The sequence below is a fragment of the Oncorhynchus tshawytscha genome, linkage group LG22 (assembly GCF_018296145.1).
Source record: "Oncorhynchus tshawytscha isolate Ot180627B linkage group LG22, Otsh_v2.0, whole genome shotgun sequence".
NCBI classification, from domain to species: Eukaryota; Metazoa; Chordata; class Actinopteri; order Salmoniformes; family Salmonidae; genus Oncorhynchus; species Oncorhynchus tshawytscha.
Window position 1 is genome coordinate 14,086,971 of NC_056450.1, and position 59,229 is coordinate 14,146,199.

Below are 59,229 nucleotides of genomic sequence, written 5' to 3' on the forward strand. Positions count from 1 at the left end.
TTGCATTTCACACTGCCCTCTGCCACCTGGACAAGAGGGGAAATAACTATGTAAGAATACTGTTAATAGACTAGATTTCAGCGTTCAACACCATAGTCCCCTCCAAGATCATCACCAAGCTAGGGACCCTGGGACTTAACCCCTCCCTCTGCAACTGAATTTTGGACATCCTAATGGGTTGGCCCCAGGTGGTGCGGGTAGGCAACAACACATCTGCTATGCTGACCCTCAACATGGGGGCCCACCGGGTGTGTACTTAGTCCCCTCTTGTACTCCATGTTTACCCACGACTGCATTCAACACCATAGTGCCCACGAAGCTCATCACTAAGCTAAGGACTCTGGGACTAAACACTTCCCTCTGCAACTGGATCCTGGACTTTCTGACGGGCCGCCCCCAGGTGGAAAGAGTAGGCAACAACACGTCTGCCACGTTGATCCTTAACACTGGGGCCCCTCAGTGGTGTGTACTTAGTCCCCTCCTGTATTCCCTGTTCACCCACGACTGCGTGGCTAAACACGACTCCAACACCATCATTAAGTTGTGCTGACGACACAACAGTGGTAGGCCTGATCATCGACAACGATGAGACGGCCTATAGGGGAGGTCAGAGAACTGGCAGTGTGGTGCCAGGACAACAACCTCTCCCTCAATGTGAGCAAGACAAAGGAGATGATCGTGGACTACAGGAAAAGGCGGGCCGAACAGGCCCCCATTAACATCGACGGGGCTGTAGTGGAACGGGTCCAGAGTTTCAAGTTCCTTGGTGTCCACATCACCAACGTACTATCATGGTCCCAAACATACCAAGACAGTCGTGAAGAGGGCATGACAACCCCCCCCGGAGACTGAAAAGATTTGGCATGGGACCCCAGATCCTCAAAAGGTTCTACAGCTGCACCATTGAGAGCATCCTGACCAGTTGCATCACCGCCTGGTATGGCAACTGCTCGGCATCTGACCGTAAGGCACTACAGAGGGTAGTGCAAACGGCCCAGTACTTCACTGGGGCCAAGCTTCCTGCCATCCAGGACCTATATCATAGGCAGTGTCAGAGGAAAGCCCATAAAATTGTCAGAAACTCCAGTCACCAAAGTTATAGACTGTCTCCTCTGCTACCGCACGGCAAGTGGTACCGGAGCGCCAAGTCTAGGACCAAAAGGCTCCTCAACAGCTTTTACCCCCAAGCCTGCTGAACAATTCATAAAAATCGCCACCGGACAATTTACATTGACACTCCCCCCCCCTCCCCTCGCCCCCACCTACATGTACAGATTACCCCAACTAGCCTGTACCCCTGCACACTGACTCGGTACCGGTGCCCCTGTATATAGCCTCATTATTGTTATTCTTATTGTGTTACTTTTTATTTTAGCCTACTTGGTAAATATTCTCTTCTTCTTGTACTGCACTGTTGGTTAAGGGCTTGTAAGTAAGCATTGCACGGTAAAGTCTACACTTGTTGTATTCGGCGAATGTGGCAAATAAAGTTTGATTTGATTTGACTGCGTGGCCGCACACGACTCCAACTCCATCACCAAGTTTGCTAACTACAAAACGGTGGTAAACCTGATCACAAACAGCGATTAGTCAGCCTACAGAGAGAATGTGGTGCCAGGACAACAACCTCTCCTTCAATGTCAGTAACATGCTGACCAAACCAGATGCGCATGTGCGCCATTGCGCGCATGTTGATTTTGTACCCCCACACTAGACACGATCAGGACACGTAGATTGAAATATCAAAACGTACTCTGAACCAATTATATTAATCTGGGGACAGGTCGAAAAGCATTAAAACATTTATGGCAATTTAGCTAGCTAGGTTGTTATTTTACTTGAAATCACAAGGTCTTCTACTCCGACAATGAATCCACAGATAAAACGGTAAACCAAATTCCTTTCCCGTCATCTCTCGTCCTTCCTCAGGCTTCTTTTTTACTTCTTTGGACTTTATATGGCGGTTGGCAACCAACTTTACGGTGCATTACTACAACCGACTGGAGTGCGGATGTCAGTTCATCTTTCAATCACCCACGTGTGTATATGCTCCTAAACACCAATGAGGAGATGGCAAAAACCAATGAGAAGATGGGCGCATTGAGCATCACAAATATTCTAGCGCCTGGCCACGCAAATGCTCGCTAAGGTACGAGAGCAGTGTAGGTGTACCGCTAGCGACACGAGCGGTGTGGTCAGCATGTTAGACCAAGGACCTGACCATGGACTATAGCAGAAAGAGGGGAGGAGCACGACCCCATCCACATCGACAGAGCTGTTGTAGAGCGAGTCGAGAGCTTTAAGTTCCTTGGCGTCCACATCACTAAGGACCTACCATGGATCCACACACACCAACACAGTCATGGGCATGGCAGCACCTCTTTCCCCTCAGGAGGCTGAAAAGATTTGCCATGGGTCCTCGGGTCCTCAAACAGTTCTACAGCTCCACCATCGAGAGCATCTTGGCTGGCTACATCGCCGCTTGGTATGGCAATTGCACCACCCTTGACCGCAAAGCACAACAAAGGGTGGTGCAGACAGCCCAGTACATCACTGGGGCCGAGCTCCCTGCCATCCATGACCTTTATAGCAGGCGGTGTCAAAGGAAGGCCTGAAAAATTGCCCGACTCCAGCTACCCAAGCCATAGATTGTTCACTCTGCTACCGAAAATGGTACCGGAGCATCGGCTCAAGGACCAACAGGCTCTGAGACAGCTTCTACCCACAAGCCATAACTGTTAAATAGCCAGACTGCTAAATAGTCAATTAATGGTACCCAAACTATCTGCACTGACCCTACGCTCACTCACTAGACTTTATATACACACCATATACACACTACACTGTCACACAAATCCCTCACATATTCAAACACTACATACACGCACATACACACACACATAACACACATCCCGACACAACACAAACAAACACACACACACACACACACTTTTACAATCATCATTTGCTGCTGCTACTGTTCTTTATTTTACTCTTATTATTATCTATCTGGATGCCTTGTTACTTTACCCTGCTTTCATGTACATAAGTACCTCGTACCCCTGCACATTGATCTGGTACTGGTGCTCCCCGTATATAGCTCCATTATATAGGGCAGGGCAGGCACATATAGGAGTGAGCTGATCAGAGCTCTAAAAAACTGCGTTGCATGGGGATGAGGTTTTTCGAAGGCCAGGGGACGTAGTCATGATCACAATTCTGAAAGAGTTCACATGGTGATTCATAAGTTGGTCCCATTCACACTATATCACATGGTGATAATCTTGTAGTGTGAACATTTTATTTTAATTTAAGATTAAACTATATAGGCTCAACAACATTAACCTACTCACAGACAATATTGTAGTCAATGTCTACAGAGTTTCTATTTAGAAAAGACCAAAGAGAAACAAGACCAAATTCTGTTATGGGCTACAGATAGTGCTGTTCCCTGTGACATAGGGGATGATATCAGAGGATCTCTGAGTCATGTAGTGCTCAGTGTTTCTCTGCAGAAAGCTATATCCTTCCTGTACCACAGAGCGACACTACACAGAGCGGCCTACATTAATAATGGTCTAATCAGTGATAATAATAATAAGTTATTACATTTCTACATTACAATTTCTACAGACCTTTTCATAGGGAGTAGAGGGGAACGAGGAAGTGGATATTATTGCCAAGCAGGCTCTTAAACATCCTAATGTTGAGATGGAACTGTCAATCAGTAAAGCAAAAACTAAGGGATTAATAAGAATAGTGGTTAAAAAATAAGTGGCAAGAGTTGTGGAACAGGGTGTGTAAGGGAAGACACCTGTATAAGATCCAGGAAAAGGAGGGGGCAGAGAGGTCCTCAGGCCGAGAGAGAAGGGAGGAAAGTGTAGTCACAAGGCTGAGACTTGGACATACAAGGCTTAATAGTACATTGAAAGTGGTGGGGAAACATCCGACTGGGAGGTGTGATCATTGTCAGAAGATGAAGGCAGTGGAACATGTTCTATTTCAGTGCCAGAAATATGTGAGAGAAAGGGAGCAAATGTTATTGGATTTGTGGAGTAACGGGGTTGAAGAACCAGGATAAAGTGAACTGCTGGGGAACTCTTCAGGGGATGTAGTATTTAATGATGTATTTCGTTTCCTTAGGGAGATTAGATTATTGGGTAGGATTTAGACCTTCACTGTCTCTGGTCCACACTCCAGTCCAGTTGGTGGCAGTAATGCACCTTCAAGTTAGTTGCCAACCGCCATATAAAATCCACAGAAGAAGAAGAAAAAAAAGAAGATGAAGAAGAGCTTTTCATATAATCTCAAAGCGATTCAAGAGCAAAAAACAAGCAGGCAATGTACAGTATCATGACAGGTCAACCAAGAGAGGCGAAGTCTTTGAATGCTGCTTCCTCTGAAGATGGAGAGGGTCAGTTCATGGCTTGAGTGAAGGGAGCTGGTCAGAGGATGGTAGACAAAGGTGATGGAGTCTGCTGATGATCTTGTAGAGGGCAAGTCTTGGAACCAGCCTGTCTTATAACCACTGGGCTTCCACTCTGTGTAGCCCCCACTTGGTTGATGCCTCAGCAGCTCTGGGCATCAAAAAGCTCACCACACAAAGTTCAGAATAGTAGCCAGTCGTCCTCACTACAAGCCCTCTAGGTGCATTTTTTAAAACTAAAACATTAACTAGCTAGCCAAGCCAAAAATATTTAACCTGTCAGTCAACCGCAAATCCGTGGCTCAAAACCACCAGATATATGCAATAAAAAATCATTGTTATCAAAATAAAAAATTTAAAGTTGAAAAAAACACATTTGTACAATAATTACAGAGCTCTCTGCCTAGGCTTCCTATAGTAGTTAACCATCTGGGTTGAGGGACCAAGCGGTCTGCACTATTGCAGAAAATAAAGTCCTTAATGTGTAATAATTCACAACATCAAAAGGTGATGAGGTGTATGTGATATCGAAAAACCACCTACAGCAATTGACTGAAAATCGAGCCACTTTACATTTAAGGTAAGCGGATGGCTGTCCTCTGTGGTAGAAAGACAGAACAGGAAATATTGTACCTTTTCAAGTAGATTGTAACGTATTCGATTTTTTTCTTCCGCAGACCAAGGTGTGATTTATTGGTAATCTACAGTCTTTCAAATAAACATGACACGAGTAGAAAAATATACCCCCATAACAAATATACTTATAATCAAGATTTGTTCTATCTGTGCCAAGAATGTATTATTTTCGCATAATTTCTACAAATTCATAAACATTCACATCTTGAATGTATCGGAACAGTTTACCTCTTATGTGATTGGGTAGTTGTTTCTGTAACAAGAACCACGTGGTTTCGGTGAAGACTTCTGTCATGGCGGGATACATGAAATGGAAAAATGGACCCCTCTCCAAAATAGTTTTGCTAATTGTGCTTTTGTGTATATTAGCTTCACACCAAACCTCAGGTATAGTATATAGCTAGCCAGGTCATTTGAGGCGGGGAATTGATAGCCAATTTGAAATGAGTGATGCTAACTTTTTGTTTGCGATGAGGCAAGCTATCGAGCAAATTTAGCAAACGTTTTAACTGGTCCAGCCAGGTGAACTAACGTTATAGCTAGCGAACTAACGTTAGCTATTCTGTCAGTATCCAGGTGAGATTAGACCCTTCATTCTTAGTCATTGGATTATATATATATCTATATATCTATATATTCTAGCTAGCTAAGTGATTAAAATGGAAAGTTAAACTAGTACCAGAAACTAACTTTAGCTAGCCAGCTGCTGCAACCTTCCGAGTCCACATTCCACAACCTTTAACGTTACTTGCGTAGCTAACGTTAGCTATAACCAAGTCAGCTAACGTTAGCCAAATACTTAAATCGTGGTCTGTTTCTGGTGTCTCACTTACGTTACATAAGTTAGTAGATATGTAGCTACTAGCTAAACCCTGTCATGAAAGCCAATGTCCAGCTTGCCTTTAGTTGGCTTGCTAGCAGATTGTGCAAAGCATACATAAGTTTGCTGGTAAATACAGTCCGTGCCCTCACAACTTGCAATTTTCACAGGAAGTAATATCAACATAATCAATATCAAAGATGGCCAGGAGTCTGACAGAACAGGGTCGAGTCACTTCTGCTATCTCAACCCAATTGTTCCAGGTTGGAAGGAAACATGGACAAGAATCCAGGTAAGAGAGAAGTAGTCTAGTCCCAAATCTGTTTGTGCTCTTGCCAACTTCATTGTTGTATATTTAACTTTTATGAAATATTTTATTAAAGGGATACTTCAAGATTTTGGCAATGAGGCCCTTTATCTACGTCCCCAGAGTCAGATGAACTTGAGGATACCATTTATGTCTCTGGTGGCGGTTTGAAGGAAATTGCTAACTAGCGTCAGCGCAATGAAGAAGTAGATACCCATAGACTTCCAGTCATTGTGCTAACACTAGTTAGTATTGGCTTGTGAAACTACCTCGAGCTTCCTTCGTACTGCAGACAGACGTAATAATGGCATTTACAAATTAATCTGACCCTAGGGAAGTAAAGAAAGGGCCTCGTTGTCAAAATTCCAAAATATCCCTTTAAAATATGCAAATATGTTGATATCTCATTAAATATGTGAATATTTGCATATCGCGCTATTACATTTTTATGGACACTGGGTGATATTTTAATTTCGTTAAGGCATTCCAGGACTGGACGTGTGCAGAGCACATTGTGGATAAATACTTGTTTTCATCTTTCTATCTGTAAAATACTAAAGACAAAAAAAAAAAGTTTCCTAAGAAAATGTTATGTAGAATCAAAAATGGACAACATATCAATTTTCTCTGGGCAATTCTGGAGAATATACAGTTGAAGTCGGAAGTTTACATACACCTTAGCCAAATACATTTAAACCCAGTTTTTCACAATTCCTGACATTTAGTCTTAGTAAAAATGTCCTGTCTTAGGTCAGGATCACCACTTTATTTTAAAAATGTGAAATGTCAGAATAATCGTAAAGAATGATTTTTCAGCTTTTATTTCTTTCATCACATTCCCAGTGGGTCAGAAGTTTACATACACTCAATTAGTATTTTCTAGCTTTGCCTTTAAATTGTTTAACTTGGGTCAAATGTTTCGGGTAGTCTTCCACAAGCTTCCCACAATAAGTTGTGTGAAATTTGACCCATTCCTCCTCCACAGAGCTGGTGTAACTGAGTCAGGTTTGTAGGCCTCCTTGCTCGCACAAGCTTTTATAGTTCTGCCCACAAATTTTCTATAGGATTGAGGTCAGGGCTTTGTGATGGCCACTCCAATTCCTTGACTTTGTTGTCCTTAAACCGTTTTGCCACAACTTTGGAAGTAAGCTTGTGGTCATTGTCCATTTGGAAAACCCATTTGCGACCAAGCTTTAACTTCCTGGCTGATGTTGCTTGAGATGTTGCTTCAATATATCCACATTTTCCACCCTCATTCTGCCATCTATTTTGTGAAGTGCACCAGTCCCTCTTGCAGCAAAGCACCCCCACAACATGATGCTGCCACCCCTGTGCATCATGGTTGGGATGGTGTTCTTCGGCTCGCAAGCCTTCCCCTTTTTCCTCCAAACATAACAATGGTCATTATGGCCAAACAGTTCTATTTTTGTTTCATCAGACCAGAGGAGATGTCTCCAAAAAGTATGATCTTTGTCCCCATGTGCAGTTTCAAACCGTAGTCTGGCTTTTGTATTGCGGTTTTGGAGCAGTGGCTTCTTCCTTGTTGAGCGGTCTTTCAGGTTATGTCGATATAGGACTAGTTTTACTGTGGATATAGATACTTTTGTACCTGTTTCCTCCAGCATCTTCACAAGGTCCTTTGCGGTTGTTCTGGGATTGATTTGCACTTTTCGCATCAAAGAACATTCCATCTCTAGGAGACAGAACGCGTTTCCTTCCTGAGCGGTATGACGGCTGCGTAGTCCCATGGTTTTTATACTTGCGTACTATTGTTTGTTCAGATGAACGTTGTACCTTCAGGCGTTTGTAACTTCCTCCCAAGGATGAACCAGACTTGTGGAGGTCTACAATTTGTTTTCTGGGGTCTTGGCTGATTTCTTTTGATTTTCCCATGATGTCAAGCAAAGAGGCACAGAGTTTGAAGGTAGGCCTTGAAATACATCCACAGGTACACCTCCAATTGACTCAAATGATGTCAATTAGCCTATCAGAAGCTTCTAATGCCATGACATAATTTTCTGGAATTTTCCAAGCTGTTTAAAGGCACAGTCAACTTAGTGTATGTAAACTTCTGACTCAATGGAATTGTGATATAGTGAATTATAACTGAAATAATCTGTTTGTAACAATTGTTGCAAAAATGAATTGTGTCATGCACAAAGTAGATGTCCTAACTGACTTGCCAAAACTATAGTAGAAATTTGTGTGGTTGAAAAATGTGTTTTAATGACTCCAACCTAAGTGCATGTAAACTTCCAACTTAAACTGTATCTAAGGATACCACACAAAATGTGGTGAATGCAGATGCTTCTGAAGCTGAGAAAATGAGTTGGTGTGTGGCAAGAGTCTGACTTTCGGGAAATTTAGTCTGCCAAACCCCTATTTATACCCAATCCCCATATCTTCAAATTAAGTTACTAAATATAGTCCAGTTTGTAACACTATGAAATTAGGTGTAATTTAATGTACTGAGCTTCGAATTTATTGATGTATGTCCATTCTAAAGATATTCAAATTAATACAAATGTTGACGGTTATATGATAAACCAAGGGGAAAAAAACATTTTCATCAAGTTTACATTTTTGTTTACTTTTTGAGAATACTAATGGGCATTTCATATCAGCCTGTGGTGCCTTGCTTTAACAGAAAATGCCTTTGGGAAGTATTCAGACCCCTTGACTTTTTCCAGATTTTGTTAGGTCACAGCTGTATTCTAAAATGGATTAAATTGTTTTTTTCCCCATCATCAATCTATACACAATACTCCATAATGACAAGCAAAAACAGGTTCTTAGAAATTTGTGGTAATTTATAAAAAATGTATAACTGAAGTATTACATTTACATAAGTATTCAGACCCTTTACTCTTGCGTCTTCTTGGGTATGACGCTACAAGCTTGGCATACCTGTATTTGAGGAGTTTCTCCCATTCTTCTCTGCAGATCCTTTCAAGTTCTGTCAGGTTGGCTGGAGATCGTTACTGCACAGCTATACTCAGCAAAAAAAAGGTCATTTTTCAGGACCCTGTCTGTCAAAGATTATTTGTAACAATACAAATAACTTCACAGATCTTCATTGTAAAGGGTTTAAACACTGTTTCCCATGCTTGTTTAATGAACCATGAACAATTAATGAATATGCACCTTTGGAACGGTCGTTAAGACATTAACAGCTTTCAGACGGTAGGCAATTAAGGTCACAGTTATGAAAACTTAGGACACTATAGAGACCTTTCTACTGACTCTGAAAAACACCAAAAGAAAGATGCCCAGGGTCCCTGCTCATGTGTGTGAATGTGCCTTAGGAATGCTGCAAGGAGGCATGAGGACCACAGATGTGGCCAGGGCAATAAATTGCAATGTCCATACTGTGAGACAGCGCTACAGGGAGATAGGACGGACAGCTGATCGTCCTCGCAGTGGCAGACTACGTGTATCAACACAACTGCACAGGATCGGTACATCCGAACATCACACCTGCGGGACAGGTACAGGATGGCGACAACAACTGCCTGACTTACACCAGGAACGCACAATCCCTCCATCAGTGCTCAGACTGTCCGCAATAGGCTGAGAGAGGCTGGACTGAGGGCTTGTAGACAAAAATTACACATGTAGTAAGGCAGATCCTCACCAGACATCACCGGCAACAACGTCGCCTATGGGCACAAACCCACCCATCGCTGGACCAGACAAGACTGGAAAGAAGTGCTCTTCACTGACGAGTCACGGTTTTGTTTCACCAGGGGTAATGGTCGGAGTCGTGTTTATCGTCGAAGGAATGAGCAAGGCCTGTACTCTGGAGCGGGTTTGATTTGGAGGTGGAGAGTCCGTCATGGTCTGGAGCGGTGTGTCACGGCATCATCAGACTGAGCTTGTTGTCATTGCAAGCAATCTCAACGCTGTGCGTTACAGGGAAGACATCCACCTCCCTCATGTGGTACCCTTCCTGCAGGCTCATCCTGACATCCCTCCAGCATTACAATGCCATCAGCCATATTGCTCGTTCTGTGCATGATTTTCTGCAAGACAGTCAGTTTTCTGCCATGGCCAGCGAAGAGCCCGGATCGCAATCCCATTGAGCATATCTGGAACCCGTTGGATCGGAGGGTGAGGGCTAGGGCCATTCCCCCCAGAAATGTCTGGGAACTTGCAGGTGCCTTGGTGGAAAAATGGGGTAACATCTCACAGCAAGAACTGGCAAATCTGGTGCAGTCCATGAGGAGATTAGACTGTTACTTTTGATTTTGACCCCCCCTTGTTAATTTCTGTTAGTCACATGTCTGTGGAACGTGTTCAGTTTGTCTGTTGTTGAAACATGTTAAGTTCATACAAATATTTACACATGTTAAGTTAGCTGAAAGTAAACGTAGTTGACAGTGAGAGGATGTTTATTTTCAGGTTTCCAGAGATGTTCGATCAGGTTTATGTCCGGGATCTGGCAGGGCCACTCAAGGACATTCAGAGACTTGTACCGAAGCCACTCCTGTGTTGTCTTGGCTGTGTGCTTAGGGTAGTTGTCCTGTTGGAAGGTGAACCTTGGCCCCAGTCCGAGGTCTGGAGCAGGTTTTCATCAAGGATCTCTCTGTACTTTTCTCTGTTCATCCTTCACTCGATCCTTACTGGTCTCACAGTCCTTGCCGCTGAAAAACATCCCAACAGCATGATTCTGCCACCGCCATACTTCACCATAGGGATGGTTCCAGGTTTCCTCCAGACATGACACTTGGCATTCAGTGTTCCATCTTGGTTTCATCAGACCAGAGAATCTTGTTTCTCATGGTCTGAGAGTCCTTTAGGTGCCTTTTGGCAAACTCCAAGCGGGCTGTCATGTGCCTTTTTACTGAGGGGTGGCTTCCGTCTGGCCACTCTACCAAAAAAGGCCCGAGTGCTGCAGAGATTGATGTCCTACTGGAAGGTTCTCCCATCTCCACAGAAGAACTCTAGAGCTCTGTCAGTGACCATCGGGTTCTTGTTCATCTCCTTCGATTGCTCAGTTTGGCCGGGTGGCCAGCTCTAGGAAGAGTCTTGCTGGTTCCAAACTTCTTCTATTTAATAATTATGGAGGCCACTGTGTTCTTGGGGACCTTCAATGCTGCAGAAATGTTTTGGTACCCTTCCCCATCTGTGCATCAACATAATCCTGTTTTCAGCACTCTACGGACAATTCTTACAACCTCATGGCCTGGTTTTTTCTCTGACATGCACTGTCAACTGTGGGACCTTATAGTCAGGTGTGTGCCTTTCCAAATCATATCCAATCAATTGAATTTACCACAGGTGGACTCCAAACAAGTTGTAGAAACATCTCAAGGATGATCAATGGAAACAGGATGCACCTGAGCTCAATTTCATAGCAAAGTATCTGAATACTTACAGTACCAGTCAGAAGTTTGGACACACCTACTCATTCAAGGGTTTTACTATTTTCTACTTTGTAGAATAATAGTGAAGACATCACAATTATGAAATAAGACATATGGAATCATTTAGTAACCAAAAAAGGGTTAAACACAGATTTAGATTCCTCAAAGTAGCCACCCTTTACCTTGATGACAGCTTTGCACACTCTTGGCATTCTCTCAACTAGTTTCACCTGGAACGCTTTCCTAACAGTCTTGAAGGAGTTCCCACATATGCTGAGCACTTGTTGGCTGCTTTTCCTTCACTCTGCGGTCCAACTCATCCCAAACCATCTCAATTGGGTTGAGGTCTGCTGATTGTGGAGGCCAGGTCATCTGATGCAGAACTCCATCACTCTCCTTCTTGGTCAAATAGCCCTTACACAGCCTGGAGGTGTGTTGGGTCATTGTCCTGTATAAAAACAAATGATAGTCCCACTATGAGCAAAACAGCTGGGATGGCGTGTCGCTGCAGAATGCTGTGGTAGCCATGCTGGTTAAGTGTGCCTTGAAGTCTAAATATATCAGACAGTGTCACCAGCAAAGCACCCCCACAACATCACACTTCCTCCTTGCTTCACGGTGGGAACCACACATGCGGAGGTCATCCGTTTACCTACTCTGCGTCTCACAAAGACACGGCAGTTGGAATCTAAAATTTGGACTCATCAGACCAAATGACAGATTTCCACCGGTCTAATTTCCATTGCTTGTGTTTCTTGGCCCAAGGAAGTCTTTTCTTCTTATTGGTGTCCTTTTAGTAGTGGTTTCTTTGCAGCAATTCGACCAAGGAGGCCTGATTCATGCAGTCTCCTATTTTTTAAACCTTTTATTTAACTAATGTTGAGATGTGTCTATTACTTGAACTCTGTAGTGCTTGATGGCTTTTGCGACTGCGCTTGAAGAAACTTTCGAAGTTCTTGAAATTGTCCAGATTGACTGGCCTTCATGTCTTAAAGTAATGGGACTGTCATTTCTCTGCTTATTTGAGCTGTTCTTGCCATAGCCCTATTTGGTAAAAGACCAAGTCATATTATCTTCTGTATACCACCCCTATCTTGTCACAAGACAACTGATTTGCTCAAACACATTAAGATGAAAGGGAATTCCACAACTTTTAACAAGGCACACCTTTTAAGTGCAATGCATTCCAGATGTTTACCTCATGAAGAGAATCGTTGAGAGAATGCCAAGAGTGTGCAAAACTGGTCATCAAGGCGAAGGGTGGCTACTTTAAAGAATCTGAAATCTAAAATATTTTGATTTGTTTAACACTTTTTTTTGGTTACTACATGATTCCGTATGTGTTATTTCATAGTTTTAATGTCTTCACTATTATTCCACAATGTCGAAAATAGTAAAACATGAGTAGGTGTGTCCAAACTTTTTACTGGTACTGTATGTAAATAAGGTATTTCTGTTTAAGTTTCAATTCTTTAAAAAAAAAAATGTATTAACTTTTTTGCTTTGTCATTTATGGGGTGTTGTGTGTAGATTGCTGAGGATTTGTTTTAATTTAATCAATTTTAGAATGAGGCTGTAACGTGGAAAAGGTCAAGGGGTCTGAATACTTTCCAAAATGCACTGTATGTTTTATATTTGTGTGTAGCTAATACTTGTCTTATTGCCGACAGATTCGAGTATGGAGCTCGAAACAGCTGAAGGTGACTGTTGTGGAGGATGAGGAGAAGCTGCAGGAACTAGAACACTTCAGTGTCTGGGGTCTTGTGCAGTATCTAATGCTTGAGCAGACCAATGAAACCACCATCAGCATCAGCCTGTTCAGCCCAAAGACCTGCTTCAAGATCGACCCCATCAACCTTGGAGCACAATACACTGTAATGCCCATACGAAGTAAGTTAAAGGAAAGGTGGGGTGTCATTGTTAGTTACGAGCCTATTACATATTGATTTCATGTGGAATCTTTGCTGTCTCTGCTTTACTCCTGCAGAATTTGACATTTACATGTTTGTGACATTCCTGGCTGGAGTGCTGTTATTCATCTTTGCAGACTCACTCAGCAGGTAACTAAATTAATTGTGTTCACATTTCACCCTCTATTTTAATGACATGATCCTGATAATCTCGCCTTTATGATTGTAATGGCTGCGGGAAGATATTTAGGGGTGGGGCTGTAGAGAATTTATTCTTGCCGCGCTGCTGAGGACCATTTTTGTCCGCTCATACAGGAGTAATAAAGGCCCAGTGAACACCATTTTTTTCTCACAATGTGGATTATTATTTATTTCTGATTTATCAGGTGGTGCTGCAGCACCCCTACTTCCTGCAGCTAGGATGATTGATGTGTTTTTTTTGTCTAACAGGAGTCAGGTATTCTATTACTCTGCTGGCATGAGCACAGGTATGATTGCCTCCCTTATCATCCTCATCTTCATCATGGCACGCTTTCTGCCCAAGGTAAGAAGTCAAGTCTTCTATATCAAGGCCTCACCCACTACTAACACATTTTGATTTGAACAAAGCAAAAAGTCTGGGTGTACCCTGAGTTCATATTTGGGAGACCTTTCTGATTTGTATCATGTACGAGAGTCATGAAAATATATGTTTAGATTTCATGCCCCATAATCTTCATTTTCTTTTCTCAGAAAAGCCCATTTTACATGGTAATAGTTGGTGGCTGGTCCTTTTCCATTTACATCATCCAGCTTGTGTTCAGGAACCTGCAGATGATTCTGAGAGAGCACTGGCACGTGGCTTTTGGTAAGTATCGATTGTAATAAACACAATCGCAACAAACTCTGGGAAGTGCCTTGTTTATCGCTCAAACTTTTTGTATCTGGTATGATAAGTCCACAACCATTGCTCCATGTTTGTAGTAGGAACAGTTGAATGAATTGTTTCTGTGTACTTTAGGCTATGCTGCAGTGGTTGGGTTTATCAGTTTTGCCGTGTGCTATCGTCATGGCCCTCTTGTGGAGGAAAGGAGTATAAATATCCTGTCCTGGACACTGCAGTTGTTTGGCCTGCTACTGATCTACAGTGGGATCCAGGTTCAGCAAGTGGCATTGGCCATCATCGTGGCTGCCTTCTGCTCTAAGAACCTGGAGTATTCCATTTCATTGATCCTTCTGGCTTGGCGGTAGTTTTTTATAACTCTAATGATTCCTTTATTCGTGTTTATTGGCATTTTTAATAATGTTAATTCTCATTGTGCAGCAAAGTCACGCCAACTCTGCGCTGGAAGCCAGAGCCTCGTCGGCTGCTGACTGAAGAGGAGTTCCAGAAACAGGGGGAGGTGGAGACGCAGCATGCCCTGGAGGAGCTGAGGAAGTACTGCAGCAGTCCAGACATCAGCAAATGGAAGACCGTCTCTCGACTTGCGTCCCCAAAAAGGTGACAGTCAGTAGCATTGAAATACCTACTGAAATGTATGTACTGCTAGCCTGAAAAGCTAGATTTCGGTCCCAGGGTGACTTATTGTCTTTTTAGGTCTATTACTAGTCACCTAACTGTCTCTTTCCCATTCCTGGTTTGAACTAAACATATGATCAGTGTTGTTCAAAAGCTTGATGTTGTGATCCACAGGTTTGCCGATTTTGTGGAGGGATCACCTCACCTGATATCGAATGAGGTTTCTGTGCACGCGCAGGAATATGGATCGTTCTTTGAGGATGATTTCTTTGACACGGATGAGGAAGATGATGATGATGATGATGAGAATATGATGAACGCTTTGAAAAAAGACCTTGGATGGAAAGACAGAGACTTGTGAAGGTGAATAGATGTGGTTATTTTCCTGTAGCAAGGTTAATGGAGCATAGTGCTGACTGGCTTTCAACCCCTACAGCTCTCCTCCAACCATAAGACAGGTGCTCATGAATCGCCATGGAGATGGTGGAATCTGGCCATTGCTAGGCCTGTGAGCTAATGTCTGGCATCCAGGTTGCGGCATACATTATATTGTACACTGAGTTTACAAAACATTAGTAACACCTTCTTAATATTGAGTTGCTCCCCCTTTTGCCCACAGAACAGCCTCAGTTTGTCGGCGCATGGACTCTACAAGGTGTTGAAAGCGTTCCACAATGGTGCTGGCCCATGTTGACTCCAATGCTTCCCACAGTTGTGTCAAGTGGGCTGGATGTCCTTTGGGTGGTGGACCATTCTTGATACACACGGAAAACTGTTCAGCTAAAAAAAAACAGCAGCGTTGCAGTTCTTGACACACTCAAATTGGTGCGCCTAGCACCTACTACCATACCCCATTCCAAGGAACTTATATTTTTGTCTTGCCCATTCACCCTCTGAATGGCACACATACACACACAATTCATGTTTCAATTGTCTCAAGGCTTAAAAATTTTAAAAAGTTACCTGTTTTCTCCCCTTCATCTACACTGATTGAAGTGGATTTAACAAGTGACATCAAGAAGGGGTCATAGCTTTCTCCTGGTCAGTCAGTCATGGAAAGAGCAGGTGTTCCTGATGTTTTGTATACTCAGTGTAGATTGCTTATGGCAACCACCTGTTTTGGTTATCGACACAGAGCCAGATTCTGACTTGAGAAATGAGACTGTAGTGTTTCTCAAATTAGGATTGAGTCCTGTGTTTGAATTAATCTGAGAAACCTATTGGTCAGTAAGTAAAGGTTTATGACCACTAAGAATGAGGTATTTTATTTTCTTGGAGGAATGTCACAACTTTATCTTGGTCTTAACTGCAAGGTCATTTTTTGACATTTGTTATCTTTGGTATTATTGTTGATTTTACGTAACATTTTTTTGTCATCAAACACATGTCGATGTAAACGGGAAGAAATTCATAGATGACAAGTAAAAAAAACACAAAAAAAGGCAAACTGACATCTGTTTGGGAAGAAATTCATATTTTGGTATTTAAAGCACGATGTTTATAGCCATTGAGCCTGGATTTATATCATTTTAAAAATGTACGGGAATAAAAACAGTAATGTGTAAGTGTACCAGTGCAAGTATTATAACCTTTCTTTGACGTTGTGTGACACGTCTACATTATGTTCTTAGTTAGTTAGTTTCATGTTTTGTTTGGACTGAGATTTATAGGTTTCATATCCATCTAATATATTTATAAATCCTTTTTTACATCAGCAGTTGTCACAAAGTGCTTCTACAGAAACCCAGCCTAAAACCCCAAAGAGCAAGCAATGCAGATGTAGAAGCACAATGGCTAGGAAAACTACCTAGAAAGGCTGGAACCTAGGAAGAAACCTAGAGAGGAAGCAGGGTCTGAGGCGTGGCCAATTATTTAGAGTACATGGCCATTAAAGCCGGATTGTTCTTCAAGATGTTCAAAAGTTTGTAGATCACCAGCAGAGTCAAATAATCACAGTGATTTATAGAGCACGTGTCAAATTCATTCCATGGAGGGCTGAGTGTCTGCAGGTTTTTTCTGCTCCCTTGTAATTGATTGATAAATTAAGGTCACTGATTAGTAAGGAACTCCCCTCACCTGGTTGTCTAGGTCTTAATTGAAAGGAAAAAACAAAAACCAGCAGACACTTGGCCCTCCATGGAATGATTGTGACACCCATGTTACATCTGAGGTGCTGACCTTTTGCACCATCTGTATATGTCAGTTGGCTTTTCAAATCTGAGCATTCAGAGGTCGAGACAGCAGGTGCGGTAGAGAGAGAGAGTCGAAACAGCAAGTCCTGAACAAGGTAGCACGTCCGGTGAACAGGTCCAGGTTCCATAACTGCAGGCAGAATGGCAGAACCTGGATGAGCAGCGCGACCAGGTGGATTGGGGGCGGGGACTGCCAGGGTTCATCAGGCCAGTTAGTCCTGAGGCATTGTCCTAGGACTCAGGTCCTCTGGGAGGGAAGAGCGAGAATAATTAGAGAGAGCATACTTAAGATCACACACGACACCAGATAAGACTGGAGAATTACACCAGATAGGACAGACTGGCCCTATCCTGCCGGCATAAATACTGGAGACGGGATTCGGGGACACTGGCCCTTCCAAAGTTACCCTCGGACAGCATATCACAAGCATTGCCTTAAAAATGGATAATACTTTTATACTGTGAGATATTGTACTTTTGTATTCTGGCCTCTATTCTGTGTGGTAGAATTGGCTATGCATAAGCCTTTACAGATTTGGTGGCCAGGTAGTTGTGTACTGTTCATTGTAAATAATCATGTGGATGTCAAATTAATGATATCGTAAAATCCCACTTCATATTGAGACATAATTTCCACCAGTGGAAAGCCCACTCGCCTGTTGCTGTAGAAGGGGAATACTGAGAGGAGCATAAATCCCTAGAAAGATGGTGGTACTGAATGATGTATTGTCTGTATGAGTTGTACTGAAACTGCTATACATGAACAACAGGGGGTGCAATACACCTTTTATGTGGATATACAGTATTTCACAGTAAGCATACGGGTAACCTAATTTTGCAGTTACAGTAGTCTCTGGTGAGGTGGGATTCCTCCCACAATAACCTGCAGTCAGAGAAGACTTATCTTTCCCCACCCATTTTTATGAGGTTCTCGGGACAGTTACCTAGAATCCCCAAAGTTTTCCTGATGAGTAAGAGCAGAGAATGTTCAGAAAATTATATCCAAACTGAATAACGTATTTATTTTTTTGTTCAAATTTTGGAAAAATATCTAGTTTCATGAGGAGTTGTGGTTTCTTTAAAAACTGATAGAATCATCCAGGAATATGCAGCTTTATGTGAAACTTCTAGGGTACTTCTGATATGCTTCAGATAAGTAATGTGGTTATCAACATGTATCCAGGGGGTATGGCTAAATGGTATTATTATGCTGTATATTTATTTTAACTAGGCAAGTCAGTTAAGAACAAATTCTTATTTACAACAACGGCCTACCCTGGCCAACACTGGGCCAATTGTGCGCCACCCTATGGGACTCCCAATCATGGCCGGATGTGATACTGCCTGGATTCGAACCAGGGGCTGTAGTGACGCCTCTTGCACTGAGATGCAGTGTCTTAGACCGCTGCGCCACTCTGGATTTTCTGGTATTTAGGGACAAACACCCTATGCTTTGACTAACTAAAATGTTCACCTTGACAACCTTCAATATTACCAGGTTTCAGAATAGATTATCATCCTGTTAGCTGCAATTCTCAAGCCAGGTGGTGCAACACTTTTGCTTTTCACTTCTACCTCTGAAAAGGTGGCACAAATGTTGTTTGCATTCCAGACAGTGGGTGTGAGTCAGGCAACCCCATATGGGTTTCTGCAGTCTGACAGCTGATGGTGGAGCTACTATATCATTTGCATGTGCTTCCCAGGAAAAACAGATGGGCATATTCTACAGTGTAGTCAAATTATTACCCAGGACACCATTTCCACTACTTCCCCCAGGAGAGCAAACACACCACCTCAGTAGGGAGACACCTCATAACTGAAATGCAAACATGGTCATATCTCAGGCGGAAATCCCTGTTTTATCAGCACATCACAGGAAACGTGACAGGCCTCATGTAAAGTGTGTGGAGTTCCCCAGAATCCCCACACAGGCAATCTGAGAATTTACATGATGGTACGACCCCTCACTCCTGCACAATGTTACTATACTCCTGTGTTGCTTTTCCTCACTGCTGAACATTCCCCTTAGGTTTCCCTCTTATGTCATTCAAAACCCACACCATCCGTGGGATTAGATGAGAACAATCAATGCAATAATTAAACTTGTTCTTGTTTAATTATTAATCTGCTGCACAGTGCACTTGTGTGAGTACAAAATGGTAAGGATGTACCCCAAATTTCCAAACAAACACAGGAAGTATTTAGATGTAGGCTGAAGAATCAAACCTGATATTGGAACATTCCTTTTTAGGCACTATCACATATTGAGAATGCTCACATGGCAATGTATATCCAAGAGTCTTCACATGGATTGGTCAACAAACTAAATGAAAAAAATGTGGCAGCCAACTGAAAACTTTAAGGCACCACAAACATACTGGTGCCCACCATTCCATTTTTATGGCTGCCACTATCCTAAACTCTGTAATCACACATTCTAATGTGTGGACAAATACAAGTAATTATGAAGACTTAGTTTTCAAGCTGATGAAGTTCACATTAAAGCTCTTTCTAGAAAACAATGGCAAATACATGTCATCCAACCAAAGAGAGAAGAATGGTTTGAGGATACATGCACACAAACATTATTCATTTTCATTATATGACATTTATATAGTGAAATAAAGCAGAAGCCACTCAGTAACTCTTAATCATTATAGCTTGGTGTTCAGCACATTTAGCTTCCTTTGTTTTTGGGTCAGAGAGGTAACATGAGCTGTGCAATAAAAACAACAATTTCCTTCAAAACAGCTCAAAGTTACTGAACATGTCTTCTTCACTTCCGCCTCTGGACCTTAGAAATGAACTACACATAAATAAAACATAAATCTGATACTATCCAGTTGTGTCAGTACTTATTGATCCCAAATATTCGTACTCCATGGAACAGGGGCAGCTTTGGAAGGAGGACACAGGAGAGAGCCTGTATTGACCAGGAAATGCATGGCATCGTACTTGGTGTAGAAACTGGCTAGAATATACCTGAATAATTAACAGATGGTTTAGGGTTATTATTCAATGCTGATAACAAACAAGAATGCAATAATTCAATACTTACTCATCTACGTTAATCTATCATTGCAAGCCATAAGAAAAACTTACTGTAAAAAAACAAAATAAAAGGTTTTGCTCCAAAAGCGCATGGATAATATTAGTATGCACAAATGTTCTGTCTTACAGTACAATGGGTGAGATGGTGAGGAATTTGCGTGAGGATGTGAACTGGATGCCGTTGTCCATCTGTTCCCAGTGTGTGAGTAAACAAGCTTTGCCTTTGGTCTGGGGTCTCAAAAGGAGTTCCTTTCACCGTGTGCAGAAACAAGTACATCACCTGTGGTGGACAGATCACACATACTCTATATATACAAAAGGATGTGGACTAGAGGTCGACCGATTAATCGGCATGGCCGATTAATTAGGGCCGATTTCAAGTTTTCATAATAAATCGGTAATCAGCCTTTTTGGATGCCGATTACATTGCAATCCACGAGGAGACTTCTTGGCAGGCTGACCACCTGTTACACGAGTGCAGCATCAAAAGGACCTTGTGGCTGCAAGGAGCCAAGGTAAGTTGCTAGCTAGCGTTAAACTTATCTTATAAAAAAACAATCAATCTAAACATAATCACTAGTTAACTACACGTGTTTGATAATATTACTAGGTTAACTAGCTTGTCCTGCGTTGTATATAATCAATGCGGTGCCTGTTAATTTATCATCGAATCACAGCCTACTTCAACTTTGCCAAACAGGTGATGATTTATCAAAAGCACATTTGTGAAAAATCATTACAAATGTACCTAACCATAAACATCAATGCCTTCCTTAAAATCAATACACAGAAGTATATTTTATTAAACCTGCATATTTAGTTAAAAGAAATGCATGATAGCAGACAATATTAACTAGGGAAATTGTGTCACTTCTCTTGTGATCAGTGTAAGCAGAGTCAGGGTACAGTTTAAGTCGGAAGTTTACATACACCTAAGCCAAATACATTTACACTCAGTTTATAACAATTCCTGACATTTAATCCCAGTAAAAATTCCCTGTTTTAGGTCAGTTAGGATCCCCACTTTATTTTTAGAATGTGAAATGTCAGAATAGTAGTAGCGAGAATGATTTATTTCAGCTTTTATTTATTTCATCACATTCTCAGTGGGTCAGAAGTTTACATACACTCAATTAGTATTTGGTAGCATTGACTTAAATTTTTAAACTTGGGTCAAACTTTTCGGGTAGCCTTCCACAAGCTTCCCACAATAAGTTGGGTGAATTTTGGCCCATTCCTCCTGATAGAGCTGGTGTAACTGAGTCAGGTTTGTAGGCCTCCTTGCTCGCACACGCTTTTTCAGTTCTGCCCACAAATATTCTATAGGACTTTGTGATGGCCACTCCAACACCTTGACTTTGTTGTCTGTAAGCCATTTTGCCACAACTTTGGAAGTATGCTTGGGGTCATTGTCCTTTTGTAAGACCCATTTGCTACCAAGCTTTAACTTCCTGACTGATGTCTTGAAATGTTGCTTCAATATATCCACATCATTTTCCTCCCTCATGATGGCATCTATTTTGTGAAGTGCACCAGTCCCTCCTGCAGCAAAGCACCCCCACAACATGATGCTGCCACCCCTGTGCTTCACGGTTGGGATGGTGTTCTTCGTTTCTCCAAAAAGTACGATCTTTGTCCCCATGTGCAGTTGCAAACCGTAGTCTGGCTTTTTTATGGAGGTTTTGGAGCAATGGATTCTTCCTTGCTGAGTGACCTTTCAGGTTATGTCGATATAGGACTCGTTTTACTGTGGATATAGATACTTTTATACCCGTTTCCTCCAGCATCTTCACAAGGTCCTTTGCGGTTGTTCTGGGATTGATTTGAACTTTTTGCACCAAAGAACGTTAATCTCTAGGAGACAGAACGCGCCTCCTTCCTGAGCGGTATGACGGCTGTGTGGTCCCATGGTGTTAATACTTGCATACTATTGTTTGTACAGATGAACGTGGTACCTTCAGACATTTAGAAATTGCTCACGAGTTATGAACCAGACTTGTGAAGGTCTACAATTTATTTTCTGAGGTCTTGGCTGATTTATTTTGATTTTCCCATAATGTCAAGCAAAGAGGCACAGAGTTTGAAGGTAGGCCTTGAAATACATCCACAGGTACACCTCCAATTGACTCAAATGATGTCAATTAGCCTATCAGAAGCTTCCAGAGCCATGACATCATTTTCTGGAATTTTCCAAGCTGTTTAAAGGCACAGCCAACTTAGTGTATGTAAACTTCTGACCCACTGGAATTGTGATACAGTGAATTATAAGTGAAATAATCTGTCTGTAAACAATTGTTGGAAAAGTTACTTATGTCATGCACAAAGTAGATGTCTTTACCAGCCTGCCAAAACTATAGTTTGTTAGCAAGAAATTTGTGGAGTGGTTGAAAAATGAGTTTTAACGACGCCAACCTAAGTGTATGTAAACTTCCGACTTCAACCGTATATGGAACAGTTTGGGCCGTCTGGCTCGTTGCGAACTGTTTTTCTTCCTAACAAAGACCGTCATTAATTTTCCAGAATTTTACATAATTATGACATAACATGGAAGGTTGTGCAATGTAACAGCAATATTTAGACTTATGGTTGCCACCCGTTTGACAAAATACGGAATGGTTACGTATTTCACTGAAAGAATAAACGTTTTGTTTTCAAAATGTTTTTTTTCCGGATTTGACCATATCAATGACCAAAGGCTGGTATTTCTGTGTGTATTTCTGTGTTATTATAATTAAGTCTATAATTTGATATTTGATATAGCGGTGGTAGGCAGCAGCAGGCTCGTAAGCATTCATTCAAACAGCAGTTTACTGCGTTTGCGAGCCGCTCTTAGCAATGCTTGAAGCACAGCGCTGTTTATGACTTCAAGCCATCAACTCCCGGGATTAGGCTGGCAATACTTAAAGTGCCTATAAGAACATCCAATTGTCACAGGTATATGAAATATAAATGTTATAGAGAAATAGTCGACGCGTCATAATTCCTATAAAAACTACAATCTAAAACTTCTTAACTGGGAATATTGAACCACCAGCTTTCAAATGTTCTCATGTTCTGAGCAAGGAACTTAAACGTTAGCTTTTTTACATGGTACATATTGCACTTTTACTTTCTTCTCCAACATTGTGTTTTTGCATAATTTAAATCAAATTGAACATGTTTCATTATTTATTTGAGACTAAATAGATTTTATTTATGTATTATATTAAGTTAAAATAAAAAGAGTGAATGTTCATTCAGTATTGTTGTAATTGTCATTTTTATAAATATATAGAAAAATCTTCCGATTAATCGGTATCGGCGTTGAAAAATCATAATCGGTCGACCTCTACAACAGACACACTTATTAGTCATTACAATGTCATAACACAAGTCTGCATTACTCTACTGTTCAAAATTATGGGGATCCAATAACTTAAATAGCTATATCTATCAAAAAGAGTGGCTTAAATATAGTTAAATGTCATCTACATCTGATTGGAAAAACAAAAAACAAACTATAAATACTTGTTCTGACCAGATTATGGATGACATTTGTGAGGGTCCAGACAAGGGGCACTGTGAGGACAGGGATGCTCAACAGGATGACGTGCAGCACGGTGACCAGCAGTAGGTATGCCTGCCAGATCCCTCTGCTGTTCATTACCTGCGTGTTGGGGTTCACCTCACTGTGAGCCACACCCACATTCATCCTGAGGGAACAGAGGCTGATTACAAATGATGGTCATTGGACATTGAAGCTTGATACAGGAAACATTGAAGCTTCATGCAGGTAAGGAATATACTGGATCTAGGCCTACGGCTTGGGAAATTCCTATTAATTTCTAGAATTGAAGTATGATATTAAATGGAACATTTGAAAGAGCAGATTTTTTGATTGGTATATGAATAACAAAATCTAGAATTCAATTCTGTGAAAATTGTACTCAACAAAAGGAGAATGGGTACATCATTTGCATATTTCACAGTTCCCTCAATTACTCATTTCATAGATCAACGTGAGAAGATGAGGTAGGCTATGTCAGATATAGAACATTGATGTCAAGTGGGAAGTAAAAATCTAGCGGCCTAGTTCTCCTTCCAGTATACCACTAGGTCAGGTAAAGTGACCATCTGTTACTGGATCCTATTATCGTGGGTAGGTAGCTATCAATATACTCTACATATTTCATGGCTTGTATAAAAAAAATATATATATATATATATTCCAATCCAAGTGTATTTGAGAAATTGAGAATTCTGCCACTGATCCCCACAGCCATGATCCCTCCCTCAGACTGGCTAACTACTACGAAAACTAGCTAATATCTTGTTGTGGATATAGCAAGTGGGTCTAACATAAACTCATCTGACTGAGTAGCTCATGCCACTTTAGTCCTTATTTGGTGACTACAGCCGGTCATTTAGAAGTCAGCTATTAGTTAGCTAGCTCTTTAAGTTAAATGGACAATCAGCAGTTCCTACGTCCATTTTCATACTTACATGTACCCATTGATTTAAAAAATATATTACTTACAAATGCCTTAGTTCAACTGTCGTACCCCATCAGAACCCAAAATATATGCTTGTTTTACTCCAATGTTTGTAAACAAAGTAAATGTAAACAAACACTGTATTGCATAATAAACATGGTTAAAACTACCCTTGCAAAAGAAGTGCAGTAAAAGTGAGATAAATGTAGTCAACTGTGGTATTGCAGATACTGTACTGCAGTTATACTGCACTGTAACTGCAGTTACACTGCAAAATTACTGCAGTAAAAAAAAAAATGTGCATACGTACTTCAGTTATACTGCAAACTTTTTTTTATATCATGGATGGTCAGTCCTGTCTTTGAATTTGCGAGCGTTTACAATTCTCAAGCCCCATACACCCGCTTTATACCGAAACAGTGGTGGGGAGATAGCTTTGTTATTGTTTCCACCGCCGATTGCTGCTTTAACTAGCTAGCTAGCTAAAAGTCTATCTAACTAGCAAGCTAACTCCACCAGCAAGCTGGCTAGCTAGCTACTGTAGCTAAATAACAACAGCTGTTTGTGCCGTGAAAACTAAAATTAATCTGCAAAATCTATTTAGATTATGTGAATAGGTGCTAACACATGACATTTAGCACTTTGGATCAAACTTTCCTTACACTCTAGCTAGAAACTCACATTTTGTTGTAACCAGGAAATCACTAAACTTGCTCATTCCATTGCTCGTTTAGGATTGGCTGTAATGGTGCCATGTCAGTTATTATCAGAATCGGATTTTACTGCACAACAGCTTCCCAATAATAAAGTTAAAACGAGTGAGCGGCAGTGGTGTAAAGTACTCAATAAAAATAATACTTAAGTCGTTTTTTGGGGTATCTGTACTTTACTTTACTATTTCTATTTTTGCCTACTTTTACTACATTCCCAAAGAAAATGACATTTTTACTCCATACCCTTTCCCTGACACCCAAAAGTACTCGATACAGTTTGACAGGAAAATGGTCCAATACACATACTTATCAAGAGAACATCCCTGGTCATCCCTATCGTTTGTAAATTATGTCTGACTGTTGGAATGTGCCCCTGGCTATCCGTCAATTGAAAAAACTAGAAAATTGTGCGGTCTAGTTTGCTTAACATACGGAATTTGAATGGTTTATACTTTTACTTTGTCTTTTGAGTACATTTGAGCAATTCCATTGACTTTTAATACTTAAGTTTATTTAAAACCAAATACTTTTAGACTTTTACTCAAGTAGTATTTTACTTGGTGACTTTTACTTGAACTTGAGTCCTTTTCTCTTAAGGTATCTTTACTATTACTCAAGTATGACAATTCAGTACTTTTTCCACAACTAATGAGCGGGCAGAAAAAAACAAATATGCATAATTGTGGGGGGGAGAAATAAAATACAAAATAATGTTTTTGCTTATGTATTACCAGTACGTCAGTGTGCTTTTTAATTAATAAATGTCTTCAAAAGAGTTCTGCCCAGTCAGTGAAGGAATGAGTCATAAAACAAACTTCCTTGTATACATTAGCTTATGCACTGAGTGCAAGTTCCTTTTTTGGGGAAAGTGAGTACAACATTATTTTTTGACAGTTTAAATTACTGTCAACATTACGTAATCATTATTGGAAGGAATTGTAGTCAGCATTATACGTCTACCCACAATAATAGACATATTGAAGTATGGGGCAACAATAGGAAGCTGTGCACCTCCATGAAGAATAACAGGAATGTTTTAGGAAAGCACAGCTTCCTTCTTATGTAGTGTAGTGCTTGACTGCAGTTTGAGAAATCATGTAACAGCCATTAGAGATTCCTTGATGACCTCCCTAGCATAGATTATTAGCTGTTGAATAATATTTATTATTACAGTAGATCAGGGGCAGACTGGGAAAATAATTTGACCCTGGCAATTTATCACCACCAGCCCACGTCACTGCACTTCCAGTGGGGGTTCAATAGAGATTACATACATCTGTATGTGCACTAACTAATATCATAGGCTAATTAAATTGGGGTTCAACACCTGAGGTGGAAACACAAAACACAGTTGTAGGCTACTACCCATGAGACCAAGAGGCCCATTCCCTCACAATGGCCGGTTCACAATTCGCGTACGTGCCTCTCCATATCTCAAAGCCATATCAAATATCTTGGTTGTAAAATAATTGCTATTGAGCTGAATATTGAAAGGTGATAAATACAAATTATACCCACAGAAAGATTAAACCCTCCACTCTTCGACAGGGCCAAGGGTACGAAGATTCCTAAGCTGTGTTTTCCCACAATTGCATTTTTAAATGTTATATGATCAGAACAAATTTTCTCTCAAGCATATGGGAGGAGAGAAGAGTGCCTGGCTCATCACAGCAGCAGGCCCCAGCAAGGGCACAGGCACAGGGGCAGGGCAGACACTTTCATTACATGAATCCATGAGGATAATAGTTTTTGACCAATTTATAGTTTTAGCTGCCCCCAAAAATAAGAAATTTTGAGTGAGGTGACAATGTAGAATGTGCTCTTTCTAGGTTTGTAGGCACACTTTCCGTTTTTTACGATCCATGATCTTGGCTGTCTAACTAATGACAGAGTCTGAGCAGGTCTCTTTGCTAATGCTGCATTTGACTTTGAATGAGTTTGTGTGACCTCAGCTCAGCCTATCAGAAAACAGTCCCGGCCCATCTTGGTAGGGGGGCCGGCCTTTGCCCATTGATCAGCTAAAGGCTCATTATATACTGAACAAAAATATGAACGAAACATGTAACAATTTCAAAGACGATCCCACAGGTGAAGAAGCCCAATGTGGAGGTCCTGGGCTGGCATATTTACGCATGGTCTGGGGTTGTGATGCCAGTTTTATGTATTGCCAAATGTTCCAAAATGACATTAGAGGCAGCTTATGTCTGGTGGACATTCCTGCAGTCAGCATGTCAATTGCTTGCTCCCTCAAACTTGAGACATCTGTGGCATTGTGACGTGTGACAAAACTGCACATTTTAAAGTGGCCTCTTATTGTCTCCAGCACAAGGTGCACCTGTGTAATGATCATGCCATTTAATCAGATTATTGATATGCCACACCTGTCAGGTGGATGGATTATCTTGGCAAATGATAAATGCTCACTAACAGGGATATGAATAAATGTGTGCACAAAATTTGAGAGAAATAAGCTTTTTGTGCTTATGGAAAAGTCTGTGGGTTTTTTTCAGCTCTAGAAACATGGTTCCAACACTTTACATGTTGCATTTATATTTTTGTTTAGTGTAGATTAGAACAACAGAGAAATTGCTCAAAAACAAACAAAAAACATATTTTTCATTGTTTTATTTTTATCAGCAACAAGAAATTGGGAGTGTGTGTCAATTCTGACTAGCCCAGCCATCTAAAAAAATGGTCCAGCCCATCTGGCATTTTCCAGAATTGAAAGGTGGTCACTCCACCGCTACAGTAGATGTAAGGGCAAAAATAGCCATGTTATTGACACAACAAGATATCACAACAAGAGTTAAAAGTAAAAAGTTATTTATTTTTTTAAGCAATTTAACATGTGGAAAATTATATCCAATAATAAATACATTTTGTTTAAAAAATATTACATTGGCAGATAAATAGGTGTTAACATAGATGAAATAAGTTAAATAATTAAATATGTTAAAAATATGTTAAGTTACTTCACAATTTCATACATTTGATAAATATATTAATATGGATAGATACATATATAAATACATTCCTAAATATAAACAACTGTTCCAAAGTGGAACACAGGCAGATATATAAGTGTGTTAATGAAATGTTTATGAAACATTGTAATAACATACAACACCACAAAAGTTACTTGTCATTTCAGACTATTTTGATCAAATTGATCATACAATTAATGTAGATGTCCATCTACTACTATGTTGTCTAATACTGAAACAGATCACAGATGATGAATCAATTGTGGCCTGCTTCGCAGCTTTAGATACAATATTTAGGCGAATCCATTATGTGTTTTGCAGGATCACCAGGGGCAAAGACACGAGCCATGAGGATGGAGAAGGAGAACAGCTTCTCAATATTGTCACGACACAGTCCTGGCTCTTCCCAGCTCTTCACTTCCTGCCACTTCTCTTCTGAATGAGGATGGGGCTCCTACAAAACAATTAAGAGTAAGGACATGCAACCCCTCAATTAATAAGTTATTGAAATATGATTCTGTAGATTGAGAGATCAGTAGGTTCAGACTTCAAATACACTGGACTTACCTTCAAGTCTAAAAGGAGTTTTTTCACTACTGTGTTCACCATCTTTCCAGTTTTTGCACAGTTATTCTTGAACTGACTAATTATCCCAAATACTGTACTGTAGTTCTTCAGAGCAAAAACCATCTTCTTAAGACAAGGCTTAGGTGGATCATGGTTAAAAAAAAAGACAAAGGGTGATAAATTATTTCAGTTTTGTACACTTGGTGTTGTGTATTTGTTTCTCATTTGTGTCTGACAGATGATAGAATTAGTTAGTTCTTTAAACATTTTGAAAAAAATTGCATGTGTATAACCATTGACCACATATGTGCTTTATTGAAGTTGTTGGTCCAAGTTAATTCACTATCAGAATGGAAGTTGTGACTTACCATTGAATCTGCTCTTAGGTTTTTTGGATCACATTTGTCTGTGGCTTCCACCAGCACTCTTGGCCCTTTGACAACTCTTTCCACATTTTTCAAATGACTGAGCTCCTGCAGGACATGATAAAATGTTTCAGAGGCAGATTCAATACAAGTTGCCTACCTGTAGCAGGCACATATTAATTTCCACTTCTAACGGTCTGACTACCAACTGGGCACAGATGTCAGTTCAACATCTAGTTTTGATTTACATTTGATTGAGTTGTCAACTAAAGTGAATTTAACTTTTTTTTTAAACACAATGTCATTGGATTTCGCTTAAAAAAAGTTATGCAGAAAAATGACGAAATGCTCTTAAATGTATTACTTTTGTCAAATCCAATACATTTCCCACGTTGTTTCAACGTCATCACATTGATTTTTGGGGTTGAAATAAAGTGGAAACAACGTTATTTGAACCAGTTTTTAACCAATAGGTACCAAATGTCCCACAAAAGCATCAATAACCAGGGTAGTTTAGGCCTACTTTAATTCAGTTTTATCATCACCCTACCATTAGCGATACTGAATACTGATGATAAACCACTTACCTCAGTTATGAGTCTTTTAGCAAGTTCATTTAGTTTTAACGAGCCCTCTGTGACTTCATTCCAACTGATTCCAACTGTTTGATTAACTGGAGCGCCTAATGCAACTGTAAATACCGCAAGAAGGCCAACAACGGTTATGAACGGCAGGTACATGACTCTGATTTCTTCTACGATTGATTGCAGTTCTGCAGGTCCGTATTGCATGTGTTTATAAATCGCAGGTTCGGTGACATTGCAGCGGAGTCCCTGTTCATTTATATGCTTAGACAGACCGGTGAGTCACGCGAGGACTTTCCCGGGGCATCCTTCAGGTGAGTTTTAGCCTATAGCCAATAGAGATCAAATGTGTAGTTTCGTTTTCGTTAATGCTGTCCACGCCATATTGTAAAGAATGTGTTTGCAAAGCATTTGACTATTTTCCAATGACCAATGAACAAATGTTGTCTATTTATCATTGACATTATTGTAGCGTATGTGTTCACCTGACAGTATGAGTGCAGACAATAAATGCACTTATACTCTATTAAATTTGTAGAGCTAAAAATAAGTATGCAAGCTAAAAGTCTTAATTAGCCTAATCGACCCAAACGCACACCTATTCATCAAATGGTTCATAGCGAATACAATTGTTTTGAAGCCTAATTGCTGTTTTATTCAAATGTTTGTCTTATTTATTTAAAAAGGTATTAAACTGGTTATTTAATAGGCTTAGCCCTAGATATTTAAATTTCCCCCAAAATAAAACCACTTTTTAATAAAAGTATGTTTTATATTTGATCAAATACATTAAGCCAACAACTCTGCATATTGATTCAAACTCTTTCAAACTTTTTGACTCAAAATTATACAAGAAGAATTTCAATTGAGGACATTTCATTGATGACATTTCCTCAATGACTCGTGTTGACTGGCTCTGTCATCATCATTTACAGATGGATTTCCTCTTTTGTAATGTATTTTGCAGTTTGGCATCTGTAGAACTACAGCTTTCAAGTGAAATTAGCCAACATTTGTTACATAAAGAACCACTGTGAAATGTACATTATGGGCTTCTAATGTGTGGGGCTGTGAGTAGTGTAAACTTTCCACTTGCTTCTTGAGCCCCTGACAAATTCTCTTCATGAGAAGAATATTTTGTTGACCACTAAATTGGAGGTTAGGCCTACACTGAAAAGTACACAGGCAAATACCGCAATGAATAATGTCATTGTTATGTATAAGTATGAGAACACACCTATTGTTCTTTGTTTAAATTAGAGAACATGTTTTTATTTCACAAGGAATGATAAAGGGAAGGAAATGTAGAACAGAAATGTATTCAAATTCACTGGTCTGGTGGAGCCAATGCGTGAATATGCATGATCAACACAAAAATGTATTCAGTTGAGAACAGGCAACTCCCAAAACACAAACACTTGCCATCAGGCCTGTATTAGAATAGTCTATGTTCTGATTCCCACCCAGGTTCAAAACATACATTTCATCAGATCTAGATTAGGCCTAAGCATATTCTTGACAAAAAAAACTAAAAAACATTCAATTGTGTAGGCCTACTGCACAGGCAAAGAGGTGAGAGTTCAAGGATTTACTTTTCACTGTAAAATTAACATTAGACTACCAACACTTTACCTACAATCGACTGCAACGTTTTTGACATTGAGGGTTTGGAATAACATCAAGACGAAGCAGCTGCGTTATAAGTGGGATGCACTGTTGAGTGCAACATCCCAAGGGGTTCGTACTGATTGAATGGACATTGTGACAGCTGGTTAAATGGTGTCCCTTGAGAAAGCAAAAACAAGATATATGTCAGGAGAAGCACAGTATTATCATAAGGAGACGTATACTTGGTATACGTAGGAGGAATGGAGGGAAAAGAGAGGCAGAGGAGGTCTAAGAGAGAGAGGGAGGAAGATGGTGAGCTTGAGTCAGTTACAAATGGCAGAAAAAGGGAGATGGTTTGTTAAAGAAGAATGGTGTAAGCAGAGTGAGCTGAAGGCAGGAGGAGAAATGGAAAGGAATGAGGATAAAGTATCGGAGGTGGTAGGTGTGGTGAAGTTCTCGGAGCCTGAGCCTTGCACCAAGGGTTGGGATAAAGATGAGTCTGTGACAGTAGGAGTGAAGTTTTTGGAAAAAGTGGCCCCTTGCCTTTTGGCTGATCGATTTGTGGTTTCAGGGTGGGTGAAAACAGAGTTGGATACTATGGAATCGGTGAGGGTAGAAGGAGCTCTGCGTTATACGAATGGGAGCAAGAAATGTGAATTGTTTCACTCTCAAGAAAAGTGTGCCATTGAAAGGAGTGATTACTGGGGTAGCAGTAAATGTTAAAGTTGACCAACTGAAGGGGAAGATTCCCGGTGTTTGTGATGCTCGTCATTTGGTGCGACGCAGATGTTGAGTCTTTGCCTGACATAGTGATGTTAGGATATATAAGTATCCTGAGAGGAGTGGTGTGAGTAGGAGATCTGTACCAGTACAGAAGAATAGGCCAATAAGTGATATATGTTTTAGTAAGATTGCATTTTTTGCATTTATAGCAATGGTTATCAACTGTACTGCAGGGATGGAATGTATAAGTTGCAGAAAATAGAGGTTGTGGTGACAGCTGCAGAGAAGTATTTGGGTGTGCGAGACTTGACATCAGAAGAGTTACAGGGTGTGTTAAGTGGTGATGTCCCATCCTTTCAGGTTGTTGGCATGAGGTAGGACTAAATATATTTAAATAGTGGAGAAGGGTGATATTTATATTTTATTTATTTTTTGAATTTTTGTTGATAGTGTAGTGTTAGATGGTAGGGTATTTGTTTATTTATTTTTCAAGAAAAGTATAAGGGAGTTGTACTCCAGTTTAGTAGGTGGCAGTAATGCAACATATTGGATGAAGAATAAGAACATTGAGGGTTGGTTCTGAACTTTGTCGTTTCGTGAACTTAGCGACACTACTTGCTCCGGAAGTACTTGGATGCTCGTTGGTTTTATTGTTATTATGAATGAAGCAATCATGGGCGCAAAGAAATCTACATAACAAAATTAGAAACTGAGAAGCTATTATTTGGGGCACAGTGTACAGCTATACATTTAGTAAATTATTAATGTCTTTGTTTCGATTGATTTTAAACATGGGATTCGTATTAGCGGTTGTGTTATCCAAACTGTAGCTCGTGCTTACTAACGTCGCTAACGTTAGTTAGCTAGCAAACAGTTGCATGAAATCCGCACATGTTGGGCTAATACAGCTAACTAGTTTGTCCTCTTTTAATTTCTTAAAAATAATGAACACTGTACTATTGCAATCCAGTATAGCAATATTGTAATTCTTACTTAGTTTACGAATACAGCAAACCAACAACTATAGCCCTGATGGTTACCTATTATGCTTAGCATGCTGACAGGGCTAAATTAGCTGGGGTGTAATCATTAGTCCAAACAGTTGCAAAACGAGCAACTAAAATACGTTTCTATTGGACAAATTCAGGTAAGTCCTATATACCTCAGCGGTAAAACCTTCCACATTTCATTATGTTTGCTTCCGTTTAAAAAACGTTTTGCAACAGAATCTGCTGAATGAATACACCTCTGTTACGCCAAGAGGTCACTAGTGTTCATTTATTTATTTTTATTGAACCTTTATTTAACTCCGCTAGTCAGTTAAGAACAAATTCTATATTTACAATGATGGCCTAATGAGAATGCTACCTAAATATAATTCATAATCTGTAGCTAACTGGCTACTACAGTCAGTCTGTTTGAACAACATGCACCCATTTTATTTCCAGGACAGATGTCCTCATGATGAACTTTGATGGTCTGGACCCAGGAATGGGTGAATACGCACCCGCCCTCCATGGGAATCTAGAGCCGAGTAGGGAGCCCTCAATGGATCCACGACTCAATCCGGGTTTGTTGCAAGGTGTGGAGCTTGATCCAGATGGTCTTCCCGTGGCCATACCTGAGTCTGTGCACATGATGGAGGGGATGTTCTCTGAACTCCACAGTGTGCATGCAGAGGTGGGCGTTCCTGTCACAGCAACTCACTTTGACCTGCAAGAGGAGCTACTCTGGATGGGAAACCACAGGGTAAGAGACAAATTATTACGTGCGAAAATAGGGTCATTCCATGTAATTTCAGCAAGCTATGACACCCACTATCTTAGATTATCTTAGATGGTACCTATATTAGCATTTTCACGCTTCATATCCAAGTAATCTATAAGTAACATCATTGTGTTACGCAGTACATTTTTTATATACTTGATGATGATTTGCACATGATGTATGAAAATGCTGATATTAGGTACCATTAATTGGATTTGTGCCACAAATGCAAAACAGTTAGCATTTGAAACGGATGACAACAAAACCAAAGCATGGATTGCTGTCAGACCTTGTCTATAGACCGCTTACAGGGTAAGAAAATCAATAATTTTGTAATTTGGGTGAACGATCCCTTTAACATTGGGGGGGATCCTTAAAAAAAATCACCTAATAGCAGGAAAAGCATTGTCTAGTGGTCTGAACCTGGTAATATCAGTATGTAGGATGGGACATAAACATAAGAACTTCAATGACATATTTCTCTGAACAGGGAAAAAAAACAATCACCAAATATATTTAGAGTACATTACACAGAATGAAGAAAAATACTCAGAGCTGCAGCTCCGTACTACTTGTCAGACATAGAGACCTAACACTATATACTCTTTGTTGGGGTGGGATTTCCAGGGGATGTGGGGTGGCCTTTGACCATTTCTTTGGATTCCTCATGTCTAACTCATTTGGTCCAAATCGGATGTTGGTTACTATATTTACTGAATATTATATGAATCCTATAATTTAAAATGGCCAGTTTGAATGCAATCAATTAGCTTAATTTATCATAGATCAAATAATATTTCAACAATATAATGTTGCAGGAATACCTATTTTATCCGTTCCACCTTTTTGAGGTGGAACAACCCAATAGGGTATTACTAGTACTTGGAACATGTGTGTCCACAAATGTTTTGTTCACTTTCGTTTCAGTTGGCACTTTTTGTGTAATTTTGCAATATGGGCTATTCGGCACCTTTTTTCCCAGTGATATTAACTTGTTTCCCCACTCTCTTTTCCATAGGGACATGCAATGTCCTTCTTTGGTTCGACCATGGGCCGCTACTCATCTTTCCAGGCGCACTCGACTGATGACATTCGTCAGATTCAGAGCATGGAGACAGGGGTTCTGTTTCTCTCTAAGAGTAATCTCAAGTGCCAAACTCGTGGAGGCCTCGTAATGTTCGACTACCCGTGAGTGGCATGCAAATGCTTTTGCACATTGTAGTTTTCTTACTGATTTAGTTCTCACTGATAACCCATTCATGTTATTATGCGAGCCATGCAGCCATGTTTGCTTAGGTTCAAAGGTGGGTGCTGAAATGATGCTTGCAAAAATGTATCTGTAGAATCAACATTCAGTTGAAGCAAAGTTCCAGCTTCAGTTTGGGTGTCCATCTTGAATACTGTACATTATAGTATAATTGTCTTAATTAATGAATGTGTACATTTCAGAATGGAGGAGGGAGCTGACATGCATAGTCTGCTTATGACAGAAAACAATGCAATGCTCATGGGTGGACTACAGAATTATGTGCTTGAATTTGACCTTAATACTGTGCAGCAGACCCAAAAGGTATTGCATAACATCAGCATGTGAAAATGTAACTATAGTTGCAATAAATAATTTTGCCTGTATTTTGTGGCCTATATGCTCTTGAAAATAAGTGATTGAATAGATGAATAATTGTAAATATTGTGATATTTCTTTCCAATGCCTAGTTCACAGTCGAGGCTCCAGGGGTAGCTATCATGCGGCAGTCCAATCGTTTCTTATTCTGTGGGAACACATCTGGGAAGGTAAAGACAACAAGAGAGGCCCAAGGCCACCCATGTTTCTCAGTGTTTGGAAGATGCTACTAGGGCTTTTTACATACTTAATCATTCGTATAGCTCATCATCTTGCCTTCCACAAAACCAGGTGTCCCTTTGTGACCTGCGCACCTTCAAGCTAGAACATGAGTTTGATGCCTTCTCCGGTAGCCTGTCAGACTTCGATGTCCATGGCAACCTCCTGGCTGCGTGTGGGTTCTCCAGTCGAGGGCTGAACAGACTGGCGTGTGACCGCTTCCTCATGGTGTTTGACCTGCGCATGATGCGCACTGTGACACCACTCCAGGTGCACGTGGACCCCCTCTTCTTGCGCTTCATCCCTACATACACGTCACGCCTGGCCATCATCTCACAGACGGGTATTGATCAAATGGGGAATGTGTTTGTTATGCAGCCTGCTAGCTGTATTTATCAGACTGCAGAAAATAATTGACCATCTTTTCCCTCCATCCCCAGGAGAGTGTCAGTTCTGTGAGCCCACTGGACTAGCTAACCTGGCTGACGTCTTCCATGTCAACACCGTGGGCCAGTTGCTCATGAGCTTTGATGTGTCCTCCAGCAAGCAGGCTTTGGCCTTTGGGGACTCTGGGGGAGGTGTGCACCTTTGGTCAGACGCCCCAGAAGTCTCCTACAACAGCTACTCACGGGAGACAGAGTTTGCGCTGCCCTGTCTGGTAGACTCCTTGCCTCAGCTAGACTGGAGCCATGACCTGTTGCCCTTGTCCCTCATCCCCATGCCTTTGAACAGCTCAGAGCCGCTGCTGTCAGACTGGGTCACCACACAGGCCACTCCCAGCCCTAGGTAGGTAACACATTGTTTTAAGACAAGTGTTGTGTCCTTTTGGGACTTTGATCTGCTGAAGTAGGCTATGGGGTGAATTCACTGCACCTTGAGCTGGGTTAATGCCAATCTCTTCACAAATGTTCCCGTAGATGTATTCTCTTGTGCCAGAAGGATCAGTTGTCTTCTCCCCTCCCCACAAAAGTGTATTTTCTTGCTACCTCAGATTGCTGATAACTTCTTTGAGGTAACATTTTCTTAAGACTGTGGTATGTGGTTGTCCCACCTAGAAGTTTTAAGATGAATGCACGAACTGTAAGTCACTCTGGATAAGAGCGTCCGCTAAAGGACTAAAATGTAAATTACTAAGTTAAAGTAAGTATAAAAATATTTCTCACCTTTTTATCCTCCAGGCGAGCACCCCCAGTGGACCCAGAGATCTTGCGCACTATGAACTCTGTAGGGTTCATTGGTTACGCCCCCAATCCTCGCACACGTCCCCGGAACCAGGTACATCAATCATCCACAAATTCAGTGTATTTTTATTTTATTTATTTTTACATCAGAAGCAATGGGTTTTCATCCATTTTTTGTCCAGGCAGTGTTAGACAGGAAGAGTTGGATACTGAACTATGCTTGGCTTGTATAGAAATCCTCTCTGACCCAATGACCTGTTTGCTGTGTTTCAGGTTCCTTACAAGATAAAGGAGGTGGAGCTGGACTATGATAACTACAATCAGGGTGTTCCTGAGTCTCTTATTGGTCGAGATGAAGAACCACACCTGTACATGGTGCCCAAGAAATACAGGAAGGTGTGTCTCTTTACTAATTACATTGTTATCTACCTGTAATTGTGAAATGTGTGGTTTAATAGTATGATTATGTGTTATGAGCACAGTTCATTGTGGGTGATGTGGTTAGCTTGTTGTATTAACGTTAAGACCTGACATCTTGGATTGTTTTGTGCCCATCAGGTCACCATCAAATACTCCAAACTTGGCCTGGAGGACTTTGACTTCAAACATTACAACAGGACCCTGTTTGCTGGTCTTGAACCTCACATTCCCAATGCTTACTGCAACTGCATGATCCAGGTGAGAATCGGAAATGAGTGGCGTTTATTTATGTACTGTAAGTATACCAAGGTTGATTTATATTTGTTTAATTTATCGAGCTCATGATTATTTGTTCCCATTTACAAATGAAAATGTTGTAAGATTATTTCAGTGTGTGTTTTCACTGTGTGTCTGATTGTTTAGGTGTTGTATTTCCTGGAGCCAATCCGCTGCCTGGTCCAGAACCACCTGTGTCAGAAGGAGTTCTGTCTGGCGTGTGAGCTGGGCTTCCTCTTCCACATGCTGGACCTGTCACGAGGAGACCCCTGTCAGGTAGCCACTGATCATAGCAATAGAATGATTAGAAAGGCCTTCTCCATTCAAGTCAATGATGGCATAATGGGTGGACTGGCAGCCATTTTGAGTGTACCCGTGCCAGGAAGTAAAAGCACAAAGTTTTCCCTTCAATCTGTGCTGTGATTTGTTAAGTCAACTCAACTGACATAGACGCGGTAAATAAATGAATGGAACGCAGACTGTGGGGGATAGAAGGTTGCCGGATTGGGGCATATTCAACCAATCGAATCTAACGAAGTGGTTATTCATCAAATCCGCCATGATTGATGTGCATTACTAAAGTCTGATGTGCACACATTTAGCTATTTTTGCTGCATTTAGAAGTTGTCCCTTTTCAGTTTTAGAAGTGACTGCTAAATGCTACTCCCATTCGTATAAACTGGTAGTATAGCTAGCATACAGAAATCAGTGGTGTTAGTGAAAGTAGTTTTTAACTGTAATGCAGTTGACTGGTGATGATGACATGAACATGTATTGGGGTTCACATCCATACAGCATTATACTCAGATGTTTTACCTCAACAGTGTGAAGTACACACAAACACTGAGCAAAAATATAAACGCAACATACAACAATTTCAAAGATTTTACTGAGTTACAGTTAAGGATCTGGGTAGGAAAAACTTATCTAAAACTGTACCTTAGAGGAACCTTCGAGATACATAGTTGATCTAGCACTCTGACATATACACTAAATCTAGCAATCACACTTCTGCCAGACTGACCTGGTTGAGGGTGACAAACTCAACGTCCAGCCCCACAAGGACTCCGGCCTGGCTCTTCCCCTGCTTCCTCTGTCAGCAGCACACTGGCCTCGATGGGGTTTTTAACTGGGAAAGACAGACAGAAATCAAGTGTTGGAGTGGGGGTGTTATCAAACAGGTAATAAGTGCAGTCATACACAGTACCACAAACACCACCCATCTTCACAGAGGAGGTCAAGGTTATGTTGCGTACTGGTTTGGACTGACACCAAGACAAATATCCTGTTCGTGTTATGTATACTGAACAAAATTATAAACGCAACTTGCAACAATTTCAAAGATTTTACTGAGTTACAGTTCATATAAGGAAATCACATACCTTAAAAAAAAGGTAGGGGCGTGGATCAGCAAACCAGTCAGTATCTGGTGTGACCACCATTTTCCTGATGCAGCATGACACATCTCCTTTGCATAGTGTTGATCAGGCTGTTGAGTGTGGTCTGTGGAATGTTGTCCCGCTCCTCTTCAATGGCTGTGCGATGAGGTTGTATAGTACCAGTCAAAAGTTTGGACACCTACTCATTCAAGGGTTTTTCTTTATTTTGACTATTTTCGGCATTGTAGAATAATAGTGAAGGCATCAAAATGATGAAATAACACACATGGAATCATGTAGTAACCAAAAAAGGGTTAAACAAATCTAAATATATTTTATATTCTTCAAAGTAGAAATCCTTTGCCTTGATGACAGCTTTGCACACTCTTGGCATTCCGTCAACCAGCTTCATGAGGTAGTCACCTGGAATGCATTTCAATTAACAGGTGTGCCTTGTTAAAAGTTAATTTGTGGAATTTCCTTCCTTAATGCGTTTGAGACAATCAGTTGTGTTGTGACATGGTCGAGGTGGTATACAGAAGATTTGGTAAAAGACCAGGTCCGTATTATGGCAAGAACAGTTCAAATAAGCCGAGAGAAACGACAGTCCATCATTACTTTAAGACATGAAGGTCAATCCAGAAAATGTCAAGAATTTTGAAAGTTTCTTCAAGTGCAGTCGCAAAAACCATTAAGCGCTATGATGAAACTGGCTCTCATGAGGACCGCCACAGGAAAAGAAGACCATCAGTTACCTCTGCTGCAGAGGATAAGTTCATTAGAGTTACCAGCCTCAGAAATTGCAGTCCAAATAAATGCTTCACCGAGTTCAAGTAACAGACACATCTCAACATCAACTGTTTAGAGGAGACGGCGAGAATCAGGCCTTCATGGTCAAATTGCTGCAAAAGAAACACTACTAAAGGACCCCAATAAGAATTAGAGACTTGATTGGGCCAAGAAACACGAGCAATGGACATTAGACCGGTGGAAATGTGTCCATGGGTCTGATTTGAAATTTGAGATTTTTGGTTCCAACCGCCGTGTCTTTGTGAGACGCAGAGTAGGTGAATGGATAATCTTCACGTGTATTCTGACTATGAAGCATGGAGGAGGAGGTGTGATGGTGTGTGGGTGCTTTTCTGGTGACACTGTCAGTGATTTATTTATAATTCAAGGCACATTTAACCAGCATGGCTACCACAGCATTCTGCAGCGATACGCCATCCCATCTGGTTTGCGCTTAGTGGGACTATAATTTATTTTTCAACAGGACAATGACCCATTACACTTCCAGGCTGTGTAATGGCTACTTGACCAAGAAGGAGAGTGATGGAGTGCTGCATCATATGACCTGGTCTCCACAATTGAGATTGTTTGGGATGAGTTGGACCGCAGAGTGAAGGAAAAGTAGCCAACAAGTGCTCAGCATATGTGGGAATTCCTTCAAGACTGTTGGAATAGCATTCCAGGTGAAGCTGGTTGAGAGAATGCCAAGAGTGTGCACACTCTAGGAGCACACTCCACACACTCTAGGAGCTCAGATGCAAAAATGTAATTACCAACATTGCGACAGCCAAGCTGTCGAAACGTTGGTTCTGAAGACAGCTTGGCTGTCGAAACGTTGGTAATTACATTTTTGCATCTGAGCTCCTAGAGTGTGCAGCTCTCTTTTATTTTCAAGACGATCAGAAATACCATCAGATCCCCAAATGGGCACATTTTATAAGCCAGCATTTGCATGCTGGCCAGGTAGCCTAGGCCTATTTCTATGCATAATCAGTGCGCGTCCTTACTCAACATTGACAAGAGTGATCAAAACACAACTCGTAAATGGAAGGAAATTAACCAAAACATGTTTCTCACAAGTGTACCCTAGGTTGAACATTGTAAATAACGTGTCCACTCCGACAATGAGAACTGTAAAATACTAATAATATATTAAATGCATTAACAGAAAATATGGTAACCAAACAAACATTGTAGATTAGAAATTATGTGAATTAACGCTAAATGGGTGGGTACTGGTGTGCTCGACTAAAAAAATGATTGATCAACCAAAAAATCGACCAGTCAACTAAATGGGGTCAGCCCTAGTGTGATCATCCCTGTATTCATTACGCCAATTCTGTTGAAAAACGTTTCTTAAACGGAAGCAAATGGAACAAAACGAGGATAAACATACCTGAATTTGTCCAATAGAAACTCTCGTTTGCAACTGTTGGGACTAATGACTGTGCCCGAGATCAGCTAGATGCAGGCAAGAGTGAGCAAAGCGGTGTTGAATGTGTTACTGTCTGTCACCTTGATTTACTCTAATTTTTCTCTCGGCCTGTGTGCACCTTCGTAAACTTTCATTCATTGGCTAGGTTGTAGCAACCTCATGATGGGTATAGGGAAAACTCAAGTATCATGTAGTAGCCTAGACCTATCGATGTTACATTAAACTGGGTGAATAGAATATGAATGACAGTCATCCAATATGCTGTAATAGAAATAAGGCCATGCTCATAAAAAAAATGAACGTCCTCCCTCATCTTAAACTTCACCGACCGCCACTGATGTAAAGTGTATGAGTAATGTGTATGTAAAAAAAAATATTTATTTAAAAATAAAATAAAAAAGTTACTTTTGTCCTCTGAAGAAGCGGGTGGGTGGAGCAGTACAAATAAATCAAATCAATCGAATCAAATCAAATTTTATTTGTCACATACACATGGTTAGCAGATGTTAATGCGAGTGTAGCGAAATGCTTGTGCTTCTAGTTCCGACAATGCAGTAATAACCAACAAGTAATCTAACTAACAATTCCAAAACTACTGTCTTATACACAGTGTAAGGGGATAAAGAATATGTACATAAGGATATATGAATGAGTGATGGTACAGAGCAGCATAGGCAAGATACAGTAGCTGATATCGAGTACAGTATATACATATGAGATGAGTATGTAAACAAAGTGGCATAGTTAAAGTGGCTAGTGATACATGTATTACATAAGGATGCAGTCGATGATATAGAGTACAGTATATACGTAGGCATATGAGATGAATAATGTAGGGTATGTAAACATTATATAAGGTAGCATTGTTTAAAGTGGCTAGTGATATATTTACATAATTTCCCATCAATTCCCATTATTAAAGTGGCTGGAGTTGAGTCAGTGTCAGTGTGTTGGCAGCAGCCACTCAATGTTAGTGGTGGCTGTTTAACAGTCTGATGGCCTTGAGATAGAAGCTGTTTTTCAGTCTCTCGGTCCCAGCTTTGATGCACCTGTACTGACCTCGCCTTCTGGATGATAGCGGGGTGAACAGGCAGTGGCTCGGGTGGTTGATGTCCTTGATGATCTTTATGGCCTTCCTGTAACATCGGGTGGTGTAGGTGTCCTGGAGGGCAGGTAGTTTGCCCCCGGTGATGCGTTGTGCAGACCTCACTACCCTCTGGAGAGCCTTACGGTTGAGGGCGGAGCAGTTGCCAACTAACACACTGCCCTAACCCATCTGGACAAGAGGAATACCTATGTGAGAATGCTGTTCATCGACTACAGCTCGGCATTCAACACCATAGTACCCTCCAAATAAATACAAATGGAGTGGTGAGTTTCCCCTCACTTTAAAGAGCTTTGGGTGTCTTCTTTAGCTTGAAGACCATGCCTTTGTACAGGGACAGAAACTGGTACAAATACAAAAACGGTGGACCGCAAGGCTATGTGGAGTTGAATACACTGAGTATATAAAAATTTAAGAACCCCCCCACAGACTTTTGCCCTCAGAACAGCCTCTATTCGTTTGCTCCTGTAATTGCTCCTGTAAGTCGCTCTGGATAAGAGCGTCTGCTAAAAGACTAATATGTCAATGTAATGTGTAAATCTATTTGTCTACATGCCATTTTCAAAACAATGCAGCTATTGGAGTAAACCTATTTTGGGTTTAGACAAGTGACCATGAGTAAGAATAAGACATCTGATTAACACTTCATTTATAACGGTTGGTTTTATTATAGCTAATAAATAACCAAATCATTGACGGATCAAAAGATAAGAGACATGGATTTCTTTTATCTGCCCCTGCAAGCCGGTCGGCATACGTGTCATCACACTCCATCATCTGATTGGTCGTTTCCCATGAACGGTAAACCGTCATACGCGTTATCGCACTCCCTCATTTGATTGGTCGAGTCGGTGGGCCTTCTGACTTTGGCTGTGGTAACTAGTGACGACCTTTAGGGTCAGAGGTTCCAAGCCATTCTATTCATTCTAGCTCTATGCCACCGACAGCCATGACACATCTCACACTCTGTCATATGGTCCATCTGTCAGTACAAAATCATAGACCCCTGTAGTAATGGTCTTATGTAGATGTAATAGAGTTGTTATAAAGTGTTTGATGCAGTTGTAATAGAGGTAATAGAGCACTGTAATGTGTGTATGTATGCACTGAACAGATGGACCATAATTGAACCATCCTGCTGCCTACTCCCATGGCCATTCACTCATTGCAACTACTGTCCCCTCTAACCCCTCTCAAAGGCCAGTAATTTCCTCCGAGCTTTCCGAACAATCCCAGAGGCGTCTGCCCTGGGCCTTATCCTGGCTGACTCTGATGAGCAGACGGGGAAGGCCAGGCTGGGTCGTCTCATCCAGAGTTGGAACCGCTTCATTCTAACCCAGCTCCACCAGGAGACCCAGGAGCAGGAGGGGCCACAGGCCTACCGAGGAGCCAGCAGCAGGTGACACCTTTTTCCTTTTGTTTTACATTTTTAACAGCCCCCCAAAAAAAAAAAAGATATGAGTTAAAATGATATGCATTTCTTAAACTCTCAATCTTAGGAAGTAAATCAGCTTTTAACATTTCATTAGTGTATACTAGAGCATCTTCTATTTGTGTTTAGGTATGACTTTGGCTTGATCATTTTTTTATGCTTTGTTGGGACAGTGCTCTGGGCTCCTCAGGCGAGTCTGTAATCGGAAGGCAGTTTGGGTGTGAGGTTGAGAACAGCAGCCTGTGTCGCTGTGGAAAGGAGACAGTACGCTCCTCTCTCACCTTGCTCTTCACCATGCACTACCCTGAGCAGAACTCACTTGGTAAGTTTTCCCCTAATTATCTTTACTCTGCAAGTATTTGACTAGTATCACTGTTATCTGGGTAGTACAATGGATTTCTTGATCATATATAGATGTTTTACTGTAAAAACTATTCTGTTAGATAAGACGATAAAGGAGTACGACTTTGCTGAGATCCTGAAGAAGAGTATATGTCTGGAGCAGAGTACACAGGCATGGTGTGAGAACTGTGAAAAGTACCAGCCCACAGTAAGTGACACTTAAAATTAAAAAAAAATATATATATTTTAGTTGTAAAATGGGTTTGTTTGTTGTTTGAGTCAATTCTTTCATGTGTTTTTCCTGTATCCATCTATCTCTAGGTGCAAACACGGAACATCCGCTGCCTTCCTGATGTGCTGGTCATTAACTGTGAGGTGAACAGTGTCAAAGAAGCTGAGTTCTGGAAGGCTCAGGCAGAGGTGAGCTCTTAAATCCGAACCATGATCGACCGCTTGAGTTTTTCCTCCTACAATGGCAAATGCTGAATACAGACTGCGATTGATATTTCCAATGACATGATGGCCATATATTTACAGGAGCACATTAGAGATTTAGGACTTCTATTATCCCGATGGTGTTGTTTGTGTTTCCAGTGTCGGTAATATTTAGCCACAAAGTTATTACAGTGAATCAGGCTGTTCCTCTCTCTCCACAGTACGCTTTCATCAAGGCCAAGAAGAAAGAGGAAATGGAACCCCATAAGCCCAAAGAACCTCCACCACCACAACCAACAGAGTGGTGCTTAGAGTATGAATGATGAACCTTTCCAAATATTTGGCTGAGAGTTCATACTCTCATGGAAATATTGATGGGAAAGCTTGTTAAACAAAATGTCAGATGATCATTGTTTTTTGAAATGTTACCCGGCATCAGGGCATTTCAGGGAGTAAACTGAAATTCAAATTTTCCTCAATGCACTTTTGATAACCTCCATGTTGTTTAGGGAGGGGCTGGTCAATACGGAGGGCCTGACCTTTGACACCAGAGTGGAGGACCTGCGTCACATCTGGATCCCTCTCACTCTGAAGATGTCAATCAGCAAAAGCCAGGGCCTGGAGATAAGCAGTTGGCCAGAGGAAGAAGAGGTGAGAGAAGGGTTTCAAAATTCAGGGAATTGATTGAAAGTTCATGGAATTGTGCAACCCTAGGTGAGAGACACAGAACAGCCAACAACTACTTTTACTTCACATTCATAGGTTCACTCACCAAATCATTTTCCAAGATGGTTTTTCCATTTGGCTCCTTCTAGCTTGTTTTTGTTTTTCCGTACTGGTTTCAGTTTAATAGAATGAACTGTGTTAGTACTGTATGTATGAAAATGCTTTTTCTTTAACCAATCGTTTAGCTGAGCTCTACTGAGGAGGCTGAAGGAGCGTCTCTCTATGACTTGGTGGTTACTGTGCCTCATGTACTGGACGCTCGAACTGGGGGAAATCTGGTAGCACACATCAAAGTGGGAGAGACCTATCACGTCAGAAAAGAGGTAAGTGGATGGATAGATCTGTTAGAGCCAAAGTAAGAACATCAACAGACATCAGGAGAATGGAAAGCTACACTTGGTGTACAAAACATTGAGAAGACCTGCTCTTTCCATGACAGATTGACCAGGTGAATCCAGGTGAATGCTATAATCCCTTATTGATGTCACTTGTTAAATCCACTTCAATCAGTGTAGATGATGGGGAGGAGACATTAAAGAAGGATTTTTAAGCTTTGAGACTGATTGTGTGTGTGTGTGTGTGTCGTCACATCCGGCCGGGATTGGGAGTCCCATAGGGCGGTGCTTAATTGGACCCGCATTGTCCAGGTTTGGCCGGGGTAGGTCATCATTGTAAATAAGAATTTGTTATTAATTGACTTGCCTAGTTAAATAAAGGTTAAATAAAAAAGAAAGATGTAGAGGGTGAATGGGCAAGACAAAATATTTAAGTTTCTTTTGAAAGGGGTATGGTAGTAGGATGCCAGGCGCACCGGTTTGTGTCAAGAACTGCAATGCTGCTGGGTTTTCCATGCTCAACAGTTTCCCGTGTTTATCAAGAATGATCCACCACTTAAAGGACATCAACCAGCCAACATTGACACAACTGTGGGAAGCATTGGAGTCAACATGGGCCAGCATCCCTGTGAAACGCTTTCGACTCCTTGTAGATTCCATGCCCTGGCGAATTGAGTCTGTTCTGAGGGCAAGGGGGGTGTTTATCTCAATATTAGGAAGGTATTTTTAATGTTTTCTACACTCATTGTATATATGCTGATAATAATAATGTGAAAACCATATTTGACTAATTTATTTTTGTTCATGTTGCGGTTTAAGGGGGTAACACACCAGCAGTGGTATCTATTCAATGATTTCCTGATTGAGCCAATTGACAAGGTCATCTTTGATTACTCACTGAATCAACATATCAAATATCTTACTAATTCCTCAAATATAACAGGAGTCTAAAATAAGTGTTTGTGTTTTTGTTTGTGTGTTTCAGGCGGAAGCAGCACAGTTTGATGTGAACTGGAAGGTGCCTGCCATCTTGTATTACGCCAAGAGAAACTACCACTCCAAATACGACCTACGCAGTAAGCAATCCACTCAATGGCAGTATGTCCAACCGGCCTCACAACCGCAGACTACATGTATGGCGTCGTGTGGGCGGGCAGTTGGCCGATGTCAACATTTTGAACAGAGTGCCCCATGGCGGCTGTGGGGTTATGGTATGGGCAGGCATAAACACAATTGCATTTTATCGATGCCAATTTGAATGCACAGAAATACCGTGACGAGATCGTGAGTGAGACCCATTGTGAGGCCCACTTATTTCAAGGTATCTGTGACCAACAGATGCATATCTGTATTCCCAGTCATGTGAAATCCATAGATTAGGGCCTACTGAATGTATTTCAATTGACTGATTTCCTTATATGAACTGTAACTCAGTAAAAATCTTTGAAATTGTTGCAAGTTGCGTTTATAATTTTGTTCAGTATACATAACACGAACAGGATATTTGTCTTGGTGTCAGTCCAAACCAGTACGCAACATAACCTTGACCTCCTCTGTGAAGATGGGTGGTGTTTGTGGTACTGTGTATGACTGCACTTATTACCTGTTTGATAACACCCCCACTCCAACACTTGATTTCTGTCTGTCTTTCCCAGTTAAAAACCCCATCGAGGCCAGTGTGCTGCTGACAGAGGCATCACTGGCGAGGAAGCAGAGGAAGAGCCACGCCACGTTCATCCCCCTCATGGTCAGTGAGATGCCCCAGGCCGGAGACCTCGTGGGGCTGGACGCTGAGTTTGTCACCCTCAACCAGGTCAGTCTGGCAGAAGTCTGATTGCTAGATTGGTGTATATGTCAGAGTGCTAGATCAACTATGTATCTAGAAGGTTCCTCTAAGGTACAGTTTTGGAATATTTTTTCCTACCCAGATCCTAACCGTAATCATTAAATAGGTGTATAGGAGGGGCAGCTTCACCCTAGCAGCATAAAAATGATGCTAATAATCAACATCTCTGCTTGGAGATCCACTGTTTAAATTCCCCCCTATGGATCAAATCCATGTATTTGGGTATGTAGGAGGAGGCAGAGCTACGCAGTGACGGCACCAAGTCTACCATTAAGCCCAGTCAGATGTCTGTGGCACGGATCACCTGTGTGCGCGGTCAGGGTCCCAACGATGGAGTACCATTCATCGATGACTACATCTCCACTCAGGAGCAGGTAATGCAGCCCCTCTCGACCTGGCAATAATATGAGTACTTCAACAGGATGGATGGATATTCAGATAATTATTGCTTTGCAGTAAAATCGGATGTTATATAACCACAAACAATACAGCTTCTTAAACAAAGATACCTAAATTCAACTCATCTTAGTTCTTAAAGTTGAATCTACTTCACTCTTTTTCTGGTGCAGGTGGTGGACTATCTGACCCAGTACTCAGGCATCAAACCAGGGGACCTAGATGCTAAGATTTCCTCCAAGCACTTGACCACTCTGAAGTCAACTTACCTGAAACTGCGCTTCCTCATTGACACCGGAGTGCGCTTTGTTGGCCATGGTTTACAAAAGGACTTCCGGGTTATAAATTTGCTGGTAAATTTGTATTCTTAATATATTGGATTGTGAAATTGAACCAAATTGACCTGTTTCTATACCCCTGGCTGCAGTTTTAGTAAAGATTATGGGCCGGTTTCGCAGACACAGATTAAGCCTCGGATAAAAAAGAATGCTCAAAGGAAAATGTCCTTTAAAATAGCTTTTTAGTCCAGAACCAATCTTAATCTGTGTCCAGTAATCCTGCCCTATTGGTTAGCTAGAAACAGTAGACGGGGGTCATTTCAGTGGAGGGAGTTTGGGAGCTCATCTTTGTTTTTATGTTTTCTGGCTCAGGTGCTGAAGGATCAGGTTGTTGACACAGTCTACCTGTTCCATATGCCTCGTAAGAGGATGATCTCTCTGCGCTTTCTCGCCTGGTACTTCCTGGGTAAGAGTTTATACTCCTCAAGCACTGTTTTGTTCATATAAAAATGACTTCTTAGTCTGCCATTTTCCAAATTTCTCCATGTAACACAAAATTGTGTGAAATGGTAAAACTGCTACTTGCTTCTCCAGACCTTAACATCCAGGGTGAGACCCATGACAGTATCGAGGATGCACGCACCGCGCTTTCTCTCTACAATAAGTACCTGGAACTGAGTCGTGGAGGAGGAAACAACGAAGTCCGCAAAGTTCTGAAGGGACTCTACGAGAAAGGCCGCAAGATGGACTGGAAAGTCCCGGACTGTGACACAGGAGATGGTTAAGGTAGCCCAAAAAGTATGAAACTGGCATTGCATTAGAGAGTGTAATGTTGGTGGGGTTTAGTAATTATTGAGGTTAACTAAACTTTACTTACTATTATTAGCCGTTTACAGTATCAATCAATCCACACTGATTGAATGTGGTCCCCTCCCACAGGTACAACTGTCTTCCCTCAATGATGGGACTGTGAAGAGTGCCTGAAGACAAACTGATTCACTCTCTATTTCAATCAGCCTTTTCTTTTGTATAGTTACAACTAGGGCTGGCACAATTACCATACAACAGTTATGGATGAAGACCGTCATGAAAATAAAATAACCATCGTAACTGTATTTTTTTGTTGTTGCTATTTGAAAGGTCATAATGATGACCGCGGTAATTTGGCTGACCAATAACCGTCATCAAAAATTCCATGACGTCGCAGCCCTAGTATCAATCAGTTCAATAAGACCCCCATACATGAAACTGGACAAGTCATCGACAAGAGCAGAATCCTGACAGGGGTTGTGTCAGTGTCCCAACTTTCCACATAGTCTTGCTTGCCTGTACAGCATTTGAATAAGGAATGAACAGTTTTGATCTTCAAAGCATAAACCAAAACTATTTCTGATTTCATTTTTCCTTTTCTATTTTTCCTTAGATTTGTAAAGAATGTTTGTCTGTCACTATGCTGTACATTATGCTGCTTACATGGGCAAAGAATAGTATTTTGAAAATGTGCTGAAGTTTTTGTAGTGATGTTTCTAGAGGCCTGTAATTAAAACAGAATATAAACTCAGCAAAAAAAAGAAACGTCCCTTTTTCAGGACCCTGTCTTCCAAATAACTTCACAGATCTTCATTGTAAAGGGTTTAAACACTGTATCCCATGCTTGTTCAATGAACCATAAACAATTAATGAACATGCACCTGTGGAACGGTCGTTAAGACACTAACAGCTTATAGACGGTAGGCAATTAAAGGTCACAGTTATGAAAACTTAGGACACTAAAGATGCCTTTCTACTGATACCAAAAGAAAGATGTCCATGAGGCAAGGAGGCATGACGACTGCAGATGTGGCCGGGGCAATAAATTGCATTGTCCGTACTGTGAGACGCCTAAGAGGGCACTACAGGGAGACAGGGCGTACAGCTGATTGTCCTCGCAGTGGCAGACCACGTGTAACAACACCTGCACAGGATCGGTACATCCGAACATCACACCTGCGGGACAGGTACAGGATGGCAACAACAACCCCCCGAGTTATACCAGGAACGCACAATCCCTCCATCAGTGCTCAGACTGTCCATAATAGGCTGAAAGAGGCTGGACTGAGGGCTTGTAGGCCTGTTGTAAGGCAGGTCCTCACTAGACATCACCGGCAACAACATTGCCTATGGGCACAAACCCACCGTCGCTGGACCAGACAGGACTGGCAAAAAGTGCTCTTCACTGATGAGTTGCGGTTTTGTCTCACACAGGGTGATGGTCAGAGTCGTGTTTATCATCGAAGGAATGAGCGAGGCCTGTACTCTGGAGCGGGATCGATTTGGAGGTAGAGGGTCCGTCATGTCCTGGGGCGGTGTGTCACAGTATCATCGGACTGAGCTTGTCATTGCAGGCAATCTCAACGCTGTGCGTTACAGGGAGACATCCTCCTCCCTCATGTGGTACCCTTCCTGCAGGCTCATCCTGACATGACCCTTCAGCATGACAATGCCACCAGCCATACTGCTTGTTCTGTGCGTAATTTCCTGCAAGACAGGAATGTCAGTGTTCTGCCATGGCCAGCGAAGAGCCCGGATCTCAATCCCATTGAGCACGTCTGGGACCTTTTGGATCAGAGGGTGAGGGCTAGGGCCATTCCCCCCAGAAATGTCTGGGAACTTGCAGGTGCCTTGGTGGAAGAGTGCAGTAACATCTCACAGCAAGAACTGGCAAATCTGGTGTAGTCCATGAGGAGGAGATGCACTGCAGTACCTAATGCAGCTGGTGGCCACACCAGATACTAACTGTTACTTTTGATTTTGACCCCCCTTTTTTCAGGGACACATTATTCCATTTCTTTTAGTCACGTCTGTGAAACTTGTTCAGTTTATGTCTCAGTTGTTGAATCTTATGTTCATACAAATATTTACACGTTAAGTTTGTTTCTTTTTTTGCTGAGTTTAGTACACTGAACTGTCTATTCGTATTTATATTTTACTCCAAATTCACATTTTATGTGATAAAGATGTAGGCTATATATTTAAGAAATGTTTTACTTTGCGGATTATTTATACCATATATTCTACTGTAGTGTGAAATGAATGTGACATTAAGATGTTGCCAAGGCCTCCACGGCTCAGGGTTATAGCACCCTCTGTTGACCATACTTGGGAAGGTTTTCTTATGTAATTCCAGGTGACATTGACAGGTGTAAACATCTGGAAAAGTCAACCCGGGCTACTTCCAGCCTGTCTGACCACAATAAACCATTAAAAATGCAACAAACTCTTTCTTTGCCACATTTTGCAATGTCCAATCCGTTTTGTGTTAGCTAAATGTGTGCTGAGCTTTCTGGGGTAAGTACAAAATATGGTTTTATTGGTGAACACTGCACTGCACAGAGTTGCCATTATCAGGAGTTGACACTGGATGAGTGTATTTGTGAATGTTATGGATTTGATTTAGGTTTCAAACGTGGTACCCGACGTTTCATCAGCCAGGAGCGCCAAAACGAGTTTTTACGTCATCCTCTGTTGTGACGTATTCGATGGAGTGGTTTTCCGAGGTCAGACAAGTAATACGGTAATTATTGTAAAGAAGATAAGAAAGTAGTCGATCTGCAGAGATCTTTAGCCAGTCATCATACTCAGTAGACCTAGAATAGATCATACCGCGCCGTTTTTCTCTACTTTAGCATATCCAATAATATCCTGTTTTTAATGCCAATAGACATTGTACCTGTAATCTATTTAAACGCTATAGCAGGGCCGGGGCAAGAACGAATCAGTTGGAGGGGACTTTGGTTTCCACCTTCTATGTGTGTACGTAGGAGGTCCATTAATCTTTTGAATGGGTGTAAGAAAATAACAAGATCGCCCCGCTCACTGTTAAAGTTCCCAATTCACTGCTTTATTGACAACGTTTCGATCAGGTCAAACAAACAGTGCTCACTCCCAAAACATACACATTTCACCTCACATGGTCATTACGCAAAATGACGCATGGTGGGTACAAAAACAATTTGTTTATCTCTAATTATTTGATATCAATTAGATGGGCACGTAGCGTACCAGGGTGTAACTAGCGCCCCTAAGAACAATGTCTAATTGTTGACACAAAAAAAATCTACTTTTTTGGGGGGATGATATGTGGATGAAGGCGTATAAATTATGAAGGGAAATAAATGGTTGAAGTTTACTTTTTTTTTTTTGTTATTTCATAAAATGTTGTCATCCCACACACAACAATTGTGTTAAAATTAATCGGTTTTTAGAAATGTAGAAATTCTTTATTATGTATTACTTTAATTATCTAAATGAAATATGGGGGTGGGAATGGTGTTGCACATGTCACGCAGTTGATGTTTCTTTTTTTGCTGAGTGTAGTACACTGAACTGTCTATTCGTATTTATATTTGACTCCAAATTCACATTTTATGTGATAAAGATGTAGGCTATATATTTAAGAACTGTTTTACTTTGCGGATTATTTATACCATATATTCTACTGTAGTGGGGGCGGGAATGGTGTTGCACATGTCACCATTAATATCCGCACTATGAGGAAATCTCAATTCTCCTGTCTTATCCGGTGTCTTCTGTGAATTTAGTATGCTCTCTCTATCTCTTTCTTTCTCTCTCGGAGGACCTGAGCCCTAGGACCATGACTCAGGACTACCTGGCCTAATGAATCCTTGCTGTCCCCAGTCCACCTGGCCATGCTGCTGCTCCAGTTTCAACTGTTCTGCCTGTGGCTATGGAACCCTGACCTGTTCACCGGATGTGCTACCTGTCCCAGACCTGCTGTTTTCAACTTTCTAGAGACAGCAGGAGCGGTAGAGATACTCTGTATGATCGGCTATGAAAAGCCAACTGACATTTACTCCTGAGGTGCTGACCTGTTGCACCCTCTACAACCACTGTGATTATTATTATTTGACCCTGCTGGTCATTTTTGAACATTTGAACATCTTGGCCATGTTCTGTTATAATCTCCACCCGGCACAGACAGAAGAGGATTGGCCACCCCTCATAGCCTGGTTCCTCTAGGTTTCAAGAGTTTTTCCTAGCCACCGTGCTTCTACACCTGCATTGCTTGCTGTTTGGGATTTTAGGCTGGGTTTCTGTACATCACTTTGTGACATCAGCTGATGTGCGAAGGGCTTTATAAGTCAATTTGATTGATTGATTGATGTGCTGTGCTCTCCTGACGCCTAATAATTAACACTTAATATTAATTAAATGGATTGTGGTCAGTAAACCCATGGAATATGGTGTTAATAATACACACTGCTCAAAATAATAAAGGGAATACTAAAATAACACATCCTAGATCTGAATGAATGAAATATTCTTATTAAATACTTTACATGGTTGAATGTGCTGACAACAAAATCACACAAAAATTATCAATGGAAATCAAATTTATCAACCCATGGAGGTCTGGATTTGGAGTCACACTCAAAATTAAAGTGGAAAACCACACTACAGGCTGATCCAACTTTGATGTAATGTCCTTAAAACAAGTCAAAATTAGGCTTGGCAGTGTGTGTGGCCTCCATGTGCCTGTATGACCTCCCTACAATGCCTGGGCATGCTCCTGATGAGGTGGCGGATGGTCTCCTGAAGGATCTCCTCCCAGACCTGGACTAAAGCATCCGCCAACTCCTGGACAGTCTGTGGTGCATGGAGCAGGACATGATGTCCCAGATGTGCTCAATTGGATTCAGGTCTGGGGAACGGGCGGGCCAGTCCATAGCGTCAATGCCTTCCTCTTGCAGGAACTGCTGACACACTCCAGCCACATGAGGTCTAGCATTGTCTTGCATTAGGAGGAACCCAGGGCCAACCGCACCAGCATATGGTCTCACAAGGGGTCTGAGGATCTCATCTCGGTACCTAATGGCAGTCAGGCTACCTCTGGCAAGCACATGGAGGGCTGTGCGGGCCCCCAAAGAAATGCCACCCCACACCATGAGTGACCCACCGCCAAACCGGTCATGCTGGAGGATGCTGGGCAGCAGAACGTTCTCCACGGCGTCTCCAGACTCTGTAACGTCTGTCACGTGCTCAGTGTGAACCTGCTTTCATCTGTGAAGAGCACAGGGTGCCAGTGGGGAATTTGCCAATCTTGGTGTTCTCTGACAAGTGCCAAACGTCCTGCATGGTGTTGGGCTGTAAGCACAACCCCCACCTGTGGATGTCGGGCCCTCATACCACCCTCATGGAGTCTGTTTCTGACCGTTTGAGCAGACACATGCACATTTGTGGCCTGCTGGAGGTCATTTTGCAGGGCTCTGGCAGTGCTCCTCCTGCTCCTCCTTGCACAAAGGCGGAGGTAGCGGTCCTGCTGCTGGGTTGTTGCCCTCCTACGGCCTCCTCCACGTCTCCTGATGTACTGGCCTGTCTCCTGGTAGCGCCTCCATGCTCTGGACACTACGCTGACAGACACAGCAAAACCTTCTTGCCACAGCTCGCATTGATGTGCCATCCTGGATGAGCTGCACTACCTGAGCTACTTGTGTGGGTTGTTACCACTAGAGTGAAAGCACCGCCAGCATTCAAAAGTGACCAAAACATCAGCCAGGAAGCATAGGAACTGAGAAGTGGTCTGTGGTCACCACCTGCAGAACCACTCCTTTATTGGGGGTGTCTTGCTAATTGCCTATAATTTCCACCTGTTGTCTATTCCATTTGCACAACAGCATGTGAAATTTATTGTCAATCAGTGTTGCTTCCTAAGTGGACAGTTTGATTTCACAGAAGTGTGATTGACTTGGAGTTACATTGTGTTGTTTAAGTGTTCCCTTTATTTTTTTGAGCAGTGTATATTTCTAAATCTATTAGCAAGTACAAATTACAAGTGCTTAGCTATATTGTAATTTTCCATGAAGAACATTTCTTTGTAAAAGTATTTATCATTTTGTTGCAATGTTTTCATAAACCATGTCTAATGTTTGATTGGCAATTTTTAAAAAGCCTCTTGCTGCTAACTAATGTGAGCTTGTCATGCTGCGCACACTAAAATAATCCAAATGTTGGCAGCATAAACCACAAATTAATGTTTTGAATGAAAAACATTTCGAGTTACGTGCAATAGATAAGGATTGGGATTTTAGGATGCCATCCTTCGGATTATGTTGGAACTGCAAAAACTCACATTAGGAAAAGGGGGATACCTAGTCAGTTGTACAACTGAATGCATTCAATTGAAATGTGTCTTCTGCATTTAACCCAACCCCTCTGAATCAGAGATATGCGGGGGCCTGCCATAATCGACATAACTGCCTTGCTCAGGGGTGCTTGTATTATAACTGTAGAGTGGGGGACACACAGCTTTTGCAGATAATATGCACAAACGCAGGTACCAAACACGCTTGAAAATCATGATATGATATTTCTGGTAATAAATCACAGACTCCAAGGTCAATTAGCTACAGGACAATATTTCTACCTAATTAATTACACAAAAACAGATTCACGGCCTCCCGAGTGGCGCAGTGCTAGCTGTTCCATTAGAGATTCTGGGTTCGGGTCCAGGCTCTGTCGCAGCCGGCCGCGTCCAGGAGACCCATGGGGCGGCGCACAATTGGCCCAGCGTCGTCCAGGTTAGGGGAGGGTTTGGCCGGCAGGGATGTCCTTGTCGAATCGCGCACTAGCGACTCCTGTGACGGGCCAGGCGCAGTGCACGCCTACACGGTTGCCAGGTGTGTACGGTGTTTCCAACGACACATTGATGCGGCTGGCTTCTGGGTTAAGTGGGCATTGTATCAAGAAGCAGTGCAGCTTGTTTGTGTTTCGGGGGGCGCACGGCTCTCGACCTTCGCCTCTACTATTAAAACTCTTTATATGAATGGGGACAGTTCAATTCAATTAAACCATGGCACTTCTCCTAGATTTGATTTGAAAAGAGGGATTAGGCAAGGTTGCCCAATTTTGCTTTGCCTCTTCCTGCTTGCAACCCAACTTCTTACAAGTTCTGTTGAATCCAGCAATATAAAATGGATCTCTATTGCTGACAGAGATATTATCATAAGTAAACTTGCATATGACACAACCCTCTTTTTGAAAGATGCTGACCAGATTCCTTGAGCAGTCAATGTGATAAATATATTTTCCAAAGCATCTGGTCTTTGCCTATACCTTAATAAGTGTGAACTGTTTGCTGTTAAAGACTGTGTAATACCCTCTATATACAATATTCCAGTCAAGGAGAAAGTAACATACCTTGGGTTTACCATATCTAAGGATCAACAGGAAAGATGCTCATTAAATTTTATACCTATTTTTGAAAAAAAACAAAAAGAAGTTGAACCATTGGTTGCAGAGGGATTTATTCTTGAAAGGTTGACTATTGCTTTCTAAAGCTGAAGGTATCTCCAGACATACTTATGCAGCCCAGTCCCTATATCTTGACAACAAAATAGGTAAAGCGGTTGACCAGGTGCTTTTCAACTTCATCTGGAAGAATTGTACACATTATATTAGGAAATCTGTTGTTATGAACTCGTGAATATGGTGGTCTCAATTTTTTAGATTTTCCAACTTTAGATTTTCCAATTTTTTAGATTTTCATACTTTTAAGATAAATTGGGCTAAACATTTTTTAAAGAATCCAACTTCAATTTGGAATTTCTTCCCTCATTATATCTTCTCCCGTTTTGGTGGCCTCAATTTTATGTTACTATGTAACTATAACATTGATAAGATTCCTGAAAAATTATCTGCTTTTCATAGACAAGTATTCATAGCGTGGTTGTTAATATATAAACATAGTATTGACACTTAAAAGTATTTCATTTGGAACAATAAGGACATTTTGTATAGAAACAAGTCTTTATTTTTTAAGAACTGGTTCAATAATCATATCCTGCTGAGTCAACTTTTTAATGCAGAAGGACTGTTACTCAATTATGAGGAAGTTTTATCTCGTTACAGTATCCTTGTAACACCTAGAGAGTTCGCCATAGTCTTTGATGCTATTCCATCTGGAACTCTCATGTTACTTAGAGGTGTAGCCAGACCTCACCTTCTTGACCTACCCTCGCTTAATCCAGTTGACTCTCCAATAGGGAAAATATGTTTCTCCTTGCTCCCTCAGAACAACAGATCTATACGTGCTTTATTTCAAAGGGATATTGTATCCATTCCTTATGTCATAACTTACTGGAATACATTGGTCACTAATATCTGTTGGAAAAAAAGTATGGTTATTACCACACAAATACTTGCTTGTTAACAAGGTCAAATAGGTCTCTTTCAGAATTATATATAAGTATTACCCTGCGAATCATTACCTGAAGAAACTCAAAAAAGACATTAACATTGATAGTACTTTTTGTGTTGAGCATCCAGAAACAGTTTCACATTTATTTTGGCATTGTCTACATGTATAACATTTGTGGAAATATTTTCACAGTTATATAATTGTTAATATTCTTGATGACTTTTGTTTGTTATGGGAGAATGTGCTGCTCGGTTTCGCTTAACTATAATAAAGATAAAGAAAAACAATTTTACCTCATAAATGTAATTGTGCTAATAGCAAAATTTCATATTCATAAATGTAAATTCACTAATAAAAAACACTTTTTCTTGTTTTCTATAAGGAATTTGAGCAGTACATTAAGACCATTCTACATTCTTCTAATAAGAAAGCTGTTAAAACAATCAATATGTGTGTTTCTTTTAAGGTCTTTGTGTAATCTGTAATTGGTTCTACCCCCTAGCATATGTTATCATTGTCTATTTATGTACTTATTGTATGTATACAGACCTTTCTACATTGGTAATATATATATATATATATATATATATATATTTAATTCATCAGTTATTCCAAAAAGAAAAATAGTCTAACTAACAGTTCACAGAGTCACGTTTAAAGGCAGACTAAACCAGGTTTTCTTCTAGGATTTTGCCTGTTCTTAGCTCTGTTCCATTTCCATTTTATCCTGAAAAACTCCCCAGTCATTAAGGGTTACAAATATACCCATAACATGATGCAGCCACCACTATGCTTGAAAATATGGAGATTGGTACTCAGTAATATGTGGTATTGGATTTGCCCCAAACAAAACACTTTCTATTCAGGACAAAAAGTGAATTGCTTAGCAACATTTTTTGCAGTATTGTCTTGTTTCAAACAGGATGCATGTTTTGAAATATTTGTAATTATGTACAGGCTTTCTTCTTTTCACTCTGTCAATTAGGCTATTATTGTGGAGTAACTACAAAATTATTGATCCATCCTCTGTTTTCTCCTATCACAGCCAATAAACTCTATAACTGTTTTAAAGTCAACATTGGCCTCATGAGTTAGGAAGGACATCTGAATATTTGTAGTGACTGGGTGAATTGATACACCATCCAAAGTGTAATTAATAACTTCACTGTGTTCAAAGGGATATTTGCCCCTATCTTCCAATAGGTGCCCTTTCTTTGAGTGGCATTTGAAAACCTCTCTGGTCTTTGTGGTTGAATCTGTGTTTGAAATTCACTGCTCAACTGAGGGACCTTACAGATAATTGTATGTGTGGGGTACAATCATAAAAAAAGAATGTTAAACACTATTATTGCACTATTAGTCCATGCAACTAATGTGACTTGTTAGGCACATTTGTACTCCTTTACTTATTCAGCCTTGCCATAACAAAGGGGTTGAATATTTCAGCTTTTCATTTTTTACTAATTTGTAAAAAAAGAAATGTTGCAAAAAACATAATTCCACTTTGAAATGATGAGTTATTGTGTGTAGTAGGCCAGTGACAAAAAAAATCTCAATTTAGCACATTTTATATTCAGGCTGTAACCCAAGGGGTGTGAATACTTTCTGAAGGCACTGTAACTACAATCCAACATCCATAATACAGCAATATAACACTACTACAATGTACGTGTGTACAGTGCATGTGTTAGTATGTGTGTGCGTATGCGTGTGTTTTTTCAAATGTGATTTTACTGCTTGCATGAGTTACTTGATGTGGAATAGAGTTCCATGTAGTCATGGCTCTATGTAGTACTGTGCGTTTCCCATAGTCTGTTCTGGATTTG

The 59,229-nt window shown here is 41.0% G+C and overlaps 3 protein-coding genes and 1 pseudogene across 6 annotated transcripts; 2 read left to right on the forward strand and 2 right to left on the reverse strand.

The window, feature by feature from the left end:
* The first annotated feature begins 5,308 nt into the window (after positions 1–5,308).
* LOC112221852 (nuclear envelope integral membrane protein 1) lies at positions 5,309–15,326 on the forward strand. Of its 2 annotated transcripts, none has more exons than XM_024384243.2 (9): positions 5,309–5,449; positions 6,053–6,174; positions 13,226–13,445; positions 13,543–13,615; positions 13,916–14,009; positions 14,198–14,312; positions 14,466–14,658; positions 14,769–14,945; positions 15,138–15,326. In XM_024384243.2, the coding sequence occupies exons 1-9, from the start codon at positions 5,356–5,358 to the stop codon at positions 15,322–15,324; spliced, it is 1,275 nt and encodes a 424-aa protein (XP_024240011.1). In that variant the 5' UTR covers positions 5,309–5,355; the 3' UTR covers positions 15,325–15,326. The 2 variants fall into 2 exon arrangements, with proteins under 2 accessions (XP_024240011.1, XP_024240009.1); XM_024384241.2 differs by having other exon boundaries at positions 5,310–5,449; positions 14,466–14,691.
* Positions 15,327–19,252: 3,926 nt separating this feature from the next.
* On the reverse strand, positions 19,253–25,499 carry LOC112221853 (annotated as a pseudogene).
* A 2,918-nt stretch (positions 25,500–28,417) lies between these two features.
* LOC121840427 lies at positions 28,418–30,103 on the reverse strand. The gene is made up of 4 exons (XM_042303567.1): positions 29,895–30,103; positions 29,311–29,415; positions 28,943–29,080; positions 28,418–28,829 (listed from the first exon to the last, which is right to left on the reverse strand). The coding sequence occupies exons 1-4, from the start codon at positions 30,096–30,098 to the stop codon at positions 28,656–28,658; spliced, it is 621 nt and encodes a 206-aa protein (XP_042159501.1). The 5' UTR covers positions 30,099–30,103; the 3' UTR covers positions 28,418–28,655.
* A 2,733-nt stretch (positions 30,104–32,836) lies between these two features.
* pan2 (poly(A) specific ribonuclease subunit PAN2) lies at positions 32,837–49,322 on the forward strand. Of its 3 annotated transcripts, none has more exons than XM_024384246.2 (26): positions 32,837–33,369; positions 33,671–33,971; positions 35,008–35,177; positions 35,439–35,559; positions 35,706–35,783; positions 35,905–36,175; positions 36,273–36,618; positions 37,011–37,107; positions 37,287–37,409; positions 37,572–37,691; positions 37,857–37,985; positions 43,617–43,816; positions 44,023–44,171; positions 44,293–44,399; positions 44,513–44,611; positions 44,848–44,939; positions 45,136–45,277; positions 45,538–45,675; positions 46,507–46,566; positions 46,673–46,763; positions 47,343–47,500; positions 47,764–47,907; positions 48,103–48,282; positions 48,580–48,673; positions 48,802–49,005; positions 49,147–49,322. In XM_024384246.2, the coding sequence occupies exons 2-25, from the start codon at positions 33,684–33,686 to the stop codon at positions 48,990–48,992; spliced, it is 3,588 nt and encodes a 1,195-aa protein (XP_024240014.1). In that variant the 5' UTR covers positions 32,837–33,369; positions 33,671–33,683; the 3' UTR covers positions 48,993–49,005; positions 49,147–49,322. The 3 variants fall into 3 exon arrangements, with proteins under 3 accessions (XP_024240014.1, XP_024240012.1, XP_024240013.1); XM_024384244.2 differs by having other exon boundaries at positions 32,838–33,369; positions 48,802–48,993; XM_024384245.2 differs by having other exon boundaries at positions 32,838–33,369; positions 33,676–33,971; positions 48,802–48,993.
* Positions 49,323–59,229: the final 9,907 nt, after the last annotated feature.

Excerpts from the sequence above, each read along its gene's own strand:
- LOC121840427 (XM_042303567.1), bottom strand. The coding sequence starts at position 30,098 with ATGCAATACGGACCTGCAGAACTGCAATCAATCGTAGAAGAAATCAGA. Across the intron at positions 29,416-29,894 it reads CTAAAAGACTCATAACTGAG|GAGCTCAGTCATTTGAAAAA; the intron begins GTAAGTGGTTTA and ends CATGTCCTGCAG. Across the intron at positions 29,081-29,310 it reads ACCTAAGAGCAGATTCAATG|CCTTGTCTTAAGAAGATGGT; the intron begins GTAAGTCACAAC and ends GATCCACCTAAG.
- LOC112221852 (XM_024384241.2), top strand. The coding sequence starts at position 5,356 with ATGGCGGGATACATGAAATGGAAAAATGGACCCCTCTCCAAAATAGTT. Across the intron at positions 13,446-13,542 it reads CACTGTAATGCCCATACGAA|AATTTGACATTTACATGTTT; the intron begins GTAAGTTAAAGG and ends TTACTCCTGCAG. Across the intron at positions 14,692-14,768 it reads TTGATCCTTCTGGCTTGGCG|CAAAGTCACGCCAACTCTGC; the intron begins GTAGTTTTTTAT and ends CTCATTGTGCAG.
- pan2 (XM_024384246.2), top strand. The coding sequence starts at position 33,684 with ATGATGAACTTTGATGGTCTGGACCCAGGAATGGGTGAATACGCACCC. Across the intron at positions 35,784-35,904 it reads GTGGGAACACATCTGGGAAG|GTGTCCCTTTGTGACCTGCG; the intron begins GTAAAGACAACA and ends CCACAAAACCAG. Across the intron at positions 46,567-46,672 it reads TGATTGAGCCAATTGACAAG|GCGGAAGCAGCACAGTTTGA; the intron begins GTCATCTTTGAT and ends TGTGTGTTTCAG.